Source organism: Trachymyrmex cornetzi, unplaced genomic scaffold, assembly GCF_001594075.2.
Source record: "Trachymyrmex cornetzi isolate Tcor2-1 unplaced genomic scaffold, Tcor1.1 scaffold503, whole genome shotgun sequence".
Classification (NCBI taxonomy): domain Eukaryota; kingdom Metazoa; phylum Arthropoda; class Insecta; order Hymenoptera; family Formicidae; genus Trachymyrmex; species Trachymyrmex cornetzi.
This window is the reverse complement of record NW_017299811.1, coordinates 593,290-650,220: the sequence shown is the minus strand read 5'-3', so window position 1 is coordinate 650,220 and position 56,931 is coordinate 593,290. Positions and strand designations below refer to the sequence as shown.

The 56,931-nt window shown below is 31.5% G+C and overlaps 7 protein-coding genes across 9 annotated transcripts; 3 read left to right on the top strand and 4 right to left on the bottom strand.

The window, feature by feature from the left end:
* Positions 1 to 9,690: 9,690 nt before the first annotated feature.
* Positions 9,691 to 25,437, bottom strand: LOC108765622 (proton-coupled amino acid transporter 1). Of its 2 annotated transcripts, XM_018514416.1 has the most exons (11): positions 25,050 to 25,437; positions 17,126 to 17,214; positions 14,440 to 14,559; positions 13,053 to 13,203; positions 12,748 to 12,875; positions 12,234 to 12,318; positions 11,702 to 11,974; positions 11,149 to 11,327; positions 11,011 to 11,040; positions 10,622 to 10,794; positions 9,691 to 10,337 (listed from the first exon to the last, which is right to left on the bottom strand). In XM_018514416.1, exons 2-11 carry the CDS (start codon positions 17,212 to 17,214, stop codon positions 10,096 to 10,098), a joined length of 1,470 nt encoding a protein of 489 aa, XP_018369918.1. In that variant the 5' UTR covers positions 25,050 to 25,437; the 3' UTR covers positions 9,691 to 10,095. The 2 variants fall into 2 exon arrangements, with proteins under 2 accessions (XP_018369918.1, XP_018369919.1); XM_018514417.1 differs by lacking the exon at positions 11,011 to 11,040 and having other exon boundaries at positions 9,694 to 10,337.
* Positions 25,438 to 28,739: 3,302 nt separating this feature from the next.
* On the bottom strand, positions 28,740 to 31,844 carry Uch (Ubiquitin carboxyl-terminal hydrolase). Its single transcript, XM_018514420.1, has 7 exons — positions 31,680 to 31,844; positions 31,593 to 31,604; positions 31,290 to 31,418; positions 30,268 to 30,410; positions 30,055 to 30,196; positions 29,872 to 29,947; positions 28,740 to 29,493 (listed from the first exon to the last, which is right to left on the bottom strand). Exons 1-7 carry the CDS (start codon positions 31,710 to 31,712, stop codon positions 29,348 to 29,350), a joined length of 681 nt encoding a protein of 226 aa, XP_018369922.1. The 5' UTR covers positions 31,713 to 31,844; the 3' UTR covers positions 28,740 to 29,347.
* A 1,372-nt stretch (positions 31,845 to 33,216) lies between these two features.
* On the top strand, positions 33,217 to 35,355 carry LOC108765621 (alpha-L-fucosidase-like). Its single transcript, XM_018514415.1, has 6 exons — positions 33,217 to 33,608; positions 33,840 to 34,085; positions 34,171 to 34,530; positions 34,654 to 34,872; positions 34,958 to 35,181; positions 35,257 to 35,355. Exons 1-6 carry the CDS (start codon positions 33,269 to 33,271, stop codon positions 35,353 to 35,355), a joined length of 1,488 nt encoding a protein of 495 aa, XP_018369917.1. The 5' UTR covers positions 33,217 to 33,268.
* An 886-nt stretch (positions 35,356 to 36,241) lies between these two features.
* Positions 36,242 to 38,396, top strand: Fuca (alpha-L-fucosidase). Its single transcript, XM_018514419.1, has 6 exons — positions 36,242 to 36,693; positions 36,783 to 37,034; positions 37,116 to 37,478; positions 37,593 to 37,811; positions 37,921 to 38,144; positions 38,271 to 38,396. The coding sequence occupies exons 1-6, from the start codon at positions 36,426 to 36,428 to the stop codon at positions 38,358 to 38,360; spliced, it is 1,416 nt and encodes a 471-aa protein (XP_018369921.1). The 5' UTR covers positions 36,242 to 36,425; the 3' UTR covers positions 38,361 to 38,396.
* Positions 38,397 to 38,525: 129 nt separating this feature from the next.
* On the bottom strand, positions 38,526 to 40,900 carry Cndp2 (Cytosolic non-specific dipeptidase 2). The gene is made up of 5 exons (XM_018514418.1): positions 40,715 to 40,900; positions 39,841 to 40,291; positions 39,312 to 39,740; positions 38,746 to 39,219; positions 38,526 to 38,649 (listed from the first exon to the last, which is right to left on the bottom strand). The coding sequence occupies exons 1-5, from the start codon at positions 40,747 to 40,749 to the stop codon at positions 38,605 to 38,607; spliced, it is 1,434 nt and encodes a 477-aa protein (XP_018369920.1). The 5' UTR covers positions 40,750 to 40,900; the 3' UTR covers positions 38,526 to 38,604.
* Positions 40,901 to 43,085: 2,185 nt separating this feature from the next.
* On the top strand, positions 43,086 to 48,376 carry LOC108765619 (uncharacterized). The gene is made up of 4 exons (XM_018514412.1): positions 43,086 to 43,738; positions 43,889 to 47,139; positions 47,228 to 47,342; positions 47,432 to 48,376. Exons 2-4 carry the CDS (start codon positions 43,915 to 43,917, stop codon positions 47,611 to 47,613), a joined length of 3,522 nt encoding a protein of 1,173 aa, XP_018369914.1. The 5' UTR covers positions 43,086 to 43,738; positions 43,889 to 43,914; the 3' UTR covers positions 47,614 to 48,376.
* Positions 48,377 to 49,085: 709 nt separating this feature from the next.
* Positions 49,086 to 53,196, bottom strand: Pex5 (peroxisomal biogenesis factor 5). 2 transcript variants are annotated; one of them, XM_018514413.1, is made up of 10 exons: positions 53,005 to 53,196; positions 51,973 to 52,337; positions 51,638 to 51,748; positions 51,388 to 51,498; positions 50,883 to 51,306; positions 50,248 to 50,794; positions 50,021 to 50,189; positions 49,798 to 49,955; positions 49,547 to 49,714; positions 49,086 to 49,358 (listed from the first exon to the last, which is right to left on the bottom strand). In XM_018514413.1, the coding sequence occupies exons 2-10, from the start codon at positions 52,315 to 52,317 to the stop codon at positions 49,319 to 49,321; spliced, it is 2,073 nt and encodes a 690-aa protein (XP_018369915.1). In that variant the 5' UTR covers positions 52,318 to 52,337; positions 53,005 to 53,196; the 3' UTR covers positions 49,086 to 49,318. The 2 variants fall into 2 exon arrangements, with proteins under 2 accessions (XP_018369915.1, XP_018369916.1); XM_018514414.1 differs by lacking the exon at positions 51,638 to 51,748.
* Positions 53,197 to 56,931: the final 3,735 nt, after the last annotated feature.

The following is a 56,931-nucleotide window of genomic DNA, read 5'->3' as shown; positions in this document are numbered from 1 at the left end:
TTGATTGTTACACATTATATCCTGTGTCGGCTCTAATAGGCATTGAAAGATTTTTATGCAGATTATTTCTAGAGAGCCTTTATCTTTTATCTATTGTCAAAATGTGTTTAGTTGTGAATATTAATATATTATCCAAAGTTTCATGAGGAGATTTGGCGATCAATTTCAATATCTTATGTATATGAATTTAAACAAATAATACTACATATTTGGCAACCTGCGAGTGACTCTACATCGAACGTTCGCGAAATCTAGTATGGTTTAAAATGATTGCTGATGAAGATTCCAAACAGAATCGAAACGTTGAAGATTTCAAGATTTCAAATAAAGATGATATCAACATATCGTATGGATTGACATAATTATTTGTAAAAAATTTATTGCGCACCTCCGTTCGCGCTGACTCTCATTAGCACAGATTTAGGTGTTTTACTGAATAAAGTACTGCATAAAGTGAATTACTGAAATTAATAACGGAATGGATCTCTAATGCTTTGTATATCTTACGTATTTATCTATTAAACATTTTCTATACATTTTCCATTTCATAATTTAATAAAATTTAGTTACACGCCATTTTTTATCTTACAAATTTTTGTAATATTTAATTTAAATATTCTTCTAGCAAATGCTATGCAATTAAAAGTTGGTTGACGTCTGTTAAAAATATAATAAACATTAAGTTATATATACTCCTAAAACATAATTCTTTAAAATTTCGTTAGAGATTTATATAGCCTATTTTTTTATAACTTAAGAAATTAAGTTCTAATATAAAAAAATTAACAAATCAAAATATAATGATAAAAAAATTAAAATTACTTTTTAGTCATAGAAAGTCGAGATACAAAATATAATCAAGAATATCCTTCGTATTCAATAACAAAAACAATATTTTTGTTAGCTTAGTTTCATAATGTTAATGCAATTTTCTCTGGATATCTGCTATACATGCACTGCGAAGAGCTATACGGTCATGAATAAAATATAATAGGTATTTCAATGACATAAACCGTCCATAAGATCATTAATTCGTTAAATAAATCTGTTTGATTATCAAAGATCTGAAATATTAATGTTAAATTTTATTATATCAACTAATATTATTAAAACGTAATAATTAGTTAGACTTTAAGTGTAATTAATTCGAAGTATATGTTATAAATTATATAAATTATGTAAAAGAATTTATAGTAAAAAGGAACAATTTATTTTTCTATATACGATTATTATTATTTATATACACAGTTTTATTAATTTCGCAATCCCGCATAAAACTTCATAGTATTCCAAGAATGCATTCAGACAGAAATGTTAAGTCAATGCTATGTATCAAGGCCGATATTATCGTAAATTGCTACCTACATCTAGTCTTAAGTATAAAGAAAGAAGGTTAACTATTCATGAACTTTGAGTTATAGGGTACAGATTTATTATTAACTAACCTTGATAATCTTTATTAATCTGTAGATAATCTAGTCAGAGTGTGTCATTTAAAGATGTAATAAATTATATGTTATCTCAAGAACAAATGTCTCATTCCTTCATTAACATCTATACTACTTATATAATTTAGAGAAGCTATATTTTTCTGACAATGTTTTACCGCCGCAATTTGATCACGCAAGCAATATGCTTTATATAATGCGATGACTCGATAAAATTTAAATTGCCATCATTTGAAACATATACGCAGTAAAAATATTTTATTATATATAAACACATAGGCCCGTATTTAGAACGCGCTTTTATCGATAAAAGCGCACTTTTATCTCTGAAATTCTATAATATACGTGACGTAAAGTATAGTATGTAGCGTGCTAACATCGTTGTAAGCGCGTTCTGAATACGGGCCATCATCTTTATCTAAAAAATTAATTAAAGAAATACGAATATATTTCAGAATTATAAAAAGACTGATATTTTCTCTTTCATAATCCGTTCTTATAAAGATTTTTTTAAATAACAAATAAAAATTGAAAAAAGCTCCAAAGATTAAATCAATAAAGGTATATAATGCCAATGAGAGCCAATACAGCTTTGTAATCAAATATAATATATATGTCAATCACAGACGTTTCGACCATAAGATTCGGCCCTGTTCAGTTTGTCAAAAACATTTTTGGAGTCATCTTAATTCGTTTTAACGATATAGGCGCATACAGTAATGAATCATCGTTAGGCTGTTGCACAAAATTAAGAACTTCATAATCGTTTGTTGTATTTAGCTGGATATCCAAATATTAATTCAGTCATTTAGCTAAAATCAAGTTAATAAGTAAAATTTTTTAAATACTATTCATAGTTACAGTATTGAAATTAATTATATCAGTTAGATAATCTTACATTATACTCGACATAACGATGATCCATTATAAACGCGATGTGATTATAACTATGTCTTGAGAACGTGTAAGAGGACGTTTCGTGTTCACATTGTTTATATATAAGTCTAAATATTAAATATAATAAATACTAACATACGAATCGATTATACAAAATTATAACTTGTATAACAAGGAAACCGAAACAATTACCAACTTAAAAATCGACGATACAAATTTTTATAACTTATAAAACATGGAAACACCATTTACTCTTAAATAAATCATTATATAATGGATCCAACAATTTCGTATCATTTTGTAAATTCAGTTCATTTTTTGCTTTTTTATATGAATTGCTTCCGAAATTAGTCTCTTATTAAATTCTTGTTCCTTATCTACGTTTGGCTTACATAGAACTTTATAAACTAAACACCTTAATAAACGAACTAAGAGCACAAAAGAATGAATTACCTACATTATCAAATTCTAATGTGGTTTATAAAATTAATTGTCAAAATTGGCATCCTATGTGGGCCAAACAAAACGGTTATTGAAAACACGAATTAATGAACATTGGAATCACATAAGGAATACTACATAACACTCAGTAATTATAGAATATAATAAAATGGAACACTCTTCTCTATCACGATTTTGAATGGAATGATATTGAAATTTTAGATGAGGAGCAAGGATTTAATAAGGAGACTAATTTCGGAAGCAACCCATATAAAAAAAACAAAAAATGGACTGAATTTAAAAAATGATACGGAATTGTTGGATCCGTTATATAATAATTTATTTAAAAGTTTTGATTTAAAACTGCAAAAAAATATAGTTGTTTCCTACATAAAACTATAAGCTAAATTATTTGTTATTTTGTTTTTTATAGTTGATCTTAAGGCGTATTCACGAGCTAATATCATTAAAATTTTTTTAATAATATTGGCTGATATTAGCTTTTCTTTGGCTGATTGTTTGATTAATGCTTTTAACTAATATTGTATAGCTAAAACATTCTTAATTAATACACTTTTGTTTATTTTTTTGCATAATATTTCTTTGCACATATTTTTCCTACCGGTCTAGAAGTTTATCCCCTTACTTTCATTTACTATCAAATTATTATTATATTAGTTTTTCATTTACTATCAAATTGAGAGCCTTGCGAGTAGCTTGTTCCATCGCGTGACATTTCTCGATTATCTTCACCGCTTCTCGATTCCAATTCTGTCTTAGTTTATCCAGTTTCATATACATTTTCTTTTTCTTCTTAAAAGAATAATTATTATTTTAATTTTAATATATTTCCTGAATGTATACATAAAATATCAATTTACAACGTAATTATAATACGTACGGATTAGTAAAGGTTACACATGTATTAGTAAAGCAAGTAATTATTGGTTATATAACGGCTATAAGTGTATAACAAATGAATCATTTATACATAAGAAAATTGAGTTATGACGTGAGCGGACGTTGACAATGTGTAATTCCGACGATTCGACGCGAACGTTTCGTGCGGCACGAACGTTCTAAAATATGCTGCGACATTTGCTATCATCCTTCTCTCTCTTTTTCCGATATTACAGATTGTACTGTAAATAACATTAGATTTGATTTTTGTCTATTAGAACGTGATAAACTTCTCTCCGTCTGCAACTTGATATCGCTTAACGATAATTGCTTAGCAAAAATAGCATTTTTTCAGGATAATAACGCACTTGAATGCTGCTCATGATCCTTCTTATTTCACGCATCCATTCTTCGTTTTCTCCTCAAGTTTTGATATCGCTGATGGATCGCTTCCACCTTCTATTAACTGCCGTATTCTGGTGTTTTAATAACTAAAATTCCACAAACGTTTTAATATTGGATAATAACGCACTTGAATGCTGCTCATGATCCTTCTTATTTCACGCATCCATTCTTCGTTTTTTCCTCAAGTTTTGATATCGCTGATGGATCGCTTCCACCTTCTATTAACTGCGTATTCTGGTGTTTTAATAACTAAAATTCCACAAACGTTTTAATACTACAAATGTGCACTCTATAAGGAATATAGATATGACATTATGCGATGTTTATGTAATTTGTTAGAATTTACTATTTAGAAAGCATTATAGCGTTGTAATAACGCACAAGACGAAAGATTGAATAGCTTAGTAATCATGACTTTAGCGTTACTTCACATAATTCATTGATAAGAACATTGTATATTCGCTTTTAATTACAATAATTTAACATAATTCTTATCATGTTAATATTAATATAAGAATTATATAAACACATAATGTTAAATTCATATCCATCATTTTTTATAATGTCTAGTCAATCAAAAAAATCATGATTTCATAACTAGTGCTCATATATCGATCCAGAAATATCGATTGTTACAAACAATGTTGTAACAATATTGAGTCAACATCTCAGAAACATTGAATTGTAAAATACGTTTGAAAATACATTATTCCAGAAACATTTATTGAAACGTCTATTGAAATAATATCTTGCAGACGTTGCAATTCAACATTTTTTTAATATCATATAAATTCTAAGATTGTTAGATTCCGAAGTTAATTTTTACCCAAAATTAAATAAAATGTTTCCAAAATATATTACTTTTATCTTGAAACCTTCGGGTCAGCTTCTAAAAATTATTTCATTAAAACATGGGTAAAAAATTTTATAATACTATGCCTTTTATTTTATCCAATGTAGTTTTTAATTACGAGAAAATTACTCCGCTGTGTCTATTAAAAAACAGTACCACATACTATCTTTAAGTAAGCGATTTTAATATTAATTTGTTCAATGTTGTTGTAGCAATATTAAGAATCAATATCAAAAAAATCGACATCAATCAAATACAGATTCAATTTAAAAAACATTCACATTTTAACATATCAACATTGAATCATAGTGATATTTATAAAAACGTTGATAGTTCTAATGACATTTCTAAAATATTATATGTCTAAAAACGTTGATAAAAATCATACAAAATCAATGCTTCGATATTTTAAAATACTGATCTAAATTTTTGAATACTGATATTTCTTGTTTACTAGATGTATAATATATGATAACATTATCATATGAAGGTAAATATGCTGAAGATACATTTTAGTTTCCTTGCACCTGTCATTCATGATTCGAGCGTATTCTCTTAGAATGGATGAGAACGTGTGTCTGACTTCAACCGGCTGAGAAGATATACAATGGAATGATGATTAACTACATCGCATGTCATATACTGTTAAATTACAAGCATGTGAAAACAACCGACAACTTTCTTACATAATTCTGTGAAAATTCGCTTCTTCAGTTTTTTTTATCTTTGCGACCTCGTCAACCATTTATTTTTATCAGCGTTATTTATGCATTGACAGCTTGCTTAATATCTTGATATCAATCAGTTTATTTTACGTTTAATTTAGCTTATGGAATCTTAGCCATCATCTTACGGTCCAAACCTAACCAGAATATAAATATCCCGGTAAAAATTTTTCATGATGAAATATGTATAAACATACATAAATATTCACAAACATTCATAATTTTATATGAAATATGTTCATATATATTCATACATCCTTCTTTCTTTTGTAAAATTACTTTTTAGTGTAATAGAAATAACAATAGTAATGTAACAATGTTAAAAATAATGAAAAGGGTAATTTTCACACTATTTATTTTAGAAAAACTCAAGTTTGAAGAAATGTAAAAAAATTACTTACGTATAATTATATATAAAATTATGCATAATTGTGTATGAGCAATTTTTTAAATATTTTTCCAAATTTGTTTTCTTTTTAAACGAACAATGCTAAAATTATCCCTTTAATTATTTTTTATGTTTTCACATAACTATTGTTATTTTTATTACACTAAAGAGTAGTTTTACAAAAGAAAGAAGGATGTATGAATATGTATGGATATATTTCATATATAATTATACGTGTGATGTGTGTGTGTGTGTGTGTATGTTACGAATTAATATTCTACTTACTTGAATTGATAAAAAATTTAAAATCTGCTCTTACCATTGTAATCGAGAATTGCTCTATTATCTTTAAAATAAATTATCTTTTTTACTGTATTGTACACAGAACCCAACCTTGAAACACTTTGCTATAAAAAATAGCTCTATAAATTACGTTTTATAACAATTTTCTTAAACATTGAGCAACCGTTACTGTGTTATTTCGAAACTCGTTTACGTTGAAGATAATTGCATCAATTTTCACAGAGAAGCAACGAGAAATCTGCGAGATCGTTCGACGTGGAAACACATGGTACATGAATAGACAATTCGTTGTGCCACATGTTTATTGATATCTCTTTCTCTTCCATCAACCTCAGCTAAGAGGGCTATCTTACACACTGCTATTAAATATATAAGGAAAGAAAGCATATACGTACTTTTTAATATAAATTTCCCTGAGTGAGTTTTGTACTTTGATAATACAACGTATTTTAGTAAAGACGCGATAATATTATTGTATCGCTCATATTGTCTATTAATATTTACACCGTCTTATCGTTAATGAGTATTTCCCTCGTTCCAACTTTCATTAATACTGCTTAGATACACACTACTTACGTAGAGATGGAAAATCGTTTCAATCTCGATTGAGAGAGATCTGAATTTTCCTATAAGAAATGTTTTGCGATGTCGACGATTAATATTGTTTCTTTTTCTTATTAATACAGTTAATTTAAAATAAATTAACTATGTATGTATAATATAATATATATTAACGGGATTTGGAAATTTACGAAGGATCTTCGCTGAACCTCCGAATAGTATGGGGAAATTAATTATATCAATTGATATAAGGTATCGAAATTGTACATAGTCGATGATTCATTTTTTAAGATACTGTGTTTGCAGTTCATTATGTTTCGTCACTACGAATATAAAAAGTTTAACAATAAAGTAAGACTATAATATCATATACTATTGGCTCTTTTTGTTCACATATTGTGTCTCTTAAAAATACCGATTTCTGTGGAGAGTTAGTTTCACCTATATTAGTTTAACCAATCTCTTTTGCTTCTTTCTTTTTTCTTAACATTTATAGCAAATACAGAAAAAATAAATTTTAAATATAATAACGTTTAATAACGTTAACCCTCCGCGAACCAGGTAGAAAATCAACATATGTGGGTATATCTCACACCCTATACTATACTTCATCATAAATATAACTATAATTCAGTACAATTGGTAACAACGCATTCTCCAGTTGCATGAAACTGGCAACATGCGCGCGGTTCTTTTTAAGAAGTTATAGAAATTTATTTTGCTACAGTATGTCACACCCCACCTGGTTCACGGAGGGTTAAATATAATAACGTTCAATAATGTTGGTGAAACTAACCCTGAGACATACATAAATAAATATAACGTACAGTTACGCCGCTGTTGTAATGTTGAAATTACAAACAAAGCATTTAGGTAATGTATATCCTCGAATACTTTCATCTGGTTTTTTGACTAAAAGATAATACAATTTCTTTATATTCGAGACATGCAGTTTTCTTTGCAGTAACATGCAGTACAATTTTACATTACTTTTAGAATTAATTAATTAATTATAAATTGCGATCTTATTATTCTTAATTTATTTTTATTGTAAATGTTAATTAATTAATATTTTTCTAAAACAAGATTTCTGTTTTTGTAGAAAATTTAACGATAATTAGCAAATGAATATTTTTTTCTTAATCCACAATGATCGTTTCAGTTAGATCCTACAATCGACTAGTCTCATTACTTAACAATCCATGTTCTATTTATAGGGTATTAAAGCAAGTATCTATAATTCGCTAATTGTAACGAATCCTTCAATATAAAAAAATCACGAGTACTAATCGAGACTATGGAGTATTTTGTTTATCTGCATCGCTGCTGCAAGATCTGCATATAATTGCGGAAGGGATCATGTATTTTTATTTACATTTTCGTTTTACGTTATATAAATTACTGTACCGTACATTGTTGTACAATGTTGTACTTCAATTCATTTTCACACAGCACTTTGTACGAGACCGTCGGGAAACGTCTTTAGGTCGTAGAACATTCTCTGAATGTCTTTAGATCGTTCCTTGAAGGTCTATACTACAGAGGCGTGCAAAGAGAGTTAGCCGCCAGCATAAAAATAATTTTGCCGTCTCAAAAATGTCTATATATAATATTATTTGTATATAGAAATCGACTAAAAGACGAGAAGACGAGGAAGTGTGCTATATATAAATCGTGCTTTATCTTTTTCTAATTCTAAGTAGAAAAAGATATAGATAAATCTTAGATACAATTGAAAACCACAGACAACAAAACAATAACAGATTCCAACTCATCAGAAACGTTCTTATTGCCTATATTTTTCAATTGTGTCTAATAGCAAGTTCGATTGGATGCATTAGTTCGCATTGGTGCATATTAAAGTTGTCATATTGATCTAAATGTAAAAGCGAAATGTAAATAATAAATAAAATTCGAATTATGAAATATCTACTCAAGAAAAATGTTATATATATGGACATATATATTTGATATATAATTTTATATATTAAATATATTCATTTTATATATTAAATATATATTAAATATATTCATTTTTATATAATTATATGTAATTGTATATAATTTTATATACCTACATATAATTATACATGAAATATTTTTTCCCGGGTACATATTTTATCAACACAATAAATACAATAAAGTTGAAGATTTTATCTGATTTTATATTTACAAGTATAAACACACATTTTTTTACGTTACTTTATATACATATAATGGCTTTACTATATATTGAGTACTCACTTGCGTCCAACCAAATTCACTATAAAACTTTATAAATTAAATCGAAAACGAAGTTTTCTGTATTGATAGAAATGAACAATAGAGAAAGACAATTTTAATGAGGACGCTGTCAACATTCAGAAAGTTGCAATTTTGTTTCATTTATAATATGTTCAAGTACAGTTCAAAGAATCTCGGCTTCAGTCACTTCTGGCTTTATTGGCTGCCTGCATATGTACAAACATTGCATACCCCTGTTGTGCTATATGTATTATTATGAATTGAAAGGGTAAAAGCTATAATAGTGTATGTCACTTTTTTAGTCTACTGAAGCAAATATGTTGAAAGAAAAAGTAAAATAAATATAAAATTGATAACAATAACTCTCGAAAATATCAACAAATAAAGAACAAAGAAGAGCTAAAGAGAGTAAAATAAGTCATAATCCAATATTAACATTCGATTCATTCTTCTTACGGATTTTTAACTATGGATAGATCAAGTCTAATGAAACCTTTTGTTTCTTAAAATCATAATTAAGTGACTTATATCACTATGGCTTTCACTCTTTCTATTAAAGTTCAAATCCATGTGAATTTATTAAACGCACAAATAAAGCACAAGTCAAACAAGACAAACTCAAAGGACTTGCGCTGTTTGACTGATTACTATTAACAATCATTGGTGTGCGCAACCTATGTTATACCTTATTAGCTATCTATTGATATATCACACATAAATTATTATCGTCACGTTAAAATGGCTAATGTCGGTGTATGAGACACGGCCGACATCTATACGAGCATACAGAATTTTGAAGTGCGCGAATTTCACTATCCACGCAAGGAAATACCGTAGGTGTCATGGTCCATTTAAACTTGCGCGCGTACGCGTTTAGGAGATATAAATTAAGAATAATTTGTACAGAGTGTCTGAAGCGCGTAATTTAATTTAATTGCTGAACGACTTGACGATCGACGTCACGCTCTCATACGTTCCAGTGATGAAACCCAACACGCCGATTAGTATTATGATCATGTCCTTTGTGATTGTGAAGAAACCGAAACTGGCGTTGTGCCAACAGACGATCATCTCGATCATCGGTGGAAACACGAGAGCCAGGGCGGTGCTACTAACAGCTCCGACCAGCGATATGAAGAGACCCAATTTTGGTACTGCCTCTGCCAAAATAACTGGACAAAAATTTTAGATCATAATGTACATAAACAAGCTGCAAAGTATTTAATTCTCCCATCCCAAATAATATTAATAAATTTATAACTTTAGACACAACTCTGGATAAACGTCAAAACTTTTTATATATTCTGTGCATTTATATTTACAACAAAATACCTTTTAAAAAAGATATAAAATTACAATTTGAAAGACAAGTTTGATAAAAAAGTATTATATGTTATAAGTTTGTGATTTATAAATAATCTAGTTTTTTTAATACAACACTTTAGTTTGTACTTACAGGTAACAAGACACATGGTGGAACGAAATAAGATCTCGGTGAACACTGGCCATCTAAATGGACCAAATCTGTCAACGATGCCAGGCCATATTATTGCAATCGGGACATAAAACTGCAACGCGTAGGTAAGTAATATGCTCAAAGAGATGGCAATCTTGATGCATTGCGGCAAACTGTACAGAAAATCAGTTTGTTAGTCGAGGAAAGATGGCCTGTTATATCTTACTTAATAAATAAAAATTAAAAAACTGAAATACGATTCAAGGTTTATGATTAATAATTAAAACATGCACAAAGCGCACACATTATTTGTGTTAAGTTCTCGCGAAATCATGAAGCTATTTTGGCTAATATTTATCATTGAACACAGCAAATGTTTAGGTATAAACCTTAATTGATTGATGACTTTTCCGTCCACCCTTTGAATACAGAAAAAAAAATGTTATAATATGTAGTCGGTCAACGATTAAACTGACACAAGATAAGTCACAAAGAATAATCACACGAAACATAATTAGCTCACTTACATTTCCTGTGGTGCAAGATTGAGTGTGACCGAACCGGCGACATCATCACCATATTTCAAATAAGACAGGAAACCCATTGTGACGAACATAACGCCGACTATCACCATACCGACATTAAGAACACCAAATACTTTATTAAAATTGCTAGGTTTCTTCATTTCATTCATTAATGGCAGTACCTGTACATTGTCAGAACATAGAAAGTACGTTATCAACATAGAAAATATGTTACAATTCTCTTACAATTGGCGGGAAAGACGGTTTTACTGAAATATTTAAGAGTACAGCCATATATAGTTCTAAAAATAATTTTATTAGAGTACCAAAATAATTGTATACGTAGCACGTTCAAATTAGTTGCTAGAATATGTTAAAACTTTTTGCAATATTGCTCATCGCACTTGAGTTTTCTACATATAATTACATATTTTGATGACCCAACAATATCAATTTTCAGATCTGTATTTAGCTAAATTTTAAGATACTTCAGCAAAATCATTTTTTCTTCTTACTCTTATCTGCGAGCTACATTAACAAAAGGTATTTTACTCACTAAAGTAATACCCTCGAAAGAATATATCACAGTGCCGAAGAACAGAGGTAGATTGTTCCAATCCGCGACGAATTTTCTCTCGTGAATGGATGGCACATCGTAGCTCATGATGTATACGGTGGCGATGTAACCAGCGATCATTAGGAAATTCGCTATCGAGCTCACAGGTACCAGATACTTGAGATTTCTGATCCAAGTACTAAGCATTATGGGAATCAATACTACGGCCATATGCTCATGAACGTCCATCTCAATTCCGTGCGCGTCCAGTACCTATCACGCAAAGTAAAGCAGATTGTAATATTTATTTAAAAAATCTTTATTTACTGCTAAATATAAAGACTAGATTAAAAATACAATTTTCTGGGTTTCCTAATAAATTATTACTTAATGTATACGGTAAAGATAATGTTATCTGCGTAAGCAATTCTTGGGCAATTTCATATTTTTGCGACAGAAAAGAACGGACATATAACGAATGAAACATTAAAATTAAGAAGAGTTAAGGTGGAATCAATGGAAGGTGCCTTACCTGTTTCATGTTTGTGGAAATAAAAACGAAATAAACGCAGCAGAATCCGAATTGCGTGACACACAAAAATACATTAACCAACTTTCTGCAACAAAATTACGAGAGAGCAACATAAACAACATGCGCTTTTGACAAAGACTAATAAAAAATTATAGAAAATAATTAAATTAAAAAATTGTGTTATATATAAAAGAGTGCGTAAAGAGTAAACTGAAAAGAAGGCGCAAGTAGCATCCAGATGAAAAATCCAGATGAAAAAATCTGAAAAGTACGTATAAGTAGAAATAAAAACGTGATTTGCGTGAGCTTGTATTTCTTGTTATTTTGCTTTCTAGGAGTCGATTATATGTAAACTTAAAACAAGGTAAACATTACAAAAATGAGTAAATTTACTAGAATATTTATAATTTCATTGGTCAACACACCTAGTGAATTTTGCTCACTTTTATAATTTTTATCTCGTTTCAAGATACGCAATTGATCCCTTGGCTTCACTATTTTGTCTATCACGCACCTCATAAAAGTCGAATATTTACGAAATCTAATGGGACCAGTAGCAAAGCACATTTCCACAGTTCCGGCGAATCCAGTTGTGTTAGTATCATGACCAACACGACGCGTCACCTCTTTATTGCATTTAATCTGCAAGAAATATTAAGTGTCATAAATATCAAGAGTATACCTTTGTAAACTCATAAGTATTTATAAAAGATATTATTAATTTGTTATATTTAACTGTTTTTTTCTTCTATAATAGAGTTATTATTTCCCATTTTGCTTATATAATTAATTATTATTATTATTATTAATTAATCGTACGAGAACGTGTTGAGCGTGCACGCAAATGATACCAAGAAAGATCGTTAGCGGTGGTGCCAACAACAATCCAGCGTTCTTGAAAGCATCTCCCAACGCAAAGATCCCCGAACCGACGTTACCCCTGAATAGATGCATCATCGTTTCCAGGTACCTGCAGTTATCCAATTTCACTTTGTTAGTGCATTTGATTTATTCTCAACTTTATGCAATGTATCGAATGTAGCGAAATTTCAATCGTTATAAAGATTATGGCTATACATCACAAAAAGTGAGTATATGAATATTTAATATATATTCTAAAATATACTAAGAAAGAAATATATAAGGCACAGATTTCGGAAATCTTTGAATTTTACTAGTCATCAACTTCGTTCACTTAATTTGTTAAATTCATCTTTTTATATTACTTAATTATATGAATCAATTTCAGCATATAATTATCTTTCGGTTTAAATATCAAAATAAATATTAAAAAATAATTAACTTTCCAAAAATATAACGATTGTAATTCGTGATTAATTAATTAATAAATTCTCATAATTTATCAATATTTTTCATAAATGTGTTAATAAATATGAACAATTCTACTATCTGTAATTATATACGTATAATTATGAAATAATCGTACGTATATAATTTTTAAGTTTCTTGTTAAAGAAATTATAATTTTAAAATATAATTAAAATTTATTTTTAGATATAATTCAAATAAATATCAATAAATTTAAAAAAATTACATTTTAGAACACAAAAGCTTGACAATTCGCGATCCTTAATAACAATAAGACGATAAATTACAAGCTAGATCCTATTATTGATGTGAATTGATGCACATTTATGTGTATCATTTATGCCAAAAATGTTTATTTTGGACGTGTGTCTCGACTGTCAATTCACTGAGGTATGGTTAAAAGATGAATTTTCTCTTGCGATTCGACCATACCAATGCATCTGCAAACGTATTTTGCACAGTTGAGAATGCTAGAAAATTAACAAGTCAATGTCAAAACAAAGTCACATTCCAACAAAACGTGATTCTTCCCGGAAAAAAGTGATTACCATTCGCACGGAAGTACAGGTATTTTATCGGGCTATCGTAAACGAGTAACGAGATAATAAAATACTCGCTTCCGTCTTTTCAAATCACATACTTTGCAATCACGTGTCATTTTTTTTTGCCGTATCTAATCATGTTGCAATGTTTGTTTGATTCTCTAGATACGTTTATTGTTAAGATGTGTAATACCATTTTCATCGCTCGTGTATGACATACACTAAATGATCTTCTGCTTTTGTTAACGCGATCTTTATCAATATCTAACACGCTTTGCTATGAATCTATCTGTGTGGTTGGTAAATGATGTTATGTTAACGTGAATCAAACTTACGAGGTGGGATGGTTCACAGAGATACCATGCTCATTAGTTCCATTTTTTGTGGTATCGCTGCTCTTCTCTATCGCTAGAATGGGATCCTTCGATTGGAATGCTCCATAAGTTCCACTATTACTGTAATAAAACAAGAATATGTAAAAATTGGAGATTATATACGTTATATAATAAATTGTTAATTATCACGAATGATAAACCTATTTTTAAGTTCTAAAAAAATTCTATTTAATTGTCAAGGAATTAGTTGCAATTATATTAATTGTCGCTATCCAAACAGCACAAAATACTAAAAAAGAACGAAAAGAGGTCTTTTTAAAGTTGTCTTTCCAATAAAGAGAAAAGATGTCTAAAAAATGACGAAAAGATATCGTTTTTAGATTGTCTTTTCAGCAAGACGAAAAGATGTCTATATAAGACATCTTTTAGTTTCATTGAAAAGACAACTTAAAAAAGACACCTTTTCGTCATCTTCCTATGATTGTCATTTTCGCAAAGCAAAAAGTTACCTGAAAGATATCTTTTCGTATTGCTAAAAAGACAACATGAAAAAGATATCTTTCCGTTATTTTGATACTTTTTATCATTCATTCGCGAGTAGTATGCGGGATTGTCACCAGACAGACGTGGTGAAGTTCAGTTTCTCGTGTTTGAAAACCATACAGGATAGAATAAAAGATGCAGTATTATGAGAAATTTTATTCGTGTTCTTGTGAACACTAATAAATTATTTTTCATAATTGAGTCCCCAAAGAGGATTTATGATCAAAGATAATGACTCTTGCGCACCGACAAACATTGCAAAACCTAGAAATGGGATGTATGTATTGTCAGTCATGCAATTTCATTTCGCTTTGTGTAAAAATTAATTTAGGAATTCGATGTTATTAAACGTTATATATGCCAAAATATAAAAACTAAACACTGTCTTAAAGACGATCAAAAGATATTCAAAGAAGTCATCCTTTAGTTATCATATGGATAAGATTGTAAGATGACTAGCAGTGCGACATCTATCGTCTTTTAGTCATTGTTTCGTCGACTGTCTTCTTTTACCATAAAAGATATCTTTATAACATTAGGTCTGTTTGCGCTGCAAACATGCACTTTTGGCACTCGACATCTTCGCTTTCTCTCTTTTTAAAGCAAAATATGTATCTATCTCATTTTAAGTGCAAAAATATTTGGGAATTTCATGCAACACGAACAGACCTAATTTAGTCATCTTTTAATCACTTTTTAGACGACTTTGTGCTCTTTGGATATGTACATCCATAACCTTGATATTTCACGGGATTTTTCTTAGACAATGGTATTAATTACCGGATATGTATGATGAATATACTGTAATTTTTAAGCGTGGTGATTAAGTGTTCACGACTAACTTGAGAGTGACACAGATAGAAAAATATATAGTTGAAAAATATTTTCTTAACGAGTTCAATAGACATGATCATGCCAATAGAACAATACGACATTCTTGGCAAAGATTTGATATCTGAAATAGCATGTTTATACACGGAGAAAATTTTATATTAAGTTTTAATATAATTTTAAATTACACTTTACTATGTCTTGAATTTTCGTATGGACCCTCACAACATAATTCTGACTTAACTTTTACTATGGTAATACTAATTTTTATCACATAAATAAAGTAATTATTTTGTTAAGCCATATTCTAACATGGAAACAGTTAATTTTTATTATGGTACGCAAACAAAATTTGCTAGGTACATATTTTTTACTTATCTTTACAATACTAACTTTTATTCAACAAGATTTTATTTTGTAATAAAAAATTTTACTATAAAATTTACTATAAAAAAGTGTAAAAATTTCGTTGTATTATTGTTTTAAAAAAAATAATTATAGCATTTAAACTTATAATTTACATGAGGACCGCAGCTGTTACCACATTATAGTAATTTTAAATATAAAATTTTCTCCGTGTAGATTTGTGAGGCAGAGGTTTGTCTCGACGTTTATTAATTGTTTCCGTATTGTTATTCTTTCAATGTGTCTTACTTCCATGCTATAATTATGATACTTTTTATCGCTATTAGGAAGCATACAAATATTAATAAAAAGCAAATTAGATAAAAGAAATAATCATGATAGTACTATAAGAGATACTGATAACAATTGATTATCCATGTTCAATAGTTATAGCATAAAAACAAAATTTTTTAATCCGCTTATCACAAGTCGCATAACACCAAATCATCATAATATCATTTAATGACCGTCCATGTAATTATGCAACTCAGCAAGTGATTAAGTTAGATCGAACGAAGTAATTAAATCACATTCCTCATGTGGCACGTATAATCAGAATTAGCTACAGTGTCACACATTTGCGATTGCACTTCATCTTCAATCTTCATGCAATTACTATCCGTCACAGCGGTTCATATAATTACTGTTCGTCACAGCGTCTTATAATAATCAACTTTTCGATTATTAGATAACAAACGTTTCTCCTTGAATGAAGCTCATTAATGTATAAACATCTTCAGTAGAATGAACTTATGATTAAATGACTACTATTAAATATTAAGATCAAAACAATATTAATAGATTATATATTAGTAAGAATAGAGAGACAGAAAAGAGAAAGAAAGAGAAAGAAGCTCTCTTAATAGAGTTTCTACACTCTCGATTGTTTACATTAAGATGAACTTACCCAAGTGGCTGCTTAAAAGTTGTTTCATCGCCGTGAACAGAGTTCTTCTTCGACGAGATCACGGAAATCGGACTGTTGTTCATTTCCATCTGTAAGATAATTAGAGGTATAAAACAGTGAAAATACATTTTCGAATGTGTGTGTTCAAAAAACATATACAGTATAATGTATGTATAACATCCTATTATGTATGTACATATTATTTTGTATAATATACAATTCATAATATATTATATATTATATATATATATTAAATGTTTATACATATAGAATAATGTATATCTAAAGAAATATTAAAATATATGTATACATATAGCAGTGTGCACCTCGAGGATTTATTCTCGCGCGCGATTCTATTTGCAAGTCCGAAACTCCGAATTCGCACTTTTCTTAACAAATACGTCAGAAATACGTCAAAAGTTTTTGTTCAACCGTCTAGACGTATTACGACAACATGATGAATGAAACGCGTATATGCGATCAATCAGGCGCCAAATATTTGAACTGTCATCGGCATCAAGTGTTGGCTCGAGTATGTATTTTTACTCGAGTTACATTCTTTTGCCGTGTATTGTTTTTTTTTCTCACTGAAAACTTGACTGCGATAAATTGAGACAGATCAAAGGTGATTTCTTCGGTATTATTCCGTTATTAACAACATATTGATCAATTAAACGCGCTTTGCACGACTCCATATATATTGATTGGCTTTTTAATTAATCCGTATAGCGTGCAAAGCATTTAATACTACGTCAGAGATCAATACAACATTGAAAGATTGAGAAAAAAGAAAAAGAGGAAAAACGCTCATTTGCGAACACGTGTGAGAAACGTGATAAGTCTAGCTTACTAATAGTTGTGACTATATATATGCTATGTTATATAAATCGTTACAGTCGTTAACTTTTTTTAAACAATAAAAATATTTAATTTTTTTTCTTCACTTAATCGCTTAATAACGTAGTCGATACATCAGATATAAATAAATTGATCAATCTCATAAGCAAAGTATTTACTTTGAACGTTGCTCTTTAATCACAATGTTTGCTCGTAAATCACATACACAGCTAAGAACAAATAATTTAGTCTGTCTGTAATATATTCTTCTGTTGATTTGTCTCTGACGAGATTAAATAAATATACATCTTCCAGTAAACATTGAAAAAGTAATATTTCACACTTAACAGTATAAATATAATATAATATGTAACATATGTTGTATGTAACAATTACATTGAATTGAGTGTAAAATTATAACAGTGATTGATGTTATGTTTAATCAGTTTACCAAGTTCATTGTTGTTTGCAATGAATCATTGCTCTACAAATTTGGTGCTAATTTTCCACTTTCCTTTATCTGGTAAATGTAATGGAATTTAAAAATAGAATTTCTGAGAAAGATAAAAGATTTATCGGTGCTATCTATAAGTTTTTGTTACGTAATAAATGCGAAGAACGGATGACGTGTCTTCAATGAAGAGAACTTTGTAACTTGAAAAATATAATCACTATCAAGTGGCATTTCTTTAGACGAAATAAAAAGGGATGACCTTATATATTAATTATCATGTAAAACACGCTCGTAATCATTTCCTGTGCCATTTACCTTTAATAACATAAACGATCTTAATCGAGATATCCTTCAGGTTACAACCCGAGAAGCTATTATATACTTAATGTAGTAAACCCAACGTATAGTAAATCCGACGCCACATAGAAGCGCCGAATTGTCATCCGGCGCAAGTGGAACAACACGAGATATTTACAGCGTGTTGCCAGTGTAAGACGATAGCCTAGCACGATATATCTTTATATGCATAATAATCTAAAACTGTAACTTTGCAAAAATACCACACCATCAATGATAATGTAGACAAACAATGGATAATTACAACGTAATTATGCGATTATTTTACGCAACTTCGCGCATGACATCGACAGTATGCCAATGTAGAAGAATAGATAACGCCAAAATAGATAAACGCGTACAGAGAAATGTAAACATTGCCAATACTTTTTGCAGCTTGCACAACAGAAAAAAAACATTTGTGCCCGTTTCTGATAATATTCCGTATCTCTAAGCTCGGAAAAAACTCGGAAATAATGGAAAACAATGATTATCGTAATTATCTGCTAAAAATATCTAGCTGTATATATCTCTTCATATTTTTCTGGTTCTAAATGTTAAAAAAAGATGAAAAGTAAAATGAACCGAGATTAATATTAATTTACATAGAAACGTGCATTAGTCATAATAGAATGATGTTTTTCATTGTTCCCAAGTTTAGAGATATGGAATATTATAGTCAGAAAGAAATTCAAATTCCAGGGAGGTGTAAATACAGACAATTAAGTTAATGCAGACGCGAATTTACGCTACAAATATTTGATTTGAACGCAGCAAAGATAAAATATGATCGCGTGTGCAAGGTCGCATCTTTGTGTTATTCATGTTTCTATTGTTTTATTTATTTATATTTAATACATAAGGACTACATGTTTTATACAAGTATGCGATAAATGCATATCTATTTCTCTATTTACACATCACGTTTTTTTATTTTATATTTTCCCTCAAAATATAATGTACACTAAGAAAAAAAAGTTGCTGTTTCAAGAAAATATTAGTTGATTCAACTAAATGTAACGGTCACGGACTGTCAAGAAAATATTTGTTAATTCAATGAAATATTTGTTAATTCAAATGAATAATATGTTTTAAATTCCAAGATTTTGTTAATCTAAATATATAAATATTTGAACTAAATAATCATTACGAACTAAACGCATTTAGTCAAGTTAATAACTTTTTTTTCTCAGTGTACCGTATTGAATCATTGATATTGTATTTCGCACATTCGTAATAAATACATGATTCATTGGAATGATATGTAATTTATCACTGAGCGATTGCAGCGCACGGACAAATGGACTCTACGATTTAGGAACAAGGGCAATATGATATCTCCGAAAGATAATAATCCGTTTAATCTCATAGATATATTACGTACTTGAGCGTTATTAGCAATAAAAATCTGATTTTAGTTAATTAACTAGTTATTAGATTATTACTGTTAATTTGATTGCTGTTAATTTGTCGCTTTTCTAAACACTACTTTCGTTTGATTAAGCGCATATATGAAAATAAACGCAAGTGTATTGAGCAAAATTGTGCTCACATTAAGTAAATAAGTAGTCACAGTACTCATAATTATCTTAAAAACCTGTTCTGAAAAAGAAAATAAAAAATATTGTGTAAAAATCTTAAAATTCATTATTTTTACTTTTCTGTATCTCATAAAAATATAAGTAATATAAATTTTATTCTATATACATACACACTATTAAAAAACTATAACTATAAAAATAGAATTTTTATCTTATCTACTTCTTCAAAGATTAAAATTTATAATAACTTTTATAATAAACATTGAGAACTTAAACACGATTAACACTCCGTCTACAATTTGGATCTTTTTTAGCACGAATAAAATTTTATTCTCAAATGTCTTCAAAATAAAGAAGAGGGGCGTTCCCCCTTTATTTTGATAAAATATCTTGTATATCTATTTGATAATGTAATAGAAACATTGGAAAGTTACTGGAACTTTTCCATATATTTTTAAAGTATCTTTAAAACCGTAAAAAAAGTGAGCTGGATGAAAAAGATGTAGATTGCCGATGGAGGGAGTAAAAATATAATTGCAGAATGAGTTAATTATATACGTTGAGATAAGCTCACGTTATGACTTCTCCAAATCTTTTTAATTAAAATTTGATTAGATAAGTTCGATTCGAGATTTTCACAAATATTCAGATAATCAATCAAAATTTAAATCAGTTACGAAGGTACATGTTAAGTAAACTAGATAAATATGTTTTATCCAGAGATATGTTGTGCGACAAAAAAACAAAACGATGATATTAAATCAGTGATACAAACACGTCTTTATTATCTATAATGATACAGGAATAAAAGGAGATGATATGTCATTCGTCGAAAATTTGTATTCTACCTTTTCATTGTAAGCTAATCACACGACCGTATGGCAAATACTAACAACGTATACTTATCCAGTTAGTCAACTTAATGTAATCACTGCTGTCGTATTTGTCAGAAGGCTTTTTTCAACGAGCCCCACAAGATTGCGTTTCAATCGAAGGGAGGTAGAATAGCGTTGTGAGAGTATTAATCAAATATTTTTATATTTCTCATAATCCACGCGACGAGAGGTAATTAAATTCGGAATCACCCGCGGTATTATTAGATTCACGTTAATCGTAGATGGGTCAATCACAATCACGTTCGCAATTTCACGATCCCACGATATACGGCACGAGCAACCATTGAAGTTTGGTAGACCTAAATCACTGTCTCACGTGTCTCACTCGAGGAAACTGCAGCTTGATCTACTCTGACCGACGCGAATTCACTTTTTGGCAATGTTACCGCTGCCGGCGACGATATTACCGAAATAGAAGCGTTCACCAGCGCTCTTTTGGTTCTCGATCACGTGCACCTTTTATCGAACACGAGCCGCGGTTGCATCGAAATGCAATAAATGTCCTATCTTGGAAAAAATTTTTTAAAGAAAAGCTCATAGATTGATTTTTACCTTCCGAATGATATCGGCGATTACAAGATTTTATCGGATGTCGCTATATAAATTATGATTATGACATTTGAGTCGCGATTAAGATGCGATCTGTTTAAACTGTCAAGTGTGATTAGATTATTATTTAGCACGGCTGATAAAGACATTGCGCGTGGAATTAATGCGTCGATCTTTCGGAGAATCTTTAAGAATGAAACAGTTTTCGGAAGATAAACATCTCTAAAATTAAATTGAAGTGCCCCCGATAACTTAGAAGAATAGAGATGACTTAAGACGAGAAGCTTACAGGAAGTAATTATCTTTAATCCTCCAGAGCTGACGGTGAGTCTATTAGGCTCACTCAATTATATTCTTTATGTCTGCACATTTGAATTATTATGTTATTAAAACAAACTTAGTATCCATTCTTTTTGATACCAGTTGTCATTTTGATTCCTTAAAATTAATTAGTGCCTTTCAATCAACATCAATTGAATGGGTCTTACAGATAACAACAATAACCATATTACAGATTTTGATGATTTCTGCTCTGAAGACTTAGTTATCTTTATATAAACATATGTCTCGAATATTGAAGGATAAGTATTCATTTCAGTTTTAATATCTAATATTTCAGAGATATGGCGTGAGTCTGAAACGCGGTATATGTATTATGTATGTATACATATATATATACATATATGTACATAAATGTATGTAGTTATCGCTCTCGGCAATTCGCGAGCAAGCAACAATATGAAACCACAATCACAACGGAATGTCATCATACGATAAGCCGACATCATTTTGCGATAATTCACGTATAACAAGTTCCTTGTCTATCATTATGAAAAATTCGATCGCAATGCAAGAAATAAAGCGTACTTTCACTTGCACTTCCCTAGTAGTTAAAGTAGGTGAAGGTATCGTTCATTTAATTTATGTAACATGGATAATACATAATAGTGAAATCATGACAAATTACACACAAAAACAGAAAATATTTAAATTTCGATTCAGTAAAAATTGTTTCCGCTATTCTTGATTTTCATTACTTCCTGCAAATTTTTTGATGCATAACTGCAATTCATTGCAATCGCTGATTTAAATTGTTGTACTTGATATCCTTGAAGTATGTTACCGGGATAAATTTTTTTTTTTCTACTATTAACATTTACGAAGGTGCAGTGAAGCATATTACATGATGCAATATATAATTGCATCATGTGATGTGCACATGATATATCCTAGAACATGTAGGTGCAACTTTTAAAAGACATTCGATAATACAAATTGCTATCACGTGAATTTTCATTTCACCTTGCTACACATTTATATAAACGAGTCTCGCAGAAGCAAACTATTTAACTTCGTGAAACAAAGAGTAGAGACCTGGGAAAAAAGCTATATATATAGACATATTTTATATATAAGTATATGTAATTGTATATAAAATATATCAATTTTATATATATAACTACATATAATTTTATATATAAAACATTTTTTCCCGGGGATTTATGAAGTGCATGTGCCGGTATTTAAAATTATATAGGAAATACACTGAAAGTGCGATTGATCAATTTGGCTTCTGAGAAATTCGCATCTTTATTTATACATGAAACATATTGCCACATCACGTTGCGTTTTATATTGATCAAATCGTATCTATATTTCGGCGCTAAGCCTAGTGCGTCATCAACGTCATTAAATGCAATTTCGGCACTTATAAGAAAACTGATGTACATGCGCTCGACAGTCTTGATGTAGCAAAAACAATGCGATGTTCGTGAAAAAAGATAAACGAATGTATATGCAGTTAAAGCTAACTGCCTGAGTAAAATTTATCTCAGAACAACATGATGAATACTGTCGCATGTCGATAACATAAATGTTCAAAGATGTTACGAAGACATTTCTAGACGATGATCGAAATGACAATATCCATGACTGAAATAATTTTTACTACTTGGCTGTTAAAAAGAAAATTTGAATATAAATCGATAATATTAAGAATTGAGCAAAACAAGGTAAAAAAAAGTAAGTGAATGTAAGTGACACCCATTCATAATAACTCAGGGAGAACAATAAATCATGATAACACAATGAGATTAAAATAAATCGGAAATTATTAAAAAATGACTTTTAATGATCATTTTAGAATCATTTTGACATCATTTTGATATTACAATGACTTGTTGTTCTGTTTGGGAAAATTCATAATTCTGACAAAGTAAATAAACACAAAACAAAGGTACCTAATCTTCAAAATAGAAGGAATCCTTACTGTTATATAATCCAATTTCACAAATTTTCAAGATAACACGTAATTCAAGTTTAATCTTTTATTACACTTTTATTACTTTTATATAATATATACACAGACGAAGAAGATAATTCAAGCTTTAAGCTTCTTTACACGTATACATTTATGTACAATATTTGTTATAGATGATCTAGCAAAAAGATCGAAAATTTTAAAAGCATGCAGTACTCACAATCAGAAGAATTGACAAAAAAATTTTTAGATCTGTAAATCACTTAATTCTACGCATTTATTTCAAATTGGATTTTTATTTTAATTTGTGCGAAAGATGTTCTGCAAGTGTGTCTATTTTTCAACTTCATACCTTGACAACAAGATAAAAATTACGTATACTTTTAAAAGTTTTTAGAAAAATAAGTTGCCTTTGTTTCCATAAGGACTATTATTAAAAAAGTTGTTAATAATTATGATATCGCTCCAATGTCAATGCAGCAATTTTTTTGCAACACATTATTGTTTGGTGTACTTTTACAGTTGCGCTAACTAATAAATTTAAAATTTTATGACATTGTGCACGTCGTATTTTTTACATCTGTCGAATCTTTACTGTTACATGTGTCGTATCTTTTATACGTGAGATTTCTCTGCTATGATAAAATATTTTTTAAATCAGTGAAAAATTTTGTTTTTTTAATCAGAATAGCAAATGAGCAATATTAGTCTAATTGTCATAAACAACAATAGGATAATTATAAACGCAGCTTCATATTAATTTATTTCTTCAATCAAGAATTTTGTTTGTTTTATTCGTGCGGTAATTAGTATACTTATTAAAATTTTATGTTTATCCATTTGCATTATTTAAATCTCAAAAATAAATTATTCTCATCAGTTCCAAGGAAGAGTGCGCGCGAGAAGAGATCATTCGCTATTCAAAATCGCGCGACAGTAAATAAAGTCTGTGGCACGCCAGGCGTTAGGAAAAGTCAACAACAGACCAATAAATCAAGTTGTCAAGAATTAAACATGTCAAAATCTAATAACAATTAGCATAAGTACGTACCTTTATTCGATTCGGCTGTTCGGTTTGATTATATCCAAATAATAAAAGAGCACGAATGCTGATAACCCATCGATGGTGCCGTCAATCGACACAACGTTCAACGATCGACTGCTTACACGCGACTGAAATGATGTCGGTCTGAAACCGTCGAGGAATACTCGGCGCAACAATCACTCGAAGGCTGTCTACGTCCTTCTGACTATTCGCTTGCTGCTGCTGGTGCCGAAATGCTGTGTCCCTTTATTCTTGGCATCGGACTTGTTGCAGTCCGAGGCAGAGACCGTGTCGGTTTCATCATTGAGTGCACGGACCGAAAATCTAATACCTCAATCCGGAGGAAGGCCATAACTTCACTTAGGAATGTACCGGATCTCATTTACTGATTGTGTGATTTAACGAGGTCGTTAACGAAACAATAAAATTTTTTTCCCACGAAAGAGAAAAGCAAAATCATAAGTAAAACTTGTCGTAACACAGCGATAAATTTAATGGCGAATAATTTAACGGCGATTTGATTATTTAGCGTATTTAGGAAATTGATTATTAGCAGATTGCTCGGAGTAATCACGAATGAAGGATGCTAAGAAAAGAAATTTAATAAATCGCAAGTTAAAAATGACCTTGGCGAGGCCAAAGAAAGATCATAATCGACCGAATTAACTGTCGTATGAAAGCGCATACGAGCGTCGCGCCGCATGTGATTGTGACCGCCTTACACTTTCTCGTGATTGCAATTAAAGATTAACAAGCCGAAATAACTTGCGTGAATATTGTCATTCATTTTGTTAGCATAAATGACTTCAATAGCGCGCGGCATCAACGTGCAAAGATTGATATATTATACCGGTCAATGCACTCGCTTTCGCACCAAAGGTCGAACTTCGCAGACAGACACTGTAAGACAATAAAAGCTAGAAAAGGAGAGGAATGTTTTCTAACTCGAAAGTTCGCACGTAATCGCGACATGGAGGGAATATTAAACTCAGCAGATGACGTGACATCGTATTTAATAATCTAAATATCAACTCCACTTCCTTAATAATGAAGGATACGCGTCGCGAGAGTTTAAAACAACAGTTTCGATAGAAATCCAACCTTGCTATTGACACGTGTCCTCGACTTCAGCACGAGGAAGGTTTCTTATCTTGGTTCCTTATTTGAAAGTAAAAGTGCATTTGAGACACTCAAGGCCTTCGCGCACATGCATATGCACAAACCGCAACTAAAACCGATGCGATCAGAAAAGCGATATAAGAGTCGTGGTAAAGGAACAAGATAAGAAGTGTATACGGTGGATGATAAATTGAAAAATTTACGCGCGTCAAATCTGTTACTTCAGCAAACGTCTCGACTCTAACGAAAACGAATGACTCGTAGTAGCTGTTTAGAAACAGAAACGAGGCCATACGTGTGATTTTATAGACGTAAGTTGACCTTAAACCATTGTGCAATGATGAATACGCACGCACCTATGTGCAAATGTATGCTCGAATACCGGAACAGAATTTTTTATTCCTATTTCATAATATATTTTGTTATCTTGAAAGCCATACAATGGCTGAAGAGAATAGAAATTAAATTACATTCCTTCATTTTCAATTTCATTAAAATGATCATTTGATTGAACAATCACTTTGATAAAATTGAATTGCCTTGTTCCTTAATTTCGCATAAAAATACATATTTCGGATAATTAAAGAGATGGTAATGCCTCTTTTATACATTGTTTCATCAAAAACTTGAAAAATATAAATTTGCATAAATCCATAATATTTTTATATTTCATTAATTAATGTTTTTTTATCAGAAAATTTATAAATATTCGAGTAATCCAGAAATTGAGAAAAACATTTCAATTAACTCAGCATTGTACTTCTTTCGCAAAAATATATATAAAGATCCGCATTTACAATTAGAATTAATCAAGAACAGATGGCTCTCTTTTTGGCGACTTATTCTCTTATATGTAAGCGCTTATTGCGTAAGTGCTGTTTCTCCTGCGTTGCGAAATCTGCGAATCTCTGGCGAAACACAGATATCGTCGGTTAATCGCAAAGTTTCGCGTTATTGCCATCATAAGCGATTTAATCAATTCAAGTAATATCCGTCGTGCGATTAGTAAATTTGCTTTAGGCTCCCCGTTTATCAGCTAACAGTTTCTCTATTGAGAAGAGTACAAAATATCGCTTCGCAATCGTAGATTTCACCTTGAAGGGCTGATACGTGAACTGTTCAATAAATAACATGATAGAAGAACGAGTAAATCTTCAACCAATACCTTCCCAACCAAAAATAACTCAGCAACTGAATTGACGGTCGTTTCTCGTTGGGTTTAGCTCTAAAAAGTACATATTTTTTTATTTTTCAAAAATATTCGAATTCTTAAAATTGTTTTTGATGGAGATATCAGATACATTTAATAATTTCATCTTATCGCTCAATCGCGTTATTGAAATCTAATGATAAGAAATAAAGATCGCTAAACAAATTAGCATGATTATGTCGAATATGATGATTTTGAAGACAAATATACTGATTAGATTGTGACGTGATGGAATTTTGTGCTATTTAATTGCGTTTATTGATCAATATTTTCCTCGAACTTTAAGAAATCTGTACGAGATAGCGATATTTCTGCTATGTTAATAGCGTAAAAGTTATATATGATCTGTGGCTATTTATCACATATTAATTAGAATGATCGGTCCAAGATAATTGATACTAACCGGTCCAGTCCCCGCGGCAAATTACAAGCGAGTGTAAAATTTTCCATTAGGATGACGCAGCACACTAAGAGAGGTCTTTGATAACTATAAGAATGTACTTATTCCAAACAAACTTTAAAAAGATCACCGTGCGTTTATGTTATTAATCCCGAGATAACACATTCGCTTCGCCTATGAAAAATTTCCACGCGCTTATTTGAAAGAAAAAATCGTTTTTCATGTTTATTTTTCGATTAAATTCCATACTGTTTATAAATACTATAAAATAATGCATAAAGTAAACAATTCAAAATTCATACTAACGACATCCTGCCATTGTCTTAAGTTTTTATGTTTTGCAATTAAAATTGCAGTTTGTCATAGGAAAGTTTCTAAATTGCGATTTGGAACGAAGCAGCGTTATATAATATAGGCAGATCGCGTTACTGGAAGGTAAATCTATTTTATATTTTGCACACACTATTTAGAGAATCAGTGCCAAGATACGTGGAAGAGGTATCCAAAATAGCAGACGCTTTCGGAGGCTGGTCAGTGACCGACCCATTTCGTAATTCCTAATAACATAAGAATTAAACATTAAATTAAACAAAGCCTCTATGTATAACAAATGCTCATAAATGTTCTCAAGAAAGAAAAAAAAATCTTTTAAAAATCGGTTTATATTCTAACAAAATATAAAATTTATAAAACATACAGAGTTCTCATTTATTTATTTAAATATTTCCCTCAGTCGCTACCCGTTATAATAGGCAAATTTTTTACTGTTTATAAAATATTTTAATCAAATAAAATCTGTAAAGATGATTATTATCTTTGTAAGTACACTCCGAATTTGTATACAAAATTAAGAAACAAAGTAATTATGTGATGTAATACAATTTCATAAAAATAATGTCCCATATCATTTCTGCGACAATTGATCAATTTCCAAAAAGCTTCGTTATTATCTTTTATAGTAACATTAATATTTATCTTGTCCTGATGTAATGCATAATTACTACAAGAGCATTAAGTATCATAAAAAATATAAATGGTCGACACTTTTAATGAAAACAAAAACGGGCGCGAGATACATGACGTTGATGATTAAAAGCGAACGTCACCAAATCAATGCGTCAAATCTGTGCCAAACATGAGAATGTATCGGTCCTAATTTATCATCAATTCCGACTTGCAAACCAAAACTTGCTCTGGCAGTCGTCCGTCTTGTTGCGTAAAGCTTAGAGACCTTGACCGACGCGCAGTAGTTTGTTTTAAATGCTTTTTCTGTAGCACCTCACGTCGCATATTTTTATCGGCTTTTTGAATCGAAATATCTACGTCAATAGTACTGTCGTGAGAACTTCTTTTTTGCAATAAAAACGTGCAATAGAAACAGTGCCATATACAACTGCGTATATAAATTTTTTTCATTAACATACATAGTTACACAGTGTTAGAAAAGCTGGCAATTAAGAAAATTGACAAAACAAATCAAGAAGTAAAATATATGTAACATCATATAACGTATAAGATAAATTATTTGGGCTTAAATTAGCTTAAAGGCGAATGCACTTGAGGATGAGGCGCCATTCACTCATTGGCAGCGAGTGCGACCACTGTAAAACGCACTTCATTAGGATCATGTTCCATGTATTCCTTGCATACGCGAGCGGCATCGTCGAGAAGTGTCTCTGGTGTAGTTGAACCGTGATTGATAGGGGCACATTTTCGACCGTCTGGGAAAACAAATGTTTTTTAGTGCAGGTTATAAATTTGGTAGATAATCATTCGTAGTACATTAAATTAGTATGCTGTTTTATATAAAGTATCTAAATGCAATGGCATAATATAATTAATAAAACAATACATGAATAATAAAATAATACATGTATATTCTGTTAAATAGCGTGATAATATCATTATTAGATATTTAAATAAAACAAAATTTAATCTTTAAAATACTTATGTTTTTAAATTTTTATTTAATTTCATTAATTTTACGTATAGCAGCTTTAATAAATATGCACTAATCTAGTAATGCAAATATAATCTAGTAATCCAAATTCGCTATTAATTTAACTGTGTTGTGAAGTTCATGTGGATCAAATACATACCCAGCTCATACAGGGAACCGTCTTTATGGACAAACGCGACAAAGTGATGGTACACTTCCACATCTTCAGCTGGTGCCTAAAATAAGAAGAAAATATATGGTTTAAAATTTATTGTTTATTGTTTAAATGGCTGAAATTTATGGTTTAAAAGAAAATCATTTTCAGCTATGAAATAGAAAGTACCTCGGTCTGTCCTTCCTGGGCAGATTCCATATGAGTATCGATGATATCTTGCGCTTTTTCTAAACGTTCGCCACGTTCAATATACGAAAGTCCTTTGGTTTCCTCTAAAAACTTTTTGAAAAAACCATCCTCCAACTGTATCCTGTAACGAAAAATGGATACTTTTATTGTTTACTGTAATAGATTAGATTATGTATGATCATAGATGCTCACACATCCAAATTATTCGCCACGCTGTGAAGTAATGCAATTGTTCCACACGCATTTGAAATAGATTGCTTTATGTGATAAACTGATTCTACAGCATCATTCTTGCTATCCTTAGCTTCTGCTTGCTCTTCTTTAGTCTTTTCAATCTAAGGAGATAATAAAACAAACCTTGCTTGTAAAAACACATTAGTCAAATCCCAAAATGTTTCATTATACATTGGAACCTCATAATAGTAAACCTTGAATTAATGCACAAAATCCTCTCTTTTTCTTTGTCCAATGATTTTCTACTCGAAGTCAAAGTACTATACAAATCAAATGTGATAAAGTATTGAATTTCTAATCAATTGTAAAGTATACAGTAAAATAAAACTCTTTCATATGCGTTGGACACATGTGAGGAGCACGAGTGGAAAAAGGGAGATAGTCGTGGAATTGCAGCCTGCACAGCTCCACGAATAGAGTCCTGAATACAGTTTTATATAACATCTGTTTTTTTATTTTTGTATTAGACTGCACTATGTGCCTATATTCATAATCATCTTATATTTAAAGCTTCCTTAAGTTCATCTTTAGATACTCTGCAGCTAATAAAATAATTCATAGAGCATTTGAAGATAAATTTAAGGAAACCTCAAATATAAGGCTTGACTATACTATGAATATGAGTACGTAACTTTCTTTTTTGCTTTTTCCAAATATCAAACATATATCTATCTCATTTTAAGTTCCAAAAGTATACATCAGATCAGTCATCAAAAACAGACTTATAATTATAACATTAAACTGTGCCTTGAACTTTATTGTTTAAAAGTGAGAATAATTTCGTTATTATGTTCAACATGTATGTTATTATGAGGTTCCAGTGTATGGCTATGTGTTTGTGTTTACACTGCGCTTAGTCCGCGACCTATCTGATAGGTGTCTTTGTTTAATCTACAGGATAAACAAGGACATCTATTGTATAGGCCACGGTCCAAATACACGTTGTAAATGTAGCGAATTGTTATATATCATGTATGTACCTTTGACGAAATAGGATAAAGCAAAATGACGGCAAGGACAGGCCTAGGGATGATTGCCAACAATTCCGACTCTAAGCCGTATACATCTAAGATCGACCACTTCTTTGGAACACCCAACTTGTGTAGGAACTGTAAAAACAAAAATCGTATACATTGAATTTTTATACATTCAAAGATTATGCCAGAGAAATCTGGAAGACTGTTTCCTCTGTTTTTTTCACCAGAAGTGTGTTATTGATCGACGAAGTACCGTGTGTTCGAGGAAATAATGAAATTGACTGACTAAACGTTGCAACTGCTTACCTTTGTCATAACCTAAAACAGAAAACACGCTTATTCAATTGCTGTACGAACAACAACGTATCGCAATTCGACAGAAAACTCAATTACCTCTGGATTCGATTCCAAGGGTACCCAAGCCATATTAAATATTTCGTGATATCTCCCACAAGAAACTCCGTTCCAAAATGCCGGTAAATGTCTATTCGGTTTATCTTTTAACGAGCCGATCTTCTCACGTTTCGTGTTTCGTCTCGCGTCCTTGTTCACAAAGACAAAGTCGATTCAAATTCTTGCAGTCCTGTTTCCATGAAAGTGTAAAACGGCAAATCACGCTACGTTTTGTTTTCAAATTGTGCGATTTTACTTACAATTGGACGCGTGCGAAAATATTCCAGAACGCGATTACTTAAGGCTGTATTCCTGAAAAATATCGCATACGAAAATGTATGAAATTATAATATACGTGACGTATATTATTTTTGTATGCAATGTTTTCTAAGAATAAAGGCTGTTCTACAATGTGCTTTTTGTTTCCTGTTTCTTGCTGTTTGTCTCTCTTGCATTCTTGATCAAAAAGGCAAAAGACAAACAGAGACAAACAGCAAGAAACAGGAAACAAAAAGCACATTGTGGAACAGCCATAAGGCTTCAGATTTCACTTCGCACAAAACAAAGAAACATAATAACTTTGATCGACATTTCGACAAGAAACGATCGACAGATGCGATTGGCCAATTCCAATGTATTAACCGTTGTTAAAATTTATTACGGGAATGGTCGCGAAGTGGCCCTAAAGGCCAAAAAGGGATCAAAAATCATACTTTATTCTCGAAAAATATCGCATATGAAAATACTATAGTATATGTCACGTTATAGATTTCCCTATAGTATAATATGCGATATTTTTCGATAAGACCCAGCTGAAGAATGAGCAAGTTTTCTTTTCGAAGTATCAAATTAACGAATATTTAGTAGAGCTATGAAAAACGAGATGCTAAATACCGATAGAAGTAAATATGTAAAAAAATTTTAGAACGTAGTATATCACTTTTTATGCAAGTGCAACATAAATTGCACGAGCATCTATTTTATAAATCGCGCATCTCGAATGATATAATTTGTTGTAAACAATCCCTGTGAGATCAAAGTGGAACTGAGATATACACACATGATCATGTATTGGTTCAAGATAATATAATATACTCCAGTGATAGGAGATAATAATATTTATATTTATATCACTTATATATCATTAATAGTATTGTAAACACGAAATTGTGTGTTAATCCAGCATAATTTGTAAATAGGTATCAATAAATTTGAGTTTATATAAATCTGTAATTGTCAATTTTCTAAATACATACTATTTTTTGAGATTTTTATAAATTTTTGTTACAATAATACCTAATCCATCTTAATGAAGATTAATTAAATTAATTATCTTATAATAAAATTTTTGTACATATATACATTATTTGTAATTTAAATTAAATATTATTTGTAAAATGTTCTAGTGCTTTTTTTTTGTGGAATTACAGCGTAATAATTCCGATCAATAAATATTAAATTATATTTAATGTATAAATTAGATACATCGAGATCAATAATAATGTAATCTTTGTCTTAAAAAATACCAAGAGATTCGATCTAATCTAATCTCAAAATATACAAAACAATATGTAGCAATAGAATTCTCGATGATGTTTAAGGCAGACTACAGAAATAAAAGGGTCGTCCAACAATATCATTGTTTTCATTACAAGTTTCCTAGCAGGACGATGCTGCTTGTACATATTTCGTGCGTCATTTTGATCCTCTGTGCATCATTGTCAGAAGCGTATATTAATGTGATAACGAAAAGAGATGAGGATTTTGTACCATTTTCAACAAAAGCAAAGTATGCTCCAACGTGGTCTAGTCTAGACAGTCGACCACTACCATCCTGGTACGATGAAGCAAAGTTTGGAATCTTTATTCACTGGGGTGTATTCAGCGTACCCAGCTTTACCTCTGAATGGTTTTGGAGCTATTGGAAAGGTTGAATATGTAATATATGGTACTTTTCTGCAGTAAGAGACACAGTAGTATTATAACACAGTGATTATTTCATCTTTGTTAAACATTGGCAAATAATAAAAATATTGATTCACTGTGTTACACCATGTTATCCGTGTTTTTTGCTGGAAGGTACTCATATACTCTATTTCTATAATGAAAAAATATTATAAAGATTAATGTGATATCTTATAATTATAAATAATACTGAAGGAGGATTGAAGACTGTAATCGACTTTATAAAACAAAGATATCCTCCAAATTTCACCTATCAAGACTTTGCACGAGATTTCACTGCTGAATTCTTTAATGCTTCCGACTGGGCAGAGTTATTCCAAGTATCAGGTGTAAAGTATATTGTATTGACAAGCAAGCATCATGAAGGATATACGCTGTGGCCGTCAAAGTATTCATACAGCTGGAATTCTATGGATGTGGGGCCTCAAAAGGATCTTGTTGGTAATAAAGATATAATCCTAATAATAAGGTTTCGCATTAAATACAATGATTTTTGTAAATATTCTTTTTTTTTTATATAAAATAGGTGAACTGGCAGAAGCTATTCATAAGACAGATATAAAGTTTGGCTTGTATCATTCCTTATTTGAATGGTATAATCCTCTCTACGTGGCAGACAAAAGCAACAATTTTACAACAGATAAATTTGTAACTCAGAAGGTAATACCAGAATTACGTGAGTTAATAGAAACATACAATCCAGATATAGTTTGGTCAGATGGAGAGGGAGAAGCAACAGATTCTTATTGGAAATCAAAGGAATTTTTAGCCTGGCTATACAATGAAAGTCCTGTGAGAGATACAGTAGTGGTAAATGATAGATGGGGCATTAATACAGCATGCCACCATGGTGGGTTCTATACATGCGCTGATCGTTTTAATCCTGGTAATTTATTATCATATTCTTCCTCTTATCTACAATTAAGTATAATTATAATTATCAAATTAATAGGCATTAATAGATATCAATAACTGATTACATTACTATTAACAAAAATTTGTTTTCTAGGTGTACTTCTCCCACATAAGTGGGAAAACTGTATGACTATTGATAAAAAATCCTGGGGATATCGCAGGAACGCTGTTTTATCCGATTATTATACATTGGCGGGATTAGTAAAGGAGTTAATAATTACTGTAAGCTGCGGTGGAAATTTACTGCTGAACGTTGGACCAACAAAAGATGGTATCATTACACCAATATATGAAGAAAGATTACGAGGAATGGGTACACATCTTTTATATCTTATCATGTTTTTTTTATTAGTATCTTGATTAATTCAGATATCAATTTTTTAATATTGTCGTTTTAGGCGCCTGGCTAGCAGTTAACGGCGAAGCAATTTATAATACTAAGCCTTGGACAGTACAAAATGATACCTTAACAGGAAGTGTCTGGTACACATTAAGCAAAAATGAAAAACAATTGTATGCCTTAATTTTAGAATGGCCAGATGATAATATCTTATTATTAGGCTCGCTCAAACTTTCGAAGAGTTCTCAGATACATCTACTTGGTTATTCATCAATAATTCCCGTAAGTGTTATTACTTTCATATATGTATATGTTATGAAAGTGATAATAAAATAATTTTGAATATTCACATTTCAGTGGAAACAATCCGATAATAAGCTAGAAATAAGTTTACCAGCTAACGCACACAGAGGTGAGCCAGCTTGGGTATTAAAAATTAAGAAAAATATTGATTAAATAGAATTTTTTTTTTTTTAGAGTTTTATTTTATATGTAAAATATATAGATTGTTACACAATAATATGTATGTATGTAATATATGTATATAAAATACATGTATTAAAAATAGGTTTTATCTGATAGATGGCTACTAATATAAGATATTGTCCATATGACAAACTCTTCTCTCTTTCCTTTTATTTTAAATTCCTGCGATCTTATTTTCATGAAAAGCACAAATCGAGATTCTCGTTCTCGAATTGTGCGATATAATACTCTTGAAATATTTGTGCGACACGATTGGTCATAGTGGTAGCCATACAATTGGTAGTAAATCGTATATGTGCTGTACACGTCAAACTAGTCATTAACATAGTGATCGTTCCTCAAAATTGAAACAAATAATACTGATATTCTATACAAAAAGATAAAAAAAGAAAATTTTATAGAATCTTAGTATGTCATTTTTCATTTTTAAGCAATTTCGTACATTTACATTTATTCCCTTCACTGTATCCCTTCCTTTTCTCTTATAACATAAATTGTATCTCAAATGATATTTTAGTTTTATATTTTGTAATCATGATAGGGACAAAATGCGAACGTGTAATTATGTAGTCAATTCTCAAAGTTAATACAGATAATAAACATTTACATTTTTTTAGCAAAATTAATATTTATGATATGTTAAATTAACGCATATTTTATTCATTTGTGTTAGAATTAACGTTTTAGAATACATTTTTGTTTACTTATTCACAAGTTGTGTTATTTTCATACTGAAAAATATGACATATCAATTTAACACAAAATATTTTAATAACATAATCACATTGGATTAAATTAATACTCGAATATGTTAAAAAAATGTAATGGAAAATTTTAACAAGGACTTGAATCGTTTCTAACATAAATATAAAACATTTTCTGTGGAAAAATTCAGTAACGATCTAATCTAATCTCGAAATACGATACGATACAAAACAGCACACAGAAATAGAATCTTCGTCGAGATTTCATACAACTGATAGGAATAAAAGACCGGATTGACGTCTGTTACTTTCATTTATGTCAAGCCTCGGATCAGAATGATGCTATTTGTACACATAATTTTATGCATTGTGTTAATTCTTTGCGTGTCAGTAAAGGCGCATTATACCGTGATAGTAAGAACGGAAGAGGAAAATTTTGTGTCAACTTTAACAAAAGCGCCCAAATATGTTCCAACTTGGCCCAGTCTAGACAGTCGACCATTACCAGTTTGGTATGATGTTGCAAAATTTGGAATCTTTATTCATTGGGGTGTATTCAGTGTGCCCAGTTTTGGCTCTGAATGGTTTTGGAACAATTGGAAAGGTAGAGTGTTATACTATTTATATTTATAAATGTCACGTGAGTGTACTTATAATATTTATATAATGTTATATATTTGTGTGATGTTACAGAAGAAACTGAAACTACAAAATACTCCGACTTTATGAAACAAAGATATCCTCCGAACTTTACCTATCAAGACTTTGCACGTGATTTTACTGCCGAGTTCTTCAATGCTTCTGAATGGGCTGAGTTATTCAAGGCATCAGGTGCAAAGTATGTTGTACTGACAAGCAAACATCACGAAGGATATACATTGTGGCCATCGAAGTATTCATTCAGCTGGAATTCTATGGATGTTGGACCTCAGAAAGATCTTGTTGGTAATAAAGATATATATCTAACAATAAGATTTCGTATTAAGTATGACAATTATCATATGTATTTCTTTTTCTATAAAATAGGTGAACTAGCAGAAGCTCTTCGTAGCAAGACAGATATAAAGTTTGGCTTATACCATTCTATGTATGAATGGTATAATCCCCTTTATGTAACAGACAAACAAAACAATTTTACAACAGATAGATTTGTGACTCATAAAATAATACCAGAATTGTATGAGTTGGTAGAAACATACAAGCCAGAAGTAGTTTGGTCAGATGGAGATTGGGAAGCATCGGATTCTTATTGGAAATCGAAGGAATTTCTAGCATGGTTATACAATAAAAGTCCTGTAAAAGATACGGTTGTGGTGAATGATAGATGGGGTAGTAATATACCGTGCCATCATGGTGATTTCTTTACATGTACAGATCGTTTTAATCCTGGTAAATAGCACAAAAATTATAACAATATAAATTATGTGTAGAATAATATTATTAAATGAAGATATGTATTGTACATATAGGTGGATTTATAATTAATAAAATTTTGTTTGTTAGGCGTACTTCTCCCACACAAGTGGGAAAACTGCATGACTATTGATAAAAAATCCTGGGGATACCGCAGAAACGCTGTTTTATCCGAATATTATACATTGGAGGGATTAGTGAAGGAGTTAGTAATTACTGTAAGCTGTGGTGGAAATTTACTGATGAACATTGGGCCAACAAAAGATGGCATCATTACACCAATATTTGAAGAAAGACTACGTGGAATGGGTATATATATTTTATATCTTATCATATTTTTTCTTATTAATATCTTGATTAATTCAGATATTAATTTTCTAATAATCTTAATGATATACAAGTAAATTTATCGTTTTAGGTGCCTGGCTAGCAGTTAACGGCGAAGCTATTTATGATACTAAGCCTTGGACAGTACAAAATGATACCTTATCAGGAAGTGTCTGGTACACATTAAGCAAAAATGAAAAACAGTTGTATGCCTCAATCTTAGATTGGCCAGATGATAATATCTTATTGTTAGGCTCGCTCAAACTTTCGAAGAGTTCTCAGATACACCTACTTGGTTATTCATCGATAATTCCCGTAAGTGTATTACTACTTTTATTTAATTAAGTATATGTTAAGTATGTGTACTTTTATTTATTTAAGTATATATTATGAAAATGATAGTAAATAATAAATGACAGTAATTTTGAATATTCATTCCAGTGGAAACAATCCGATAAGCTAGTAATAAGTTTACCAGCTAACGCACACAGAGGTGAGCCAGCTTGGGTACTAAGGATTGGAACTCTTTAAAATGTACATATTATTTAATTAAGAGTATGTATTATATTGTACATTAATTTTAGAAATCTGTATGAATCTTAGAAAACATTTTTATAGAATTTTTGTAAAGTTTTTAAAAAGGCATATACAATGTTGTAAATGCAAAATTTTATATATATTTTAACTAAAGTTGTATAACGCTTTGAAGTAAATTAATAATAAAAAAATTCCAAGCACCTTGAACTCAGATAAAGCTATTGCCAACAGCAAAATATTACACACGAGCTACTTCATATAGATAAGCTGCAAGGAGTTTCGTCTGGAAACAGTGAAAAAATAAATTATTTAATATATTGATTATAATGAAAAATCAGTAAATGTTTAGACGATTGCTAATTTCAATAGTTATACTTACCCCTTGGATGTAGTTATGTACACTTAACTTTTCATTTTGAGAATGTGCACCATCATCACCCTGACCAACTGGTAAGAGCAATACATTTTTACCAGTAACTTCTTGAAAGGTCAAAGTAACTGGTATCGATCCACCTTCGCGAGAGAGATCAGGTTCTACATTATAAACATGTTGAGTAGCTTTTCGACCAGCTACGTAATTCGGATGATCGGGATTCTCGGACCATGGTTTGCCACCGTGGCACAGGCTCACATTCATAATATTTGGGCTACCCCTCTCTTGCCATTTCTTATTTATATATTTGGTCACCTTCTTAGTCGTCTCGTCTGGAGTCATGTCAGGCACTATTCTAAGCGAAAATTTGCCAATAACTTTACTCGGAATTACTGTTTTTGCTCCTGGTTCACTGAAAGCACCCTCTATTCCATGAAGAGACAAACTAGGTTGCCTCCAACGATGCATTAAGAGCTTAGTCTGTAAAAATTGGTATAAATAAAGACTTATATTTAATGTAGATTTCAGAATTTTTATAGTAGAAAATAAATAGAAACTAAATATGTACATACTTTATCTTCCTTATGTGCTAGTTCTTTAGTTCCAACTGTTTCCCTAAATTCATGTACATCAAAATCTATATCCTTATAACTGTCTAATTCGGCTTTCGTCAATTCTGCGACACTATCATAAATGCCATCTATCAAGATGCGACCGTTAACATCGACCAGAGTATTCATTAAGTAAATCAAATCTGCCATAGCTTCGTATACGCATCCACCAAAAGTACCGCTATGTAAGTCCTTAGCGGCGCAAGTGACTTCCAATTGATAATAGCAGATACCTCGTAGACCATAAGTGACACATGGTTTTTTAGTGCCCAGCCAATAATTGTCGGATATGCAGATATAATCTACGTCCTTTAAAAAACTATCTTTCTTTGCCCAAAGAAGTTCATCCAAACCTTCACTACCACTTTCTTCCATTCCTTCGAAGACAAACTAAGCAAAGATTCCAAAGGTAAGTTAAGATGAATGTATTGTAAAGTAAATATTGATTAACAATACCGAGTTAAGTATTCTTAATTTCGTGAGAAAATACCTTGAGATTGACAGGAATCTTGATTCCAGTTGCTTTATAAGCTTGCAATGCATGTATCCAACAAAGAACTGGTCCTTTATCGTCTGTACTGCCTCGACCATAGAGTTTTCCATCCTTCTCGGTAAGAGTAAACGGTTCAGTATCCCAGCCATCCTTCATTAACGCGGGCTGTACATCCAAATGTCCATATAAAAGTACGGTTTTTTTCTTCGGATCTGAGCCAAGACTTCCAAGTAACACAGGAGGAAGTGGGATTTTACTGCCATCAGGAAGAGTCTGTTTTCCTACATCAGCCAATTCCGTATTTGCTCCAAGATCTTCCAATCTCGCTTCTGCCCATTTCATCATTTTAATCACTTCGTCTCTGTGGTCCGGCCATGCTGACACAGATTTAATAGCTATTGCCTTTTTCAAGTTATTTATATATTGCTCTTTTTGTTCATCTATGTATCTACAAGTGTGAAAAAGTGAAAGATCAACAGTAATTATAAATAAAATGTACCCAAGAAGAACAAGTCACGATAACGTCAAAATGACATCAAAATGAATCCAGAAACGATTGAAAAATGACTTTTAGTGATCATTTTGGAGTCATTTTGATATCATAGGGTGCTTTCCAGCAAGGGACACAGTCAGACACAGTGTAACACAGTGAATCATACGTCCTTGTTGTTTGCTTACGTTAAACAAGGATAAAACGATTCACTGTGTTACACTGTGTTTGATTGTGTCCTTGCTGGAAAGCACCCATAATCTTGTTCTGCTTGGGTACACACGAACGTGTATATACATTAAATCTCAAAAATCTCTTCGGATACATTTGCTTTTGTTCTCAACAAATTAGAAATATTTTAAAGAATAAAACGAAACGTACTTAAACAAAGTTGTCAATGCTGTTGGTAACGCCATGGTAATAACTCCGTTCAAACGCAGATCATACACAGTACGAACTGGAACTAACACGACTGCCAACAATAGCTGTAACTCAGGCACAACTGATACAACGGCGATCAGGTACTCTTATCGTGATCGTGGAAGTTCTCCCTCTCTCGCTCCCTCTCCTTCTCTCTCTCTCTCTCTCTCTCTCTCTCTCTCTCTCTCCCCCCCCTTCTTTTCTCTCTTTTTTTCTCTAGAAGAACGTCCTGCGAACTCAACAATAACATAACACAAGTAACATAATACTTCTCTGGCACGAATGTATACGAAATATCGGCACACAGTGATACCTAATCGTTCATATTTGAATGTGACCAATCAAAATGTTTTACACAATCTCATAGAAACGTAATATTGCAGCGTATCTTGCATTTTATGTTGTAATTTTTTATAAACGGTTAATTATTTAGCGTTATCTATCCAATATTAATGTCAAATAAACATGTATTATCTCTACTGTCATGTGACTGTAAAATACAGAACATTGGCGTAGAACGTCCATATATATATTTTTAATTTTACTTTTCTCGCGTAAGTCTTTCTGTTTGACGTATTATACATGAATTTATTTTGGTCTATAAGTAACATTTCGTAGATAAAACGTTTCGTTTAATCGTAAGAAGAATAAGAAAGAAAGTCATTAGAGTAAGATATTAGGGTGAAATAATTGTGTAACATACTTTATTCTGTCTCGAAAATGAAAAATGCAACCATTGTGATATTGTAATTACTTTGATAATTATCATTACTAGTGGTATATTTTACATGAAACGTACGTTGTTTAAATACTTTTATGTATATATGTATCACTTAACTATACATATTTAAATACAAGTATACATTCGAATATATTTTCACATAATTACTGAAATAATGTTTTTAAAATTATTTTTCAAGTTAATAGATTAAGGTATAAAGGTGCATTTTAAAATAAATTCTCATACGATATATTATTAATAATATAATCAATTGATTATATTATTGAATATCAATTTTACCCAAGTAACACAGCAGCGTTTGCAAAGCAAAAACGATTATATGCGCTTTTTTAGCGCTTTGTAAGTGCTGTGTGTTTAATATCGTTTTAAATATGATTATAATAAGACATTATATAATCATTTTATCGATTATATTATTAATATGTGGTATGAGAATTTATTTTAAAATGCAATTCATTTTGGATTAAGGTAATAGACGCAAGAATAGACTTAAAATGCTCTTGATTAGGTCACAAATATCTTTTGACCTCGAGATATATACCGCACATTTTATTATTTCATGGGCTGAATGAATAGACGCAAGAATATACTTAAAACGTTCTTGATCAGGTCATAAATATTCTTTGACCTCGAGATATACCACACATATTATTATTTCATGGGCTGGATGAACTTTTGAGATTACACTTGAAATTAGACTTTAAGATGATATTGAATGCAAAATCGCATATGAATATATTGTCTTTAACTTACAATTAGTACAATTTTAGGGACTAGATATATTTTCTTTGATTTCATTCTTGATTTCGAATATTTCGATTAGGACGTTATTAAGCTTTCCATATCTACGGTATCATGTACGTACGTACAATACATTATATCTACGTTACATATTTCAAAGCCCATTTTATGTGTGTGTGGCCCTATATTTTTTTATCTTTTTATCTCAAGACAAGAAGTCGAAACAGTTCCCTCGAAAATAATCATTTTTTTCATTTTCAGCGAATATTTTTGAAATTATATTTCGACGTTATATTTTGTAATTTTTAATTTGTTTCCTAACATTGAAAATGACTTGATCGAGTTGAAACGTTTGTTTGTAATTTGATATTATTAAATAGTCTTTTGTATTTTTATATCTGGCTCGTTACCCAACTTTGTACGTTTTGTTTCACACAAAAGTTTAAGTATAAAATTTAAGTAGTAAGTAAAAGTTTAGGTATATATTTTATACTCTTAATAACATATATTCACGTTTTTCGAAAATGTAAATGAAAAAATCCATTATTATTTTTTTTTTTCGACGATTGTTTCAACTCTAAAACTTCAAGATAAGCAGATAAAAAAATATAGATCTAATATTTTTGATGCTTTACAACATATTTAAAGCCTATCAAAATGGGTAAGATACGCAGGACGCCACCCTTGCGAGTACATTCACCCGAAACTATCCCTGCAGTACGCATGTCGCGTATCCGTCAGAAGGCGACTGTTCATCGATATATAGATTTTATTGTCGACACAACTTGATTTCAACCGCCGTGGTGTACTCCAACTTGTCCTTTGCAGTCAAACTATATTTTTCATCTCTTCTCTCTTTCTTCTGAATATCTAATCCCATATATCTCTCTCTGTTTCTTTTTAAGTCAAGACTGTAAGCACAATGCAGTGCAGGGGCTGCAAGGATGCATGCATCGCGCTGTTAAGCTCTTCACGCGCAAGCGCGATTTGCCAGGAAATGTCAAACAGACCAACTCTTTTCTTTCTCTCTTTCTCCCTCCTACTGTGCGTTAGATAATCATTTTCGTCGAATAAAACGCATCTCAAGCATGACGCCAAGCATGACGCCGGCCGAGGAGAATACGCCGCCCGATCGCGCTTGTTGATGCGATTTGCTACGCCTCTCTCTCGTGAATCCTCCACCGTGTGTGTTGCATCGTGATTTCAGTGAGATTAACTCACAAACGACATAATGCCAATAAACGTACTCACAGCTTCACCGGCCCATTGCTCCATAACGAGATACCTGGCAGCATGTCGCTCCTCCACAAATCGTAACTCCGTGCGTTAAGTCATATTCCATTGGCATTACTAAGCAAACACCGACTGAATGTTCATTCGTTACGACGTTTACACATCAATTGTCAACGAAGCAGAAACTTCAACGAAGACAGAAGTATAATTATAATGCCTGTGTTACACTGCATATAATTCCCAGAGTTGTTGAGTCCTAGATAAATTAGGTACGTAAAGGGAGAATGTACGCATTTGACTCTCTAGTTATCCATTTTACATACTATCTTTAACTTATATAATAATTTATTTCTGAAAACATACTTTTAACAATTAGATAGACGAAGCTACAGTAATAAATTTCTATTCTATTCATTTAGATAAACAATAAGAACGGAGTGCAGAGATGGTACGTGTGATAACGGTACACAATTTCCTAGGGCAGAATGTCGCCCAAATCGAGGAGTCCACCGCGACATGCACAGCAATCAGCCAGGGACAGGAGATGCTCCTACTGGCATTGCCCACACATTGCGTGGAGGTATGGGAGCTGATGAATTCGGACGTTAAACTGCGTACTGTTTTCCCCACAGTGGATATGATCAAGCAAATGGTACATTGCACTAAGGGAGATTATGTCGTGACGCTGGAATCAAAATATCTCAGAGATACTGCGAGCAATAATCATGCAAATAGAGCTACTTCTAATTTTGTAAGGATTTATGTAAATTGGGCTATAGCGAAGGATCAGAGTCAACCAATGCGAGCCAGGATTGCCGGTCGGGTCACGCCGAGTTTAAATCGACCCTTGAACAGCTTAGAAATGATAGAGTTACCTCTGAGCGTGCAGCCTACATTGATTGCTTGCTGCCAGTGCACTGGAAACTTACTGATAGCCTCGGGAAACAGTGCTATTCTGCATGAGTTCAAGATTGAGACGCAACAAGTATCAAAGATAAAGTTTATAGATTTTGAGCCTAGACCATGGTCATTAGGATTCACGTTTACACCTACGCGCATGGAAATCATAGAGGATTTTATAGCAATCATGGATAATACAACTTTATCCGTTTTTCGTCTCACAAACTCAATGTACGAAGATATTGACCAACTTAGCTCTTTAACTTCCACTTCTTCTTCCGTCGATAAAACGTCCATATCCACAGATTCATCTCTTGTAGAAAATAGCAGTAGTCTTGGAAATGACGATGCGTCACTGCCGGGAACAAATATAAAGCATAAAACTATAGATCAAGATTGTCAATACGTGACATCTGAAAATAATGAGTCGGTAATATCCAATGTAAAATCTAAGGATAAAAAACACAAGGGCACAAAAGGAAGTATATGGTATAAGTCAGAAACAGGTGATTTCAATAAAATAAAGGCAAGTAATAATAAGAATTACATAGACTGGGAACATCTAATATACAATGAAAAAGATGAGATGCAAAGGCTAATTACGCAAGGAATTATTGATCCCTCTTCACAGCCATTGACGGTGAATCTGCCGTTGATAAGTTTAGAAAGAGTTGGTCCAGGTCATGCTCTCAGTCCTTTTATATTAAATCCAGCGGACATAAGAATTTTTATTAAAACAACCTCACCTGATATAGGCTGGTCTGAAAATTATATAATAAAAAATTTATTATGTCTAAAAATCAATGTTGGAAATAATAATGCCAAGGTAGACGGAATTCTAGAAATCTTCAAATGCATGGTATTGAAGCCGTTGTACATGAAGAAGGAATGTAACATCACTGGTGTGAAAAAGTCTATGTTGCGATCTGACAAGTACAGATACTTGCAAGGTATAAGTTGCTTTGTCTGTACTACGCAAGAAGGATATTTGTATCACTTTGCCGCTGCAAGCAGCAGTTCTGTAGATGCAACGTGCCTGACCACTTATCCATTCACCGCACCTGTTCATCATGTGGCGCTGGAGCACACAGTACTTCATGCATTGACCGAGGCTGGTCTCGAGTCCTACACATTACGTCTTTCTCATCATATCGCGAAATTGTCAAATAGTACAGATGGTATGAGAGCGACTTGTCCCAGTATTATCGAACCGATAAGTTTGATTGGTTTAAGACCGTTCTTAGGAATACAGAAATTGTTGCATATAAGGAATTATATAATTCTGCTGGCTAAAGCCGACAATTCATGGACAATGTACTCTTTGAATTTACCTAAATTCGAAAACGTATATTTCGATATATTGAATGCAGCAAGGAATCACAAATCCTCTAGTCCAAGTACTTATCGACATTTGCTAGGAGAAGCACACGCCTTGATACGCTTAGCAAAGGATGTTTTCTATGATATGAATAACGAGGAATTCGACGATACGACACACAAGAACAATCTCAAGTTAAAAAATCTCTACAATCAATCGTGCGCATTGCTCGCGGATTACTATATACGATCGGAGAATGAATCGGATTGGGATTTATGTATTTCTTACTACAAAATGTCTGGGTTAAAGCCTTCGGAAGTATTATCCAGGAAATGCTGTCAGGACGCAGCAGGACTCTTGACGTTCTTGATGGATGCGCTTCTCACAATGAAAAGCGGATCCGAAGCGGACGCGCTTTTCCAAGGACAAAATATAATAGAGATCATCTGTAAGTTGGAGAAAGAGGATTTGTTGAAATTGATCTTCGGCAGTTCTGTGCTAAGGGAGTACGCTACCGAGAAATTGATAAATCTTCTGCTAACACATGAAACCAGCGATATCGTTCAACTCGCCTTGGCGCTTTTATATATCCAAGCAGACAAACAAGAACAAGCGGAGAAGGCATTGGAACCAGTTTCCGTGCGATGTATCAAGCAGATTGTTTTGGAACGCTGGGAACTACTATTCGATGTAACTGCAATAAAAAAGAGGAGTCCTATGATTGCTACTTTCTCGGATTTTGCTGGTACCTTGATGCTCATAAAGAACACTACTTTCGCCGATATTCTGATACAGATAATAGAAGAAGAAGGTACGTTGTCATTGCATCAAATCATACAGGTGTTCCTGGAGTATTTACCATCGCGAGTTGGAAGAGACGGGCACAACGCAGCCACCACCTTGCAAGTTTTTCTCGAGAAGTATTTACATAATTATTTCAGTTCGAAATTCATGATGGAATGGCCAACTGTAAATAAAAATCAGATACGATCAGATTTTGCTCTCATTGAAGCATTCAAACTATTAGTGCGATCATATTTAGGGAAATTAACTCAAACAAGAGTGTATAAAACGGATCCCAAAGAGGATCAGGATGAAAATGATAAAGAATACTTTATGTTCGCAAAATATCGACCGAGTTATTTGAACAAAATGCCACCGTATGCCAAAGATTACCAAAAAATTTTAAGCATGAATGATTTTAAGGATATAACGAATCTTAACAATGCATCCGAAAACAAAAAAACTATACCTAAGGAATTGTTTAAGTTGCAATCCGTATTGGCATGCGAATTTCTGCCTGTTGAATGTTTGCACGAGGTCAAGCAGTTTCTCGAAACGCAAAATATCGATGGAAATTTATCTCTCAAGACATTATGCATTCAGAATACGGAAGAAGTAACGATAATTCTGATGGACAGCTGTCCACAAACTGTAGTACAATATGCGAAGGTATTTTTAACACAGTAACATGAGATATCGAATTTTTATCTAAACATTTTGCTATAAGATAATTTAATGTCTTTTTACCATGTTTCAGGATAAATATACGAAGGATACTGAGTGGAAGTTTCTTATTGAATTAACGCGGGATAAAATTGCCACTTCAACGATGGAACAAGAGCTACAACTCTTATACACACAAATTATGAAAGGTAAGTCATAATATAAACAAATAATATGAACAATACTCTGAACAGAATATGCAATAGATAGTATACAACGATTTTTCCTGAATTTATAGAAATCCTGAATTATTTGCCGCATGCATTGCCTATGAAAAGTCTACATCGCATATTGCCGAGGGATGACATGGCAGCATTTCAAAGATGCACCGAAATGTGCAATCAAATTATGCATGCGGATCATGTAAAATCGTTGATAATGGAAACTGGACAACAACTTTTGACAACTCTAAAGTTGTGAACATAAGATTCCATTAAATATTATTTATTAGCTAATTTCTAGACAAGGAAGTGATAATACTAAGGAATTACGAATATAAATTCCGATATATATACGTTTTAACAATGATATTGCGGAAAATTACTTTGTGTGCACTTATACTCGCAGATTAACCATTTCTACAAACATTTCAGACATATGTTCCTGATTAATGCAGTCATGTAAACTGATGTTCGTTAGTTAATAGTTGTGCCGACGCACGCATTTTTAACAATCAATAACTTTCATCAATTATTAAATGAAATTCGAAAAGAGATATTATAAATAGAATTCATCTATAATTAACTGTTGAATCGTTCTATATAGATATATTATATTATAACTAAAAATGTAAAGTCTGTCCCAGAGCAAAGGTGATGTAATACTTAATACGTAAAGCTTTATGTAAAATAATGAATGTATACGAAAATTAGAAATTTGGAGTGCACATTACATCCATATAAAAATATTTAAGTATAATTAATTAATGATTGCATTTATAAATAATTATACAAATGTTTGAATGCTCTATACAGATCGTACCAAGATTTTTCAGTTTAATTATCAATCGAATTCGTTCTGCTCTGGAACAGAAGGTATGTCTTTAGTGAAATGAATTTTACTAAAATAGTTTTTATCAAATCTGTTGATACTAACGAGTAGTTTTACGTAATCAATTTTTGAGTGTTACAAAACATGTAACTTTGATGTGCCTTTAGCAATGATTTCTCTTTATTATAAATCTAATTATGTTAGAATGATTAATATTTATAATTCATCATAAAAAATAAATACATAATAACCTCTCAGTTGCATTTTTATCTTATATATCTTATCCATGATTTTTATTCCTGACAAAGTAATCAATAATCATTATTAGAACTATTAATAAAAGAAAGAAATATAAAATTCTATATTTTTATTAATGTTATAATAATAATTCATAAAATATAGTTTCAGTATATATACTCATGAACTAAAAGGTTGCAACTTTCTTTTCGATGGGTTTCAGAATGTAGCCTATTCACTACTTAATAGATCCATAAGAATCAATCGCTTGGTGAATAGGTTGCTTTTCGAAATTAACCCATAAAAAAGAAGTGCTACAACTTTTCAGTCCAAGAGTGTACATAAAATTTTAAATAACAATTTTATAAGTGACAAAATCAAGAGAGTTTAAAATTAGATTTTAAAATTGGAATAGAATAGCAAGATTTAAATTTGAATAATTGGAATATTATCAACAAAAATCAATTTAAAATTTACATCTACTTTTTATAAAAACAAAAATAGATATTAGAAGTGTAAGATATTGACAAGTCCTTACAGTTAGTATAATAGATTACCCTGAAATATTATTCAATTGTTATTCATAAGTCGTATTTAATGTTAACAGTATATGAGTTATTTGTTTGAGTTTTATATTTCTTATATACGTATATACAGAATATCAAAGGTAGAGAGCCAGTACATATAAAAATGCAATAACTCAACAATATCTTAAATGTCATCTATTTGTATGTACATTTTTTGTGTTTAACTAGAATATCTTAGAATTTAATTAAATGCTAGAGTATATCGAAGACATTCTATTATTTGTTGATTATCTATATAATTCCGAATGTATTCTTAAATAGTCCATATAAAAATGAACCATTGTATAAACCCTGATAGCATTTGTGTCAGTTTACATTATTCCAAATTCCTTGTTTAATCTTGGTAAATCTCTAGAAGAATATATTATGGGTATTTTAAATACATGAGTAACTGTTATAATGCTTTTATAGGCACAATCTATATTAGCTATAAAATATCGTGTAAAATCGTATTGAAAGAAAAATATAAATAATCGCTCGTATTTAAATACATGCAAAGCAAAATTGAACAAAGAATTATTTTCTGTGTAAAATATTACCTGTTTTCTACGGCTTCCATTAAATCGTATTTACGCATCAATGATATAACTAATCTTAACGTTGACCATATTGTATTCGACATTGCTTTAGGAGGTACACTATTAGTTTGTGGACCTCTTCCAGCAGCTTGTTGATTCAATGCTGTCAAAAGGTGCTCACCTGCCTCCCTTTAATATAATATATAATATTAATATAATAAATTCATTGATATATTATTTTTTTGTAGCTTCAGAATTATGTCTATATTTACTGATACGCTGCAAGATTAACGCAAGATATGCCGAGATTGTAACGTGCTCTAATAAATCCAGGTGATAATTCTAAGGCACGATGATACGCATTTACAGCTTCTTCTGATCGTTGACCATTAGCTAAAGTAGCTCCCAATCTATTCCACAATCTAGAATCCTTTCGGGAATATTCAAATATGTATATTAGTTTCATTTATCACAACAGAAATAAATTTTACTTACATCGGGACGCACGTGCAACGCTGTTTGAAAACAATCCACAGCTTTGTTGTAATCATTCGATAAATTGAACAATATACCTAATCCACACTGTACGTCCGCATCAATTTCATCTCGAGGATTCATTCTCGCGGCTTGAATATACAGATCTTTGACTTCATCATATATTTTGCTACAATGAAATAACATGTAAAAAAAATGTTCTAAAATTAAAATGACTTTTGACTTACTCATATAATAAGGTAGACACATTAAAATTCATCGGATGTTCATCTTTTTTAATATTAGATTCTGAACCTGTAAGATGTTTGTATTTTTCATTCTTTAGTAACCATTCTTTTAATGTTAGGCAGGCTTGCTTTTGATAAGATTCGTTTGCATAAGAAGCTGCTAATGTCATGAGAGCAACGCTGTTCGATGGATCCAAACATAAACAACGATTTAAAGCAGAGATGGCCAAAGGATCCTGCTCATTTTCAGCTTGTGTTTTGCCAAGGAGTAGCCAGGCTTCAATGTTATTTTCATCCTGTTGAGCGGCAGCTTCAAAACATAGTACAGCGCTTGGTAAATCGCCCGCCTCTAGTCGTTTTTTGCCTTCTGCCAAAGCATTTGGCAAATCTTTCATAGGATTTGTCTCAGAGAAATCATATTCCTTATTAAATGGATCATAATACGTGTCGAATTCTGATACCCACGGATGCGTATAGGAGTTTCCATCTGCAGAGATCTTGTCCCATTCTTCTTGAAATCGCTTCCATAATGACTCCATATTGTCTCCTAAAATGTTAATTATTCTTATATTAATAGAGTCATTGTAATTAAAGACACACATGCTTAGATTCAAAAAAAGAAATTAAAATATTACCTGCAACCGAATTTTCCTTTACAAATTCGTCTATCCATGTACCTGCAAATTCTAATTCTTCTTCTACTTTATTCAAAACTGTATTGTCATTGAGATTAACTGCATCATTTTCTATAAATTGTTCTATCCATTCCTCGCTTGTACCATTCAAGTTGATTGCTGTTTGGTTGCTTTCTATAGGAATATCACCTTCTCGTTCCATAAATTTCATAAACCTTGAGTATGCCAATTTTGGCTCTTCATCTTCTTTAATTTGAGCAATATCATTTTTATTAGTAATGTCCTGTACAGCATCCGTCTTATATTCCAGAAAATCTTCTGCCCATTTTGGATCTAAACCAAATTCGTTTATCTCATAATTCGTGCCTTCCTCCTCTTGAACGGGTAAAATAGATGCATTCCATATATCGTCTGCATGAAGTTCCTATAATTCACTTGCAATAATTATTTTGTAATAAATTTAGAAATAAGTACAATTTTAAAGAGATAAATTAAATAAAATTACATCTAGAGATTTAGATGTAAGATAAGGATTTCCCCAAGCATTCAAATCATTCTGTAATTCCGTTATGCTCTCAGGTCCAGTTAGGTCCGATTGAATCTGATCCCTTATTTCCTGTAATAGATTATTCATTCAAAACATCTGCAGGTAAGCAGATTTCTCCAAGAATTATAGGATAATTAATTTGCAATAATGAAATATTTTACAATGCTAGAAATAAGTATAATTGTAGAGAAAAATTTAATAAAATTACGTCTGATGTAAGAAATATAGGATAAGGTCCCCAAGCTTTATCCAAGTCATTCTTTATTTCCCTTATGATCTCAGGTCCAGTTTCTGAATGAATACCCTGATCCCTTATTTCCTGTAATAGATTATTCATTCAAAACATCTGCAGGCAAGCAGATTTCTCCAAGAATTGTAGGATAATTAATTTGCAATAATGAAATATTTTATAATGCTAGAAGTAAGTATAATTGCTTAAGCAGATTTCTCCAAGAATTATAGGATAATTAATTTGCAATAATGAAATATTTTACAATGCTGGAAGTAAGTATAATTGTATAGAGAAAAATTTAATAAAATTACGTCTGATGTAAGAAATGTAAGATAAGGTCCCCGAGCTTTATCCAAGTCATTCTTTATTTCCCTTATGATCTCAGGTCCAGTTTTTGGGGGAGGATGAATACTCTGATCTATTTCTCTCATTTCTTGTAATAGATTATCCATTCGAAACGTCTGTGGGCAGGCAGGCTCCTCTAAGAATTGTTGGACCAATTGATCTGCGTCCGGTGTTTGGAACGTTTCCGGCGAACTAAACGGTCGATGAATTCCTTCTTCCTTAAAGCCATGATCTCGCACATAATGCGATGCCAAATGTATCAGAGAGCTGGAACCACCACAGTCTCCTTCCACTAATTCACGAAATGCCATCGTTTTATATTATTGAATTCCTGTATTGAAAAAATTTTCTATTTTATTTTCTTATATATTTTTATATAAACATCTGCTATATTATCTACGTTAAATATTAATTATTATATATTGAGTTCAACAGTAGATACTTAAGCCTAATATACAGTGCTCTTTGCTTATTGTTTTTTATCTCTAGCCATATTCTCTTTTTGCAGCTGTTTCAATAACAATCATATTTTTTGTTACATCATATGTTTCTTGTTTCTTTCGAAATTCGCTCTTATCTTGGACGACAGAAAACAAAGAAACAGAATAAGAGGCAAAAACGTAAAAGGTAAAATGTGGTAAAATGCAAGACATTGGACATATGAAACGTAGTGTTTTTTTCTAATGAATCAAAGAGATAAATACTTTATGTACACAAAATTTAATGCAGTTATAGAAATTGTAGACAGAAGTCAATGTATTATATGCGTAAAGCATAGATAGGCAATCGCAAAGGTTTTAATCTCGTATTATAGAATAAATCGTTCAAAGACAAGAAGGACAAGAAGATAGCTGCGAATGAGCGTTCAGTGTCCGAAGTTGGCGTACGATTATCAAAAAGAAACGCTCATCGCGTGAAGTTTGATGACGTTAGTCAATCAATTCTGTCAGTGCCGTTTCGCTCGCGAGCCGCGTAAAAACAACGATTAATGGGACCACCTCGGTATTTCTCCGTCGCTTTCGTCCGCTCCGTCCTTGTTGTGACACACTCGGCGTTATCGTGACGTGCTCTCTCAGAACATTACGGAGCAGTAAGATTTTGGCGATCGAGACTTTGCACCGGAACAACGGGAGAAGGGGAAAAGTACGAAGAGTGAGGATTGGACTCTCGCCCATCGAACGCGCGCAGTAGATCGGTGTGTAGGAGAGAGAGAGAGAGAGAGAGAGAGAGAGAGAGAGAGAGAGAGAGAGATGTAAAGCTATCGGAGGAGAAACTTGAAAAACGGGAAACATACATCTCTCCCTTTTTCGATAGGACGCTGATTAGAAAAATATATTAATCTGCTTTAATAATGAACTCTGGAGCAATACGTTATTTATTTCATCCGTTATTTCAATAATCTGCGCTTTCTGCACTGTGCGAGAAGTGCATATTCGTGGCCGCGGCGAGTGATGAACGGTGTGTTCGGGGAGGCTATTAGCGTTACCTCTGTTATTCTATCTTCGTTGTTTATTAGACGTAAAACAAGGATAGAATGACACAATAGCGCTAATAGCGTTTTCCCGAACACACCTGAAGTGATGCTAGGCGTGCAGTCGGAGCTGCTGGACGCTGATTGGCTCGCTGCTTCGGCCATGTTGAATTCCTTCGATTATCGAAATTTTGAACTGCGATATTGCGATTCTCGAACTTGTCGCTCACTTGCCCGTTACGGGACACATCGAAGTCGCGGAAGGCGGGAGGACATTTCGTATTTCTCGTGGTAATTATTGCCCGAAAAAGGGCTCGTGATCGCGAGTGTCTGTAAAACGTCGTTCGATCGTCGTAACATATAAAACATTGATTGCGACTGCTGCCGTGTGCTAATATCAATGGCGAGGATCTCGGAGACCCAGTTTCTGGTGGACTAGGAATCTGAATTATCCTCTACGCTTATTCTCATCACTTTCTCGATCAGGTACATCGACAGCACGATGAAAGCTTAAGTATTACCAGGTACATGTATATAATCTGTAAAATTGGCTGCGATTGTCGACGATTGTCATCCATGACTTTGACGAGTTGTACAGTATTGGCGCGCTAAAAATTTATATGGCTGCTTTCGTTAGTTGCCTTTTTATGCTGACGCGAAACGCTCTTTTTTCGACGTCAAAATAAGTCATGTAATAGAAATCGACGAATATCAAGCATCAATTTTGATTACGTGATCTATTTTGACGCTGAAAATAAACGTTTAGCGTCAGCATGAAAAAGCACCTTTTGGCTGCTCACGCGATGTCGGCTTCATTTTATGATTTTTTTTTCTATATGTATATGTAATAAACGATAAAAATAGAATTCATAGCAAATTTTGTTACTTGCTTCATACTAGATCAGTGCATACTAGAAGCTGCTATATAGGTCTGCTATAGTGGTCCACTAAATCGACCATCTAAAATATCTCGCTTTTTTTTGATGATATAAAAAAATGTTTTAAATGAAAATGGAACGGTTTCGAGGGGAAACGTATTTTGATTAATTTGTTTTTATTCTAGGTGAAGGCGTTAAAATGATACGAAGATTATCTCCACTTTTTTAAATGGAATTGTATAATTTTTTTATACAATGTGATTCCTTTAATTATTTTGCGTATAAAAGTATTAGAGGCATCAAAAAACCATTAGTTTACGAGATATTTTATACTTTATTCTAGCACATATTGACATAAAATATTAAATAATTCGTAAATTATTAATTTTTTGATAATCGTACATTAAAAGTACGTTTTCTACATAGAAGTCGTAGAGGTCGTGGAGTCTTAAGTCGTAGGAAACTGACCAATTCTAATCGAGTATTCTCCTTATATTTGATTGTGATTGGTTGGTTTCCTACGATTTAAGACCACGACCAGCTACGACTTCTGTGTAGAGGATTCTTAATATTTTAATGAAAAGAATAACGAGATGAATCAATTGGTGGAAAGGAAACACAGTTGCTTATTTAAAAAATTATCGATTTTGCATAAAATATTTTTAAAGCAATTATGTGTTTTCTTTATACCAATTGATTCATCTCTTATTCTTTTCATTAAAGTATTCATGTACGACTATAAAAAAATGAATAGTTTACGAATTATTTAATATTTTCAATATGTGCCGGAATAAAGTATAAATATTTCGTAAACTATTGGTTTTTTGATACCTCTATTTTAATACTTATGCAAAATAATTAAAGGAATCATTGTGTAAAATAATTATACTGTTCCACTTTCGTTCGAAACATTTTTTACATCATAAAAAATAAGCGAAATATTCCAGATGGTCGATATTTAAATGGACCACCCTGTATACATGAAATTGGCAAAGTTTAAATGTAAAGTATATAAATATTTTAAAAAATTGACTACTAATGAGATATTGTTACATTATTTAATAAAATATACATGTATCATTTCGTTGTGAAAGTTATATTCATACGTTGCATTGCGATATTTTGTATAAAGCAGCTTTTAATATATGCATTGATTCAGTGTAATGCGAGTGATCGAATTCACTAATGCTCATTTCCACCAATGTAGATTAACTTTAATCTCGGTTCAACTTACTCTTCATCTTTTTCTAAATTTTAGAACTAGAAAAAGACGAAGAGTAAGTTGAACCGAGATTAAATTTAATATTGGTAGAAATGGGCATAAAAGTTTAAAGCGTATGATCAAACTGAACGCAGATGTACGTTCAACGATGAAATATGGCAACACCCTCGCGACCAGTACGGTGAAAAGTAGTATCTATCGAATCAAAGTAAATGTAGTAGGTAACTGAAAGATAGATACATGGTTACCTATCGAGGATATGTCGATAAATATTAATCGTCGGTAAATATGAAAAAAATTAATGGTAAAGATCTTTATTATTACTCGAGTAACAGTTTAAAATGTGCGTCTTATGCCCGTTTCTACCAATGTGGATTAACTTTAATCTCGGTTCAACTTACTTTTCATCTTTTTCTTATTTTTAAAACTAGAAAAAGATGAAGAATTAGTCGAACCGAGATTGAAGTTAAACTGCGTTGGTAGAAACAGGCAATATAAAGATATTCACTCAAATTATGCTATATCACGTTTTATTATATATTACGTATATGTATTTTTATACACTATTTCCATTATTTTCTGGCTTGCAAAATTAAAATTGTATTTTGTTTGAGAAGAAATTTGAATTGATTACCCGGGAAAAAATGTTATATATATAATTATATGTTATATAATTATCTATAAAACTTTTTCCCCGGTAGATAACGAGAAATAATATTTTTTGGAAAATTGAATTAAAAGTTGACAGTCGTCTTAAATATATGATGATTGCGATTACTTACATATTAAACGTATAATTAATAGTAATTTTTGTAATTAAAAGTAGACGTTGTCTGATATAATAAAGCAAAATCTTCTCAAAGGAAAAATTTATATTGTTTTCCTTATTATCTAATAATATGAGTAAGCAGGTATTCTACAATTATTGAAATTAATAACTGCATGTATTATCAGCACGCTCTTTGAAATTAATGGATCAATTCTAAATAGAATCGTAAGGCTCGTAATTTGGTTTTGTAAGATTTATAAGAATTTATGACTGATGTTTTAATTTTATGCGTATATATACCATATACGATTATTCGTAAATATCTAACGATTTCTCTTAAATCTTACGGCTAGCAAGAAACTATCTGCAAAGATATTGCATAAAGTTATAAGCATTTGTAAATTCTTACAAGTTTTACAAGAATATGTTACGAGAATATGTTACAAACCTTAGAATTTAGACATTATAAGTTTTTCCCATTATAGTTTAATATATTAGATTTTATATTTTTGCTTTTGCTAATCATTAATTACTTGTATCTATTGATATTTAAGCAAAATTTAATAATTTTATAGATATAAATAT

Coding starts and splice junctions, on each gene's coding strand:
- Cndp2 (XM_018514418.1), bottom strand. CDS start 40,749: ATGGCGTTACCAACAGCATTGACAACTTTGTTTAA. Junction 39,220..39,311: donor TAGCACATAAGGAAGATAAA/GTATGTACATAT, acceptor CAATTTTTACAG/ACTAAGCTCTTAATGCATCG. Junction 38,650..38,745: donor TACATAACTACATCCAAGGG/GTAAGTATAACT, acceptor CACTGTTTCCAG/ACGAAACTCCTTGCAGCTTA.
- Pex5 (XM_018514413.1), bottom strand. CDS start 52,317: ATGGCATTTCGTGAATTAGTGGAAGGAGACTGTGGTGGTTCCAGCTCT. Junction 51,307..51,387: donor TTACATCTAAATCTCTAGAT/GTAATTTTATTT, acceptor AGTGAATTATAG/GAACTTCATGCAGACGATAT. Junction 49,956..50,020: donor CGTTGCACGTGCGTCCCGAT/GTAAGTAAAATT, acceptor TATTCCCGAAAG/GATTCTAGATTGTGGAATAG.
- LOC108765619 (XM_018514412.1), top strand. CDS start 43,915: ATGGTACGTGTGATAACGGTACACAATTTCCTAGGGCAGAATGTCGCC. Junction 47,140..47,227: donor CTGTAGTACAATATGCGAAG/GTATTTTTAACA, acceptor ACCATGTTTCAG/GATAAATATACGAAGGATAC. Junction 47,343..47,431: donor ATACACACAAATTATGAAAG/GTAAGTCATAAT, acceptor CTGAATTTATAG/AAATCCTGAATTATTTGCCG.
- LOC108765622 (XM_018514416.1), bottom strand. CDS start 17,214: ATGGAAATGAACAACAGTCCGATTTCCGTGATCTCGTCGAAGAAGAAC. Junction 14,560..17,125: donor ACTTTTAAGCAGCCACTTGG/GTAAGTTCATCT, acceptor GTTTTATTACAG/TAATAGTGGAACTTATGGAG. Junction 10,795..11,010: donor AAAGTCATCAATCAATTAAG/GTTTATACCTAA, acceptor TTTTCTGTACAG/TTTGCCGCAATGCATCAAGA.
- Uch (XM_018514420.1), bottom strand. CDS start 31,712: ATGGCTTGGGTACCCTTGGAATCGAATCCAGAG. Junction 30,411..31,289: donor TTTATCCTATTTCGTCAAAG/GTACATACATGA, acceptor TTATCTCCTTAG/ATTGAAAAGACTAAAGAAGA. Junction 29,948..30,054: donor CCCAGGAAGGACAGACCGAG/GTACTTTCTATT, acceptor TTCTTATTTTAG/GCACCAGCTGAAGATGTGGA.
- Fuca (XM_018514419.1), top strand. CDS start 36,426: ATGATGCTATTTGTACACATAATTTTATGCATTGTGTTAATTCTTTGC. Junction 37,035..37,115: donor ACCTCAGAAAGATCTTGTTG/GTAATAAAGATA, acceptor TCTATAAAATAG/GTGAACTAGCAGAAGCTCTT. Junction 37,479..37,592: donor TACAGATCGTTTTAATCCTG/GTAAATAGCACA, acceptor TTTGTTTGTTAG/GCGTACTTCTCCCACACAAG.
- LOC108765621 (XM_018514415.1), top strand. CDS start 33,269: ATGATGTTTAAGGCAGACTACAGAAATAAAAGGGTCGTCCAACAATAT. Junction 33,609..33,839: donor GTTTTGGAGCTATTGGAAAG/GTTGAATATGTA, acceptor ATAATACTGAAG/GAGGATTGAAGACTGTAATC. Junction 35,182..35,256: donor GTTATTCATCAATAATTCCC/GTAAGTGTTATT, acceptor TTCACATTTCAG/TGGAAACAATCCGATAATAA.